The 72,089-nt window shown below is 36.3% G+C and overlaps 1 protein-coding gene across 1 annotated transcript; it reads left to right on the plus strand.

The window, feature by feature from the left end:
• The first annotated feature begins 8,670 nt into the window (after positions 1-8,670).
• Positions 8,671-51,742, plus strand: LOC131032748 (alpha-(1,4)-fucosyltransferase). The gene is made up of 3 exons (XM_057963795.2): positions 8,671-9,367; positions 50,635-50,808; positions 51,129-51,742. Exons 1-3 carry the CDS (start codon positions 8,879-8,881, stop codon positions 51,693-51,695), a joined length of 1,230 nt encoding a protein of 409 aa, XP_057819778.2. The 5' UTR covers positions 8,671-8,878; the 3' UTR covers positions 51,696-51,742.
• The last annotated feature ends 20,347 nt before the right edge of the window (positions 51,743-72,089 follow it).

Consider the following 72,089-nt stretch of genomic DNA (forward strand, 5'->3'; position numbering starts at 1 on the left):
GTGAGTGCAATTAGGGGTATTGGTGGAAAATTATAAGAAAGTGAAGTTATGAGAAAAGTGATGTTAACACTGCCTAAATGCTATAAACCTAAGAAGTATGCCATTGAATAAAGTCATGATATGGACAAATACACTTTGGATCAGCTCTACGACTCATTCTCTATGTTTGAGATTGTTGAGTTATATGATTTGTGAAAAGAGAAGAAAGAAGTAGCATTCAAAGCTACCAAGAAGATTAAAGATTACCTTGAAGAAAGAAATGCCATGGATAAGATAGAAGAAAATTTTGTGAGAAGACTGTAGAAAGGATCCGAAAAATACAAAGGCAACTTACCTTCAAGTATTTCAATTATGGAAGAATTGGTCATTATGCTTCTAGATGCACTTACAAGAAATATTATGGTAAGAGATCTGATGATGATAATAAAGGGAAGGATAGTTATAAAAGAAATGATAGAAATAAGAGAATGGATAGAGACAAGCCTAAGAAGAATTTATGTTCAATGGAGACATATTCATCTCAAGAAGAAGATGGCAATGACTCAAATTAAGAATCGTTGTTTTTAGCTATAGAGTAGAAGAATAATGAAAAAAGTCTAGCAATCTGAAATATATGAAGATCAATACAAAACTTGTGAGTGTGAAGATTGTACTACATGCAAAAGTAGAGCCTAAAGCATGGATAATTCATTTTGGATGCTCAAATCATATGACAGGTGACAAAGGAAAGTTCATTAATTTTGAGAAGTATAATGGTTGATCTATAAAGTTTGCAGTTGAGGAAACTACACCTATTTGTAGTAAAGGAACTAAGTCCATTGATGGTAATCACAAGATTGGTGATGTTTATTATGTTAAGTTTTTGAGACACAATCTTTTGAATGTGAGTCGAATGTGCAGTAAGGGCTATAAACTCGTATTTCATGGGTCTAGATGTGAAATCAGATAAGAAAGTTCTAAGAGATTAGTTGTAGAAGGTATAAGAACTAATGGCAATCTCTACTATGTGAAGGATAATAATAAAAGCAATTTTTTGGTGGTGTGGGGCAGTGAATGTTGGTTGTGGCACAAAAGGATGGGACACATCAACTTTGACAATATGGTGAAGATTAGTTCTACTCATGTTGTCTGAGATTTGTCAAAGATTATCAAACATTTGATACTATGTGTAGGCAATGTCAGTTGGGAAAGAAAACAAAGAGGATATTCAAGAACAAGGATTATTCAATCTCAAAGCCTTTGGATTTGATTTATACAGATTTATGCGGACCGATAAGAATAAGAGGACTGAATGGTGAAAGATATTTAATGTTGCTTATTGATGATTATTCTAGAATGACACGAGTTACTTTCTTGAGAGAGAAATTCAAAGCATTATAAAGGTTTAAAGTATTCAATTCTATGGTTGAGAATCAAGTAGATGCTAATATCAAATATTTAAGTCTAATAGAGGAGGAGAGCTTACATCAAATGAATTTGATTGATTCTATGAAGAACATGGTATTAGAAGACATTTTTTTGCTCATCAGACTCCTCGATAGAATCGAGTTGTTGAAAGAAAGAATAAGACTATTGTTGAAATGGATAGAACTATGTTGAAGGATTTTAACCTGCTCAATGTGTATTAGAAAGAAGTGCATATTTTTGTTTACATTATTAATAGGGTACAAGTAAGAGTAAATCACACAAAGACACCTTAAGAACTATAAAATGGAAGACCTCCTATATAGTAAACTATTTCAAAATCTTTGGAAGCAAGTGTTACATAAGGAGAGATGAGGAAGATCTAGGGAAGTTTGATGCAAGACCAAATGAATGAATATTTTTCAGATACTCTACAAGGAGTAAGGCATACTGATGTTACAACAAGAGGTTGAATAAGATTGTGGAGAGTGCAAATGTCAGAGTGAGTGAAGAATGGAATCAGATTGTGTCAAAATCTAAGACTAAAATAGATGTTATCCTTGTTTCAGAAGACAATGTTTCTGTAGAAGATAAAGAAGAGACAAGTGCACATGAAAAGAACCTAAACAAACACCTAATACACCAACAAACTATGTGCAGAAGAATTATTCAAAATATCAAATCATTGGCGACAAAGATAAAGGAGTTTAGACATGGAGAAGACTTTTAGAAACCAGTGAACAAGCAAATTATTGTTTCTTAAATCAGGTGGAGCCAAATACATATGTGGAAGCTAGCAAGGATGAAAGTTGGATAAAGACAATGGAAGAGAAGTTGAATCAAATAGAGAAGAATCAAACATGGGAATTGGTACCTGGATTAGTGATAAGAATGTGATAAGAACTAAGTGGGTGTTCTAGAATAATCTAAATAAAGATGGAGAGTCATGTAAGGAATAAGACAAGATTGGTTTATAAGGGTTATTCACAAGTTGAAGGTATAGACTTTGAGGAGGCATTTGCTTCGATAATAAGAATGGAGGCTATAAGGATGTTTCTTACATTTGCTGCATATAAAAACTTTAAGGTATACCCGATGGATGTCAAGTTACCATTCTTAAAAGGAGAGCTTGAAGAAGAGGTATACATTGAACAACCATATAGGTTCAAGCTGTCAGATGATCCCAATATGGTTTTCAAACTCAAGAAAGCACTTTATTGACTCCAGAAAGCTCCTAGAACTTGGTGTACAAGGTTGGATATGTATTTTTTGTAGCAGAATTTAAAAAAAGGTATTGCCAATGGTAATCTTTATTTCAAAGTTGAAGGTGATATATTGTTAATTATTGTTGTGTATATTAATGATATCATATTTGGAGGAGTTGATGTCATATTTGGAGGAGTTGATGTTGTATGTAAGAAGTTTGCAAAATGAGTTTGAGATGTCAATGATAGGTGAGTTGTCATTTTTCCTTGGTCTTAAAGTTACACAATCAAAAGAAGACATTTTCATTTTTCAAACAAAGTATATCAAGGAGATGTTGAAGAATTCTAGAATGGAGAATTCTAAACTAGTTATAGCCCTTTATAGCTATTGTTTGTAAGTTAAGAAAGGATGATGGATCTCCAAATTTTGAACAAAAACAATATAGATTCATGATTGGAGGATTATTGTATTTGACTATGTCAAGACCATATATTATACAGGCTATCTATTTCGTTGCCAAATATCAAGCCAAGCCTAATCAATCACATGATCAAGCACTAAAAAGAATAATCGAATATTTGAAAGGGACTTTGGATTATGATTTATGGCATTAGAAGGATGATGATTTTACTTTGAAAGCATATATAGATGTTGATTAGACCAGATGTGTTGATGACTGGATAAGTACAAGTGGTGGTGCATTTTTCTTGGGAGATGGATTGGTCCGTTGGTTGAGTAAGAAATATGATTCAATGTCATTCTCTACAACTAAGGTAAAATACATTACAACAACATCTTGTTGTACTCAAGTCATATGGATGAAGCAAACTCTTTGAGCTATCAAGGTGAAGTATGATGAGAAAATTCCTATTATGTGTGTTAATACACGTGTAATTAACATTTCAAAGAATTTGGTAATGAATTCAAGAACTAAACACGTTTCAATCCAGTATAATTTCTTAAGAGAGAAGGTTGCAGAGAAGGAAGTCAGATTGAAGTATGTGCTTACTAAGGAACATATTGTAGATATATTTATTAAGGCTTTGGCGAAGGATACTTTTGAGTAGTTCTGATAGAAGTTAGGGGTTATTGTCCCTTCTTTAAACTAGATGCATTTAAGTGGTGCATCTATCCATGGGGAAATTCAAAGTGCATCTTTTTTCTCCTAGATTGGTGTGGTTGTTGCTCTCAGGGAGGGCAATATAGCGTATGTGAATTCTTGGTTGCAAGAAAGTGGTTGCAGATGGAGTGTTGTAGTGATTAAAGTTATTCTCGAAAGAGAGAAAGAAAGACAAGTTGAGAGGGAGAGAGCTCAGTAAAGTAGTTGTTGCAAGCAATAGTGTTCCCTTTGTCCTTGATTTCAAAGGGAGAGAGAGTTTAGTAGAGGAAATAGTTGTTTTTTGTTGGTGGTACAAGTGTTGCCATCAATGAAAAAAGGGGAGAATGTTGGAAACTTGAGTTATGTTGAGTTGTGTTTTCATTGATGTCAAACTATCTAGTGTTGTCATCGATGTCATTGTGTGTTGTAGATGTTGTAGAAGTGAGTGTTCAAATGTTATTGTATGGCTTGGTGGTGATGTTTAGTAAGTATGAGGTGTTTTTAGAATGCTAGTCTAGTGGAAGTTTCAAAATATAGGAAACAATATTTATATGCAAGAAAGATTATTTAAGTCCTAGTGGAATAATGCTTTACATTTCTCTAGTTTGTGAAGATTATGGATTGCGGTTTTGGATAATATGTTTACGATCTATGTATATTGCACTATCGAGTTTGTAGGTCCTCTTTTGATCCGAGTGGCCTAATTTATATAATGTTACAAGTTTTGTTTATGGTCGACCTAGTTGAAGGTTTTAATGAATGATATCATATATATAGATGTGTGGTTGTATGAGTTGATGTATGGAATGCGTGTGAATTGATGTGAAGTGGATGTGAATATTGTGCAAGCAGTTTTGGCTTAGCAAGAGTGTGAAAAAGTCAATTTGCGAAGATCTTTGATGATGATATCTTCAATTTGATAGTGTTTTGAGTTTTGAAATAGTGCTTGATGTTAGATGTGTTTGCCATGACATTGGTTTCTTAACATAGTGCTTCAAGGATAAATTTATGATCAAGATACCTTGTTCATTTTAATTCATCTATTCCTTGTACCTACCAAAAGACGGTGAGTTTCTTTTACCAGCTTATGAAACTCTTTATATCTTGCCCTCAGATAGCGAGTCTTACTAATGCAAGTCCATTGTATCTTTCCCTAAGGTTGTGCTCTCTAGTCTTATAATTTCAATCAGGTGTAGTGAGTTCCTTGGCCTTGACCCTAAAAATTTGTAATCAATTATTCATATTGTGAGTGTGATTCTCACAATGGTTTTTCCTTATTTAGGGTTTTCCATGTAAATTTGGTGTTCATTTGCTTATTGTGCTATGCATTTTCATGTTTCATAATTGCAATAATATGTTAATTGTGATTTGAAGTTTAAAAGGTCAGAAGTAGAGTATTTTGAGGTTCGGACTGATTCACCCTCCCTCTTAGTCCTATGTCCTATTCAACAAAAAGTAACTTGGTAACTTCATGTCGATAAATACACAATTATTGAGGCCAATAAACACATATTTATCTAACCAATAGAATATTAATTATCACTATCGATGAAACCCTCTCTTAGTCTATCCCTTGTACATGATCAAATGCATTTTCTCTTTTGGAGAGGAGTTTTGTGCCACAAGGTTTTCTAGTTTTCTCTATTTGTGAGAGATTAGTTATGCATGGGCACCTAATGCGACTTAGTTGTTAGGACCCATATTACATCATCATTTAGGATCTTGCATCATTTGTATAATAATTTCACTCCCAAGTTGCACTTAAGGGGGGTTCTAATGTGAATGAGTTTATTTCCTATCTAGTTATTAGTGGGTGCCTATTCACATGTTAAGTTTACTTAGGAGTTAACTTAGTTATTATATATACTAGGTGTCATTTCTAAAAGTTAGTTATAATGGGGCCATGCCACATTATTTACTTTTCTAGTCATTTAGACATTTAATATTTTCCTCATGCAATTGATATTTTTGCATTGACCATTCAATGTTTGTATAAAGGGTAGTTGTCATACCTTGTGACACCTTACCTATATATTCAAGGTGCTCGTAAATTGTAACATATCATATCTCATTCTCATTCATTGGTCAATATCATTTCTCAATATTCAAGAAAGCTCTTGTTGCAACACTCTCTTGTGGAAGGTATCTTTCTTGGTCGATCCTTGAAGTTTGTAGCTTCATTATGGTTTCATTAGCATTTCAACACATCCCTTATAGGTGAATTGCAAAAAATAATAGGAACAATTAGTTACATGGATTTACAAGGTTGATGACACCTAAAAAACCCAACATTTATGTTAACCATTGGAGACTTCTCATTGCAACACACTGCAAATTACAACATATTGTTCCTTATCATTACAAAATCTCAATAATAAATGTTCAACTCAACATCCAAACACTTGAGATTACAAACTTTATTTTGCTTCCAATAAATATACATGGAGTGGGATCATCATGCCTTCATTTCTCATTTAGTTTTTCTACCACATGAGTATTTTTTACACGTCAATATCATTGTGGATGATAAGTAGTCCATATTTTTAGCTTGTAAAAAATTCATGTCATTTAATGCATGCTTCAACACACTTTTGGGCTACTCATGGGTGTAATCAACTTGAGTTATCAAGTTTTTAAGTTGCATGGTGTAGTTAAAATACTCTTGGACCACTCATGTAGGCCATTAGCTTAAATTCTCCAATATTCACTAATAAAAGTGATAGAGACAAAAGTTGAAGAACCTTCTCTTATAAAATTCACCACTCAAAATAAAATGGTGATGAAAAGTTACACAATAAATAGGTGTAATATTCTCTCAAAATGGGATATACCACTATGGAAAGTTGACTTGACTCAAGAAATTAAACCAAGGTATTACCAAGTGCATATCTTGGTTCTTGAAAATCTCTAGAAAGGAACAAGCTATCATTTAGGGAAAACCTTTTGTAAATATTAGAGCTTTATATCAAGAAAAAGAGGTGTCATAAACAAGTTGCCTAATGCACAACACATTGTGGTTTTACCAATGTCCTCATATAAGGGGGTGTAACAATAATGTACATAATCATAGGAGTAGTAAAATGATATTTTATATTTTACATTCATAACTATACTAGAAGTTGAATAATCATTTAGAAGATAAATTTAATAGTCATTTTCATATTGTTGAAATGGTACATCATATCACAATTTAAAAAAAATGAATGCAATAAATGCATTAATGGATGAATGTTATGAACTTCATTTTTTTGGTATTGATCAAAGCTGAAATAATTACAATGAAAATAAATGGCAATCTAAAGAGAGGACTACAAAGGAAAAGAGATGAACAAGTCTATGGACAATATGAGAACACCATATCATAGTTTTGACTAGCTTATACATCCCAACATTGTCCATAAATATCAAGAAAAGACTAATACAATCGACTAAACTATAACAATTCTTGAAACATAATAGAAAAACACAAATTAAACTTTAAATTTGAAAAAGTTTTAGAATTGTTTCGCACATTAAATCTCCCCTTCATGGAGCTACAAAAATTGGCATTTATTCTCTTCCAAGCACTTGTTATATCTAACATCTTCTCTATGCCTCTTTTATAACTAAAAACATAAAATGATGAATTAAAACTGTTAGGGTTTAGGTAGACTAGAGCTATAAAAATTATTAATTATAATGCAAAATAAAAGAGGCAAAGCTAACAATTCACAATAACATACATATTTAACATGGTTCACCTAATGTGGGCTACATCCACAGAAATATTTGTCTAGTTTCTTTTTATCATCTAGCAAAGAGAAAATTACAATCTCACAAACTTTTACACTTCATAACCACTTATTTATCAAGCCTTTTGGCAGTTTACAAAGGTCAATTTACATACCAAAATAGCAACAGACTCAGTTATTAAATAATGGACAATTTTTGCTTCAAGGGTGTTGCACCGAAATCCTTGGGCCTCTGTCAAGGGATAGGCTCCCAAGCTCTACATGAGGGGCTCTACCCCTTGCACTCCCTCGTTAGTTAATTTGGGGGAAAATGTGGTTGACAAAGTCATAAAAAATCAAGCATGCTAACATGATCAATCACCACATACATACATAAACATGATGTCAGAACAAAACTTTAGGATATCCACTTCCTAATGCAAAATATGGTTAGAATACACTATCTCACAACATCAATTATCACATTCTTATGAAGTCTAATACCAAAACTCGCTTCTTTCAAATGTAAAATAATAAAAAATAGTAGAGAAATGACTAAATATAATGTTCCATTTTTTTTGCTCTAGAGCAGTCCTTGAAAGTATGTTTTAAGCGTTTGTTGCACTAACAATAAGGACACTTCACTGATTGTATCTTCAAATATTTTAATTTATCCCTTGCAAACAATTTGTGGTGCAACATTTTTGAGCATTTGCCTCCACCCTAGACTTCTAGATTTGAGCACTTAAATTTCTCCACTTCTATTCTTGAAATCTACACTTCCATTTGCAAATTCCTCTATGAAATGTACAATTCCACTTGCTTTTAAGCTATTTTATGTATTTAATTCTTGTGCTACCTTTGATCCAAATTTAATTATTCCATCTTTTTATTGATTACTATTTATGACAAGATTGTATTATCTATCTAAGTTTGTAAATTATTTCCCATATTGCTCTAACCCATCATGAATTATAAAAAATCCAATCCTTTCCTTTCCTTTCCTATCTTTAAATTATTTTTTATTTTTACCTAATTAACCCCCAAAAAATAAAAACAAAAAATCTTTTTTTTTTTCAATTCACTAAAACTTCATATAAAAAAAATAAAAATCTATTGATCCAATTGCTATGAATACTATTAAACAACTATCTAATATGGCCCCTTTCTCCTATATATAGGAGGTACATACATGGACTATACTTTATTGTTATAAACTCAATGAAGAAGTCAAACTTCTCCCTTGGTGTTTTCTACTTGGTCTGTTGCTATGAAAACCTTAGCCCACCTAATCAAATATCGTTGTTTTTTTGGGACGATATCGTGTGTAAACCTCCTTGTGACACAGGCATATATAACATGTAGAGGAATTGTCTATAACAGTCCTTGCCATTTCACTGGCTTGCGTGCATATGTTTTTCTGCTCGTTTTTTCGAAATAGATCAGATTCCGCAAAGCCATGCTTTTATATTCAAAGACCTTGGTCAAATCTATGTACTACTGTTTTGCAATGGTAACTCTATTTTTAATGCTTCTCATTCTATTTGGGTTTGTAGAGTTACCCATTTCATCGTATGCTTTAGAACCCACAAAAACCCATGGAGACTATGATGAATCTGCTTCATTTCTCGAAGAACCGTTTACTGAGTTATCCAGTGCGTTCAGAAAATGGGATGGCCAAGTGGGCTGCAAGAATTATAGAGAAAAAGTGATGAGATTTTTGCCAACAAATAACAACACCAGTTTGCAAGATCCTGATGGGATCCCCTGCAATGCCTTGAAGATGAAGCATGTCTCTATTCTGGTTGAAGGCTGGACTTGGATTCCAGACGGTTTGGACAATCTATATCCTTGCAGATGCGGGCTTAGCTGTCTCTGGACCAAATCTAAGGTTCTTGCAGATCAGCCAGAGGCCAGGCTTTTTGAGACCACTACTCCTCCTCCCACGGTAATTTTCTTTGATCGATTGGGTTATTAATTAACTGCTTTGTTTGTTTCATGGCTATGTGACGATTTTAGTTTTTTCCATGTTCTGCGAGAACAAATTAATTACTGCTCCTCTTGAGGTAATTTACTTTGAATCGAAACGGGTCATTTGATTTATTTTTTGGATGTTTTAAAAATTCCATATACTGCGAGACCAAATTAAATACCATTCTTCCTGTAATAATAATCAAATTTGAGTCAAAAGAGGACTGTTGGTTTATCTTTTGGGGCTGATTCAAGAGAAAGTGATAATTTTTGAGATTTCCCCGCCTTGTCAGACCAAATTAGGACCCTTGTAAAATCGGGACACTCGATTTAAGTTGCCCACAACTCTAGAGACATATGGCAAGGCTGTATTCGAATGTCTCTAGTACATTTGACCGTTACGATGTTAAGATATCTCACAATCGTTGCCCAAGCTTACTCAAGACTGTATAAAAGGTGTTCACTTATGTTCTCCAAGGCTTGAAGAAATGTTATGCGATCCCCTACTTCCTCCAGGATTTACAAATAAAAGATTATTTGAGGAAATTGAGCATAATGGATGACTTAGTCGACAAACTGTCTATAAAAACCTGGGTTCTGAACTTATTTCATTGTTAGAATAAGTCATAACATTAACAGCAGGTGTACAATTCTCTTATGATTTATTCTAACATTCACAGCATTGACCAATTGGGTTTTGAACCTAGGAATTCATGATAGTATGTGCTCCAACTTATTGCTATACCACAGCAAGCGGGCTTCCGTTGTGGCTATATTCTTCTGCGATTTTTTTTATATTGCCTTTATAGCCATGCTCTGTTGTATGGAACCTATGCTATTAATGACTTTTCAATTCAGTTAGATTATCAATCGCAACTGATCTCTTCATTTCAGGAGTCTTAGCCTTCAGCATTGAAAACTAAAAGAACAATGACACACATACATGAACTATATGCAGCATATTTAATATATATTATATATAAAATAAATCAAATATGAAATGAGAACAGTAAAGCATGATCATGAAAAATTTATTGGAGTCACATGCATTACTGTCCTATATACACTAGTGTCTGGACAGACTGGTTGCCTCTTCAACAACTGCAAGCTGAAGCAGTTGGTCTAGTAGGCCCCAGTTAAGGGATGTCCAGACCTGCAGCCTAACGCGCAAGACAGCAGAGACATCAGTAAACATACTGTATGAGTGCCATGGAAGTAAAAAAAATCTTCTGGAAACAGAGTCTTTTATTAAACAATGAGAGTGATTACATACGGGCTTCTAAGCGTCATTACTTCATCCTACAGCTCTGGTAAGGACTAACTACCCTAATTCAGAATAAATAAACTAAGACTTATGGTCTTTCTTTCAATCCACTAAATTCCCTCTATATCCCTCTATGCCCCTACATAAAACGTTGCAGCTATGTTTATACAAAAGAGGTTAAAATCATTATCACAATCCTTAAGGATTGCATCAGCCTTCTGTCCCACATTAATTGGATCAACTATCCATTCTGAGCTGTGGTTGGTCAGGAAATCTGGTGAAAACCAAATTGTTTTTCCCAAAATCTTGGTTGTGGATTGCTTCTTCCAGATTCCATCCTAGGTTTTGCATTCTCAAGCATTTAATACTGGCGACCTTGCCATGTTTTCTCCCATGTCTGATCATTGATTGATCCAGCTAGGCTCATGTGGAGTCAGATCCATTCGCTCACTGTAGGTGGCTGTACTCCCTTTTAAATCCTTGTTGACCAAGGAAATAGGGGCAAGCGACAAACATGTGTGCATTGGGGCTTGGGTTTCCTGTTTCTATTAGCTGCACGAAGGTTTGATCTTGCACTGCCTGCAGAACTCAGCTACATGCCTATTTCTCTCTCATTTGTGGACAAGGATGGTTTGTAACCAGCAAAGGGTGAATGCCTGATTAAAATAGTTGGCCCCAAACTTCAAATACTTTACTTGGCCTTGACGAGTAACTTGCTGTAGGGCCAAACAGCAGTAATAATTATCCAGGGACTCTGTGCCAAATCTAACCTTGAAAATTTTAATTCCTCAGCTCTGTGTGGCTGTGCGTGACTTCCACTGAACATATTTGGCGTAGATCGGTAATACAAGGCTTCCTGGAGTCTCACATAGGCAAAATCAGTCTCAGGCCAAGGGAGCTTTGTGCAGCACTGATGCCTTATCCAATCATGTTTGTGTTACTACGGAGCATCACTTGGACATGTAAAACACTTTTAGGGGAAATTGCACTTAGAACTTTAAACTGCACACTTCAAAATTTCAAACACTCTCTGAAACCTACAAAAATGTGGCAAAAACACCAAGCAGCAAGAAAATGTGTTTGGGTGATGCAAGATTGCTTAGCCTCTTAGATGCTCCTGCACCACTGGCTTACAAATATTACACATGTGGATGCGTGTGCTACACTCCACTCACAGGTTTTGTTCCCATCTTCTTCCCTCTAGTTCACTGCTACTGAGGATTTTTAATGGCAAAAAGTATCTAACAAAGACGTCTGTGTTTTGATGTGTCCACTACTTGCAATAATATGGTAAGGGCCAGTATATTTGGAATTTTGGACTTAAAATTTAAAAATTTTATTGCAAACAGCTGGCTTAATATTCAAGGCTTGAGCTGCTTATATGATGCTAATCCTTTTTTAGTTTCGATTTCTCATTCACTTCATCTGAAACATCAATTAGTCTAGCTCCATTTGCTTTTCTTTTTCCTTTATATCTTGTTTCTATCCAGAAATTTATACTGGCACAATTCTTTGGAATGAGCTAATCTTGTTACACTGGCTACAATGTTTAGAAGTATATTCTTCATGTACCACATGAGAGGATTTCAAATGATCTTTGATTGTTTAACATTCTGGTTGCATCATCTTTCCTTTTATCTCAACATTGCTTTGCACAGGTCCAATCTAGTGGCTGAGATTCAAAAGGTTTAGTTCTTTTTGTTCATAGGAATGCAATCCGCCTAAGTATTTCAGAAAAATAATTGCTACCTTCTCCAAAATGTTTAATATGAAACTCAGTAATGCATCCACTCACATCCTGCTCTTGTTTCTGTGGTATGTTTCTGGCTCGTATGTCCTGTTGGGTAAGATCTCTTACAAAAACATTTCTCTGGTTTTTCACATCTGACCTTGCCTTTGTCGGTATTCACAACAGTTTTCCTCACCATAGTGAAACTTCGCTATACAGTTTCAGTTAGGCACTTGAGATTATTTTATGTCTCATAAAGGCTTTGGAAAACAAAGTATGCTACTAACCGTGTTAACCAGTCATTCAATTTTTTCAGCATCCATATCTGTTGATTTTCAGACCATGGTAAGCAGATTTTCCAAGCGTCTTGTCAGTAAATACTAAAAGAAATACACTGCACTGGAATGCAATTTTATAAAAGAGAATTTATATGCATCATAATCAAAATTAGAATACTTGCTCTTTAAATAGATAAGTGTACTTTAAATGCACCAAGAGAAATTAGATGAGGTGTCAAAGAAAGGCCCAAGTTAAACTTACGACTCATTGGAGTGGCACTTAGTTTGACCGAGCAATCAACTAGTCTAACTAATCAATGATTTTGGTCTAACAATAAATATTTCCTAATCAAAATAAGTTATATCTACAAGTCACTCAAGTCTCAAGTAGTTAACTGAGCTTTAATCTCAAACACGATTCCCTATGTTCCTGGGTCTTATTCTCCTATATAACTATGTCCTCTCTGTGCTAATTGCTTAGCTGCACACAAGTCTGGATCTGCTGCTGTCACATGTGTGCTATCACAGTGGGAACACTGACTCGGCAACACAAGGCGAAAACACTAATACTCCCTCTTTGTGTGGAAAGTGTTCTCCACAATCCAAATCTCTCTCGTATCATCTCAAACTTCCAACAACTGAAGCTAAACTTTAACATAATTCAACACCCTGTTTCTGAGAGATTCCTTTGGCAATCTATTTTTCCTTGTACTCTTTAATAATCCCGAGTCTTGACAGTTGCATGCATGGAGCCAACTAATGATTCCACAGAAGGTTTAGAAATTGTCTCCACAAAGCTGGAAGGCATCCAACCATGCTTGACTGGTTGAGAAAGTAGCCTGTAAAGGTCATCATGTCAAACTGCTTTGTCCAAAACTTGACCAAGTTCAGGGTTGCATTTTTTAATGATCACTTGCTGATCATCAAAGTGAGTGATACATTGTAGTTCTGCCATGCAAGAAACTAAAATAAGACTTTTTGTTAAACCAAGATCATACAAGACATTATCTAGCTCAAGAATATCACTCTAAGGCTTGCAGATGGAAACAAAGCCCAATCTAGTAATTGGACTAGTGGCATCCTTGCCCAGCTCCACCCATATGCCATACTCTCATTCTTGAAATCTGCTGAATGCCTTGTTATTGAAGGCCATGTGTCTGGATCATAGTCCAAAAACTTGGACTCAACAAAAACTTGACAAGGTCCGAAAACGACTCAGCAAAAAATTCGGTAACTTAAAAAAATTGCTTAAATTTCATAGAAATGCATTTTTTTTGCAAAATTTAATGAAGAGATGCATCCAATGAGTCAATAAATGTGTACATAAAAGAAACAAGATAAATCTAGATATATTTGATTGATTTAAAGGCAATTCGTGTACAAAATGTTATCCTCTTGTGGAATGCTGATGGCTGATAGTCTGAAACAAAATGAAACTAATAAATTGTTTTTGTAAAACTAAAAGTAACTAGTAAATGCTACATTAAAATATTTTACATCTTCCTCTTCCCAGCTCTAGTGAAAACTAGGAGAGAGGTAGAACTAGAGGGTCTAGTTCTAGGAGTCTGATGTGGCTCCTCTACCTTGCCAAAATGATGTTGAGGGTAGCATCCCTCGCGGAGGTCTAAGGGTGAGAGAGAGAGGTAGAGAGATAGGTCTAGATCTTGGGGGAGAGAGGAGAGAGTGAGATAGAAAGCGGTAGAGAGAGGGGATAGAGGATGAATGATAGGGAGATAAATAGGTCTAGAATTCGGGGCAGATAAAGTGAGTGAGATAGAGAGAGTGAGAGAATGTTGATAGGAGCCTACTGATTATAGAAATTTGACTAAGTCTGAAAATTTATAAGAACTTCTAAAACCTAGAATTTGGATTACAACTCTTGGAGATTTGAAACCTCTCAAACATCCTGCCAATATATACATGAAATATAATTTAAAGTATTCTTATACTTAAATGTTATATTTCATGTATATATTCTGATGAAGAGAATGAGACTCACTTGAAGAAAAAAAAAATTAGATAATTTTCTGATGCGTTTGGGGCTCTTTTTTTTAATGCAGCCAAGTTTTTGCCAGAGTCTCGCTGAGCTTGTTGTGAGAAACTTGCCAAAAACTTGGCGAGTTTTTACCAGAAACTTTGTGAGTTTTTGTGCGAGTTTTTGGCGTAAATACTCGCGATAGCACTATGAGCATTTCCAAACCCAAATAAACCCAAATCCCCACAATAAATTTAGCCAAATTGGTGAACCGCATTCTCAAGCCCGAATCTAAACCCGAATGTGAACCAGCAACTTAGCATTAAAACATTACCCTACAAGCTAGCAAGATCTTGCTTTGATACCATTGTAATATCCCAATTAGAAATATTTTGAAATTCTCTTGAAATGTGAAATATGCAGCAGATTCGACATGAAATATTTTTCCAAGTATGATTAAAACATTTCAAAAGATATTGAGAAAAACCCACAAAATTTATCAATTTCCTTAAATAGTAATGCACTCAAATTTCCACAATCTCCACACCAAAACTTCTGGGTCTTTATCTATTGATAAAAACTGAGTTTCTAGCATAAAAACTTATGTAACAGAAAAATTCCAACAGCAACAGCAAATGACAGGAATCACACTTATAAAACCTCACCCAAAGTACTGCATAAAATGCACTACAACTTCACTATTTTGCTCACAAACTACATACAACTTTATCCAACTGAAAGATGAATACACAAACATCTAGAACTGATCTGGAAACAAAAACCAAAACCAAAGAGCTGCTCCACAACACAAAAACAAACTACAGTTAACAACACCAAAATTGCAGCTACTCTCGAACACTTCACTTGCAACTTGTAGCAATTACACAAACACAAAATCCTGAAAATAGTTGTAAATCCTTATGCACCAATGCAATTTCTGAGAGAAATTGCCTCTAGCAAACCAATGGGGTTCCATTCACGGTCTCCAACCTTTAATGGGTTTTTGTGCCAAAGGAACTGTAAAGTCTAAGCTCATACAAGAAGTTGTAGAAATGAACTGGTAATTCTGAAAATAAAAAATGAAATTTTACTTATACCCAACTTGGGCCCCAAACTCCAATGCTCATCTTGGAGGGAACAATAATTTAAAATTATATTTTAATCCTCCACTCATTTCTACATACCAAAAATAGCCAGCTCTTACACCCTATCGTATCTGTTTAATTGTCTGTCATAACCGTCATAGCACTATGAGCATTTTCAAGAATCCCACTTCTCATTTGGATTTTAACCAACTAATTAATTTCGATATTTATAGGCCCCAAAATAATATAAAAAATATTAAATTCCACAAGCAAAAATAAATATTAAAATTACTATTTCCCTATTAATTTACTTCAGCCTGGTAAATGTTGGAATTGGGCTATTTATTGTTGAAAATGAATTAATTTGAAAGGGTACATGACCGAAAATTGAGATATTAGTGTTGTAGAAGTCATGGTTAGTGTCTCAAGATCTGATATTGAGAGATTCTATTGTCAGAATTTCAAATTTGGAAATTGAAGATTGAAGACCTCTTGGTGGAGAGAGATCAGTACAACATGGTGTCTTCTTCAAAAAAGCCTTCTAGCTTGTCAAATGAAGACTACGTTAAACTAGATAAGAAAGCAAGTGTCATCCATTTATGTCCTTCTGATTATGTTTTGGTGAGTGTATTATGTTTTGGTGAGTGTATCATAAGAACAAATTACATATATTTGTTTTGGAAAAAGATAGTAACCTTGTATTAGTCTTGGGGTCTAGTGAATAAACTATTTTTGAAGAGGAAGTTGTATTCAATGAAAATGAAATAAGAACCATAATGATCATCTCAATTGTAGACTCGCATGGAAACAGATGTGGTACATATGCAAATACAAAGAAATTTTAGTATCCCATGATAAAAATACAGTTGAATATACATTAGAGTTGCTGGATACCTCAAATCCTTATTTGGATACGTGTATCTACACATCGAATAATTGATATGGATAAAATACTTCTAGGCACAACATGGATACTGCCTCCAAACGCATCCCATAAACAAGTCTATATTTGGGTCCTATCCAATAAATTTTGTTGGTGTTGTATCTAGTTTAGGGTTTATGAAAAACATTCAAAACTTTAAAAAAATTTCACATGCACAATATAACAAAACAAGTATTGTAAATTAAAATATAAAACCCAAAATGTAAGAACACCTTTTTAAAAAAATTTGTGGAATTATGCCAATAGAGTCCACAACAGAATTAGCAATGCACATGCTATGAAAGATATTCGCTGTATCATATTCTGATATGGTTTGCAAATGCTTTCTTTAAAATAAATTGTTACAAGATTGATGATGGAAAGTCTTTTCAAAGAACTTTATTACATATAGAAAATCATTCAACTCATACACATTTTGAAATACCTTGTAACAGGGCTCAGATGATATCTATTGGTTTGTTGTTGCAACTCACAGGGTATAACACCATCTTTCTGTCTTCAAATTCATCAATTCCACCACGATTCAATGCCTTACTGCTAGAGTGATGGGATTATGCAGCTCCTAGCTTCACTCAGCATTAACAGAAAATCAACAATTTTTCAGCACTTGTCTGTCCACAATCTCCCAGCCTATTTTCCAGCTTGGTCATAGCGCTAGAACAGGGAATAACAGCTATAATCACTGCCAAACCACCTTCAATTTGCACACTCCAAAGTTCCAAGGGTCTGAAATGAAAGGCAGTATACATTGCAGGTTTGCTATTCTAAGTGTCACTCATGGACAGCCATGAAAAGCCTTAAAAGGCTCATGGCATTCAACAGAAGTATTAACTAGTAATAACCATCAACCAATATTTTCCCTAGCACTCGATTTTGCTTTCAGATAGCGACAAGAAACCACTTCCGAAGCCTGTTGACAACCTTCTAATAACCCAGCAGCAAGTTCAGTGCTGGAAACAAGGTCGATTGTGCCTTAAAATTTTGAATATTTTTCATGGAACATCCAAATGCCATGAATTCACTTGCAATTGCCTTCAAATGACCAAACACCGCTTTTAGATGAGCACGAACTTCAAACAACAACAATTAAATGTCTCACGCCAAGTATCAAAACCCTTGCAGAACGTACTGAAACTGTACGGCCTCTATGGAAAATAATTGCCACCTGTCAAAGTTTGGATGCTCCACTGTCCACATATCATCCTACACTGCAGGGGTGATAGTAGATGGTCATGACACCATGGAGAAAGTTGTATCCAGTTTGAATGCTAAATCATCTGCTTTGGCTCAAGTTTGTGGACTCCTTGCTAACACTAGCTGCTGCTTCTGCTGCTTGGTTTTCTTCCTCTCAGCACACTGAGATGCATAGTGGCCCATTTTATAGCACTTGAAACACTTCATGTGACTCAAATCTTTCTTCCTCCGGTCCAAAGGATTTAGTTCTTCATCCTTGCCCCTTTGACCCTTCTTGGGTCCTCTTTTCTACCACGTTTTTGTTATTTTTACTACTTTCAGATTAATATAAACTCAGAAATCAGAATTTAGTTTGATTAGCTGAAAGATTTAGAGATTTCTAGATTTAGGCATGACATAGAAATGAACAAAGAAATAAGAACAACACATGGTTACCCTGGGAAAACCTCCTAGGAGGAAAAACCCAGCCAGAAAAGATCTTCAGATCTGATTATGGATTATATTCATATAACAGTTACAACACTTATCTTAGGTCCTTGAAGATGTCTGAAGTGTTTGCTCCTAGGGCTGATGGAATCAACCACAGGTCTGCACTTTCATGTATATCAGGTCTGCTCCTTCAACACACCAATCAACACTCAGACTCAAGCCCTAGATCTGCATTCTTGATGTGTCTTAGATCTGCACTGATTCAGTAACCCTGGCACTTTGATTCTGGAACAGCTCAGCCTTCTTTATGACAGCAAGAACTTGATGTTTGCTTATTTAATTGGCAGGGATGATTTGCATAAATTCCTTCACCAGCTTTTGCATTAATCAGATTGTATACTTTGCATCATTAGACATGTGTGAACTCAGATGTATACTTCGCATCCTTAGGCATGTGTGAACTTCGCATCATTAGCAGATATGTATTTTGCTTGAAGGATGTGTATTAATTGTTTTTTGAATGATGCAGATATGTCTTATATATATGTGATGCAAAATCCTTTTTATGTCGGCCTAATGTAAATTAAATTACTTTTAATTTTATTTGAATCTCTTTAATCCGAAATGCCTTGATAGATAGGGTCACCCCTATTTAAGCAAGCACGTTATTATGCATGTAGTGTGGAGTGAAGTGAGGTATAGGGCCCAGCCCTACACGTTGGAGAAAGGGGCTGGCCCCCTTGGGCGGATTCCAATGTTGCCCAAGGCAATTGGAATCCACCATTCCCTAATTATAATCAACAGTTTTGACTCTCTTTTGCTGTAGTTGAAACAATCTCTGTCATTTCCCCTTTTTCATAGTAAAATATAAAAATAATTAATAACATTTTTTTAGTTGGGACCGGTCACTTTTATTTTTGCGGAAACTTAAATATTATAACTTTAATAAATGAAAAAAGTTTTGGTTTTTTAGCACCTAAACATAAAAAGTATTTTAAATACTTGGATGGAAAATAAAATTAAAATATAATAAATGAAATAAATGGAGCCCCCAAAGAAGACAACTATAAAAAGGGCACTTTTCCTTATTTCATAATAAATCAAGTCCTCACCCCTGGAATGGGAGGAAGGAGTCCCTGCAGTCATGTGTTGGCCAACATCTACACCAGTAACAATGACTCTCCTCTAGTTCAATGCCCATGCCCTACTCTAAATGCCAACTATAGTCTAGTCGCGGGGTTGGGGGGGGGCAACCTTCATCCTCCCACCCACCCCGATGGGTGGGGGGCTGATTCTATACATAACATGCCTATAATGTTGTGGGGGGGGGGGCTAATATTGTATGGGCTTGATTTCAGTTTAGCCAATGCTAGTTCCTATGCAAGGTTGGGGGGGGGCCCTACTATTCGTCTGGTAGGCTGGGGTGGGTGAGTGGATGTGCCATTGGCATGTTACATATAGAATTGAGAAAGGTATTGTCTAGTCCCACCCCCTTACCAACTAGAGTTTCCCACCCCAGCCTTCATCGGTTGGGCACCCCCTTTCTATGTTGTCCTTGCTTCCCAATTTCAGATTTCAGCAGTTTGTTCAATCTAGTGCATTCAAGGATGAAAAACCTTAGTTTTTTTGGGGTTTGAGAGGACAAAAACCCTCTTGAGTTTCACGTTTAGTATCAAGGATGAAAACTCTTGTTTCCAATCTTGGGTGATTCAATTTGGAAATCATGATTGTGCTGATTTGTGGTGGATTTGGATTTTGTTACTGTGTAACTACTGTGCTGCTATAGTCTTTTTGGCAAGTGAAAATCATTTCATGACTGACACATATTTGAGGGTTTATATATTGAATTTTAGAGTTTTGGGCATCTTAAAGGGCTAGATTTGAGTTGTTACAGTAATATTTGCTGCTGGTTGACATCATTGGAGGGGTTTGGCACTATTTTTGGAGGTAGCTGCACAAAAATTTAGAAATTTTTTTCAAGTGGCCAACCATTTTTGAGATATTTATTGCTGATTTAGGAGGCGCCAGCTGTGAGGATAGTCCATACATGCTTATATGGCACTTTGAGGTTTGATTTGTGTTTCCAAGGTTTGATCTGTACATTAGCAGTAAGGATGGTTAAAAATAGTTTGTCTGGTCACTGTAAGCTCTTACCATAGTCGTACAGCTGCTGTAATAGTCTATACAGCTTTTAACCTAGCTGGATCAGGCAACCATACCACTCCAATAAGGACCATGCAAGTTGAAAGTTGTATTGTCACATCTGATTTTCGTTTTAAAGCAATTTTCAACTTTGAGGGTTTCCAAATTTATGTTGAATTTGATCTGAGCATCTAAAATGACATAGGGTTTGTACCAACTATTATATTTATCAAAATTTGGTACAGATTTTGGCTTATGAAGAGTTTTAATTTGTTTCTTGTTTCAAAAAATATAAAAATAAAAATAAAATATAAAACCATTAAAAAACATAAAGGGGAAATTTGAGTGGTAACAGAGCTTAGACCCTGCTAGCCTGCAGGTTAAGCTAATAGTGGATGCATTCTAGCCAAAGAAACTTGAAGTCTACAAGGAAGATTGAGATGGAAGGATTTTCAGATGCCTAATTCAATGCCTTAATTCAAAGATAGCAGCAAATGACCCAACTATTGATGCAAATGTTGCAAACAATGCAAAACATGAATGCTACCATAGAGTATACACACCTACAGGTAAGGGAAGCATCTCAACAAACATGAACGATGACAAACATAGAACCGTAATTGGTTTGGCTGCTAGACCTTTCCAACCCATATTCGTATGGAAGTGAGAAGAACCACCAGAGCCACAACTACTAGAAGAGGTCAAATAAAAGTTTATGAAGAAAGAGGAAGGGTCCAAATCAAAAGAAATGGCTAAGAAAGAAATTGGGAAGCAAGAAGAACTAAAAGAACTCAACATGCAAGTTGAAGGGAAAGATTTTTTAATGTTGATGTTTTATTGACTTCTAATGGTTGCACGTGTCAGCAAATTAGTGAGGAAGTTGGGGAGGGAAAGCCATCACTTGGTTTGACGTGACAAGTCCAAGATGGAGGAAGATGCACCAAATCATAAGCTATCCTTAAACTTCCAAATGGTGAGCCATTGACAGATTTTTATAGTATTGTGGATGGACACGCATTTGAAGAAAATATTTTGAGTCACTAAGATAGAAGTGTTGAGGGAATCTACTCAATTTCTGTTTCATTAGAGGGTGAGCTCCTTGGCAGCCAAAGGTATGAAAAAGATTTTCATATTTCAGATTTGTTGCTTCCTCGTCTGTAGAAAATTCTTGTGATCATGGAAGGCATGCTAAGAAGGGCGATAGAGTAAGGGATGTAGCTTGCAGTATAGGGCATCTGGACTCTTTGTTCAAGTTTATGATTGTTTTTGCATATGGGATCCATGTTTTTTTTTAAAGGTAAAAGTGGAGAGGCATTGAAATGACTATTGAGCTCTCCATCTCTTGCATTTGGATTGAAAGAAAGTTTATTAGGAATCATAGAGGGTTTGTTGTACATCCTTACCACATTGTGAAGGATTAATGTTCATAGTTTGTATATCACTCTTTTAAGTACCACACTTGAAGACAAGATTGTGGGTGATGACCAAATGAAGATAGTCACCACAAGATGCTTCATGTAGAAAAATGGTGAGCAAAATAGATGTGTTGACGTGTATTTTGTACACAACCAAACATAGAATAAAATACCCAAATGGTACCTTATCCTCTCTTGAATAAAGTCTCTGAATGCTGAAGATATCGCGAAAAGGATCAAGCAGGGTGACTTCAAGGTTCTTCGTTGTAGGATCTCTACGTGTGGATAAGCACCAGTGGTCGTTGTGAATGCTGCTTCTTCAAGGGGCCTTACGTATTTTCGATCTACAGGAACAGGATTTTCCTAAATGCTAACAGGTTCTCAAAAAATAGCAAAAGATAGGGTTTTCAAGAGATGAATTCTAATCTAATCCTAAGAATGACTCAATGTAGTCTAGACTTGGTAAGATTTGACCAATTTCAGTATTGCCAAGGAATTACAACTCTACTGGAATTGATGCGATCTTCTAAGGTGACTAGTGATTTTCAAATCATCAAAGATATAGATACTATCATAAAGATACATATCAATATTTCAATAATGATTGAAGGTTCAAACAATCTCAATATCTCCAGTTGACCACACAAGGCGTCCTTACAATCAGTAAGAAGCTAGTGGTTTGGAATGTGAATCTCACCAAAGATCAAGCACAACACTTAGTCCTTCAAACTTAAATACTATTTCGATTGAGAATGATTCAAGAAGATAAACAACCATGAAAATAGCCACAAGAATTGCAATAAAACACCATAACTTCAATGTTTTATTGATCTCAAAGCCAAATGGACAACAATTGTTCAAAATTCTTTCTTCACTACTCAATCTTGCTACAAAATAACTTTCTTCTCTAAGCTCCTCTAATCTCTAATAATCTTCTTCTAATTGCTAATCATCTAATGACAAAATGAAAATGAGTGAGGGTATATATAGCATCCTCAATTACAATGAATGGCCCAGATCGAAAGAAGATCAATGGCTGATAATCTGACACCTAAACCCTAATTAGGGTTTGTTACAAAAAGTTCCCCTTTTAGATGAACATTATTAAATGCATAGCCAAATATTTAATTGGCACAAAAGTCGAGGAAACATAGACCAATGAGAATTAAGATGCCACATCATCCTGTAACAACCTTTCTTCTAGAACTTTGTTCCCCTTCCTATGCTCTTTCTTAGCATATCCAACGAATCTGGACACAATTCCTTCATTCTCAGCAATAGGAATTTCAGGAAGATTCCTCATTTGTTCCTCCAAGTGAATGACTTGATCAAAAGCCGTGAGAAGAGCCGTTTCCCATCCAGGTTCGAGTTCTTTGATCTTCTCAATCAGGAGCATGGTAGTGAACATTAGGTCTCGTTGCCCATCTGTGATGACCTTCTTATCTTTGCAAAAGATGACCTTGACTCTCTCTTCCAATTCTTGGAGGTTCACATCGGTCTCAATCTCGATCCGCCTGCCAAGAATGGTACACAACACCTCAAACACCTTATCCTGAATTGGATGGATGACACCTTCAATTTGACTGCATTTGGTGTCGATGTCTTCGAAAAGAACCTCTTTCATTTGGAGTAGAGCTGACCACTGTAGTAGGTTGTGAGTTCCTCCATCCATTATCTTTTCTTGTGCCAGGATCCTCCTTGGTGTTTGCCTGATTACTTGCAGGACCGGAATGATAACATCTCTAGTGTGAGCGAAAGCGGCTACAGTTATCATTAGATTGTGGATAATCTCAAGGACCTGGATAGCTCGATGGATTGTCTTCATCATTCTTGTTGCAAATTCAACAGCTACCGTGTGGGATTTATCAATCCAAGAGCTCATAAGCTGAACCAAGCTTTTGACCCTTTCTGCTTCGCCAACTGATTCAAGAGGAAGTGCTTGCAAAGGAGATACTGCTGGATCTTGACGTCTCAAGGGCTGATTGAGATGACTAAAATAGCCTCTCCAAGCACCTCTCTCTCTCTCAAGCTTCCTATTTTTTTCCATTTCTTCCTTAAGTTTGTCTTTAAGTGCTTCAAATGAATCAGTTGCTTCTTCCATTGCTTGCTCAGTAGTGAGTGGACCAAGCTCAGATGTTTCTAAATCATACTCATCTGCAAGAATCTCACCCTCATACTTGTCCACTACTGGTGTAGCAATCTGCAATTTCCTGGATCCTGTCTCATCTCTTATTACCTTGGACATCTTGGTGGCCTTCTTCTTTTCCATTACCTTCTGAGAATTCCCTATGAGGTTTTCTAAATTAAATACATCTTCTTCCTCTTCAATTACGATCACCCTTGTCAGTCTCTCTTTTAACCAATCCGGAATGGCAGATCTTGTCTCTCTCACTTGTATTTCTTTAGGCAATGGTTCATCTTCTTGGAGAGGAGATGTTGCTTCATCATCATTCTTCTCTTCACGTAGCTCATCAACTTGGGGAGATTGACTTGATGAATGCCGAGGTTTCTGCCCCTTTTCAGGCTTATCATTCTGTACCATGGACTCCATAGATTCATCAACTTTAGGTACCATCTTCCCTTGACCTTCTCCTTGGCTTGCCTTCTTTTCATGTCGAGAAGATGTGCTTGATGAGTGACCTCGATTGGCCTCTTGCTTCTTCTTGGAAGACTCCCTTTTTTCAGGTCTTTCTTTTCTCTTTGCACCTCTAGGATGAGAAGTGTTCTCACTCACGCTTGCTTCTCCTTCTTCTGGGCTTGCCTCCAAAGTAAAAGTCATTGACATGTTCTGCTCTCTCATTTTTTGATGTTGTACATCCACCCATCTGCGAGTACATGATAAAACAGGAGCCATCAAGGCTCTCAAATCCAAAATCTCAGGTTCATTCCAATCTATCTTCACTGCTTTGTCTTCTTTGTCATAAGATGACTAGAGATGTCTACCGCTATCCTGTGCTTGATCAGCTACTCTATAAACTTTGCATTTCCTGATGAGATCTAAGGGTAGCCTGGAATGCATCTTTCTTTTAACCTCTAAATCACTTGAGAGATTCATCCAAAAGTCCTCTACTTGAAATTCGTGTTTGTACTTCTTACCAACTGTCTCCTTCATATAACCATGAGGATCAAAATTCTCCCTCGAGGCAAAGAATGTGAATGAATATAAAGCCAATTCCTTCTCTGCATCATCCAAGGGTTGAGTATTAGGACATACCTCAACCGAATTCCCCAATATGATGGGCACGGGAACTCCATTTCTATGCTTGTGTCTGGATGCCTTTGCATAAGCTACCAACTGTCTGGTCACCTCAAGTAGCAATATCCTGTTTGTCGGATACCTCGGCAACATGTAGGGAGGTGAAGGACACCCCTGAACTCTGATATATGTAAACTTTTGATTGTGGATGAACCATGCACCATACCTCTTCACAAGCTCTTGTGCATCCAGAGATAGTCGATTGTGAATCCCGCCTTGCAATATCCTAGTGATGTTCATCGTGAAGGTATCATTGACTAACTTGTAGTCACTTCTAGGTGGATGATGCAAATGAACATAAGAGACAAACTCTCACTTCTCCGGGTCCTCTTCCGATCACTCCTCTATGAGGTAGCCCTGCATACTCGAAACTCCTGATCAAGGCATATATGACATATGAGCTCATGTGGAATGATCTAGTAGGTCTTAGCCTTCTCAACTGCACATCTAGACAATGGCTAATAATTCTAGCCCAATGAATCGTTCTTTTTCCTTGGACTATCACTTGGATGAAGAAGAACATCCACTTTTCAAAGTAGAAGGCTTGAGGAGCCCCTGTAACTCAATTGAGCAAAGTTATCAAATCTCTGTACTCCTCCTGGAAGTCGATCCTATGTGGTGTGTTGGGAATCTTGCTCAGGCGAGGACGACTTTTGAGCAACCAATTCTTATTGATGAGATTCAAGCAAGTGTTGGGATCATCTTCATACATTGACTTGGCTCCTTCTAAACTTTTGTAAATCATATCTTTATGCTCTGGAAGATGAAGAGCTTCACTTATAGCCTCCTCTGAAAGATAAGCTAAGGTGTTCCCTTCCTTGGATACGATCGACCTTGATTGTGAGTCATAATGGTGGGCACACTCGATCATTAGCTCATGACACTTGACCGCTGGAGGGAAACCTACCGCCTTGATGATGCCACTTTCAATTATCTTCTTCGCAACAGGTGATGGCTTGCCAATGTAGGGGACTTCTCGAAACTTTTTTACATTGAAGTTTCCTAAGTTGGTGTCTCCGATATTACTCCATTTGGACACGATCCTGGTCTCCAATTCATCATTCCTCTGATCTTCTTTGATGAGAGCCGGGCGACTAGTAGATGCTCCTGCCTTTGGAGTCGCCATCTTGACACCTACACAACATTTCAAAATTAGTTCTTAAGCATTATATCTTGAAGTATAGAAATTAAGACTCAAAAGGAAGATTAAAGATATTAATTAGGAAACTTCATGATAAGTCTAGAGTTATCATTTCCTAATTAACTAATCAACACTTAGACTTCTCCAAAAAGGTGTTAAAAAATCAAATCTTACACAAGGATGCTAAGATAATTTCGCCATACCTCCTCTTGAGTACTAACTCTAAAAAAAAACGATGCAAGTAATGGATTTCCCTAGGCAAAGTTTAGATCAAAGCCCTCTCTTGGATGAATTGCGTCTCCTCTAGCTTGAAAAGAATAAACTCCACCTTAGTTAGCCTTCAACACTTAGAAGAAATTCGCTCCAAATAAGCTCTATTTCGCACCTCCAATCAGCTCTCCAATTTCGCACTTAAAAGGATGATTGAATGAATGATTAAACTTGATCAAAGCATCCCTATTATATAGAGTGCTTACCCCTTGCTTCCTCTAGGCCGACTTGACAAAAAAAGAGGTAAAAAATAAATAAAATCTCCAAAAGGGGTGGTCGACTTGACAAATAAAAGCAAAATAATGCCTTGAGCGCTTATTAATTGAACTTTAATTTAATAAAAATTAATTTTAAATGCCTCCAAATTAAAATTTCGGTTTTCTCAAGGCTCAAAATTAATTTATTAAATGCCAAAATGCTTTTAATTTAATGCGAATTTAAGTTTAATTTTCCAAATGCCTCAAAATTAATAATTTTGGCGATCAAATGCAAATTGGAGAATATTAATTTTTAAAACAAGGCTTGATGAAATTCCATGATGATTTCGCCCTGGACCCTCTCTGAGGGTCAGGAGCGACTTTTGTTTTTAGCCTTGAATACTTTGCACCTTGATTTGAAAATATTCTGGAGGGTAAATTGATATCCAGTTAAGGTGTTGTACTTCAAAATTTGACACTTTGCATGAGGAAAATAGGTGGAAATGTAGATTTCGCCTTGGACCCTCTCCAAGGGTTAGGAGCGATTTTTCATTTTTTAGCTAAAATCCACATAAATTTGATTGTTAAACCCTCATCGTTATTTCCAAGATCTATTTCCTTGCACTATCAAGTTAATTCATCAACAATTTTGAAGGAAATGAAGTCTTTAGAGGAAATTTCGCCTTGGACCCTCAGCAAGGGTCAGGAGCGATTTTCCATTTTTTGCTCAAAATTAGCATTTGTCAACGTTCAAAATCTCTTCAAGACATTCCAAATAGATCTTCTCATTGGCTTCCAGACTTAGCTCTATCAAATTTTGGAGAAAAGGTGTGATTTTGAGGCTTTTCGCCTTGGGCCCTCTCCAAGGGTCAGGAGCGATTTTTTCATTTTTGACTATAAATCCTCATTTCCTTATCAAAACACCTCTTCATCAAGCTAGATCGTGTTAATGCCTCCAAAATAAGCAATAAAATTCTCTTTCCAGTTTTTTCGCCCTGGACCCTCAGGAAGGGTCAGGAGCGATTTTTGCAAATTGGGCTTAATTCTCCATCACCTTTCATTGAAATTTTATTCATCACCTGGCAATGTCCTTGCTTTATCCATCTCACCCAAATTGGCTTTGTTGTTTCAAGGTAAAATGGGAGTTTTCAAAATTTTTGCCCTGGACCCTGAGAGAGGGTCAGGAGCGATTTTTGCTTCCTAGCTAAGCATCATCAACTTCTCTAGGCAAATCATCATTCATCATGTTTTTGAAGGGCTTCTTCCTTAGCACAATCTTGCCTTAGCACAATTTTGAAGGAAATATGTTGGTTTTATTATTTTCGCCCTGGACCCTCAACAAGGGTTAGGAGCGACTTTTGGTTTTAGACATAGCCCTTCATCCTTTAGACTCCAAATTGCCTCTAAGGCATAACACATTGCGTCCTCCTTCTATCCAAGCAAGATTTTGTCTTAATTCTTCAAAGAAAGGAGAGAAACTTAGAAATTCGCCCTGGACCCTCAGCAAGGGTCAGGAGCGATTTTGATAATTGCCTTCAAATCTTGCATTCTTAACATTCCTTCTTCACTTTGAGGCAATTTAAACATCATTTCAAGCTCATGTCTAGGCTTAGATTTGTCCAAACTCGGAGAAAAATGTCCAATATTAGGCTTTTCGCCTTGGGCCCTCTGCAAGGGTCAGGAGCGATTTTGATGATTCCAACAAGATCCTTCATCATTTCAAGTTAAAACTCCTTCAGGCGGGTGGAGAAAGTCATTCATTTTCCATTCATTCCCAATACTTGGTCCCTTTTTCACTACAAGATGAGGGAAATCAAAATTTCGCCCTGGGCCCTCAGCAAGGGTCAGGAGCGATTTTTCCCTTAGCCTTCAAAATTCATCATTTTTCATGCCTTAAAATCTTCAAAAGTATCAAGTCATGTCCAATCATCTCTCCTGGAGACCCTGCACAAAACAAATTAGAAAAGTCAGTGACAAATATGCCTTAAATAACATTTTCGCCTTGGACCCTCAGCAAGGGTCAGGAGTGAAATTACCCTTTCTAGCTAAACTATTCAAAATTTAAGTCTCCAATCACTTCACAAGGCAGAGTCAGGTCATTTTCAAGGCCAGGAACCAGTTAGCAAGCCTTCTCAAAACAAGAATTTGTGTTTTTAGGATGAAGTTCGCCCTGGACCCTCAGCAAGGGTCAGGAGCGATTTTGGCATTATCAGGCTCTTGATCTATTTCTTCACCTATTCAACTCAGCCCACTAGACTCACTTTCTTCACTGACTGTGTTTAACTGACTTAGACCAGGAAACAAATTGGACTTTACCGCAAAGACCTTCAATCTAGACTTAACCTGAGACCTGTTTGACTCCCCTGACAGGCTTACCTTATTTCAACAATCTCAATTCTTCAGAAAGACACTTAACAATTTTCCAAAATTTTGATTGGACTTAGCTTGAATGACGTCAAAGGAACCCTTAAGGTTTAGCCCTAGCCCAGACAAACCACTCACTCACTCAAAACCCTAAAAGCAGAGAGAAGAACAAGCAAAACAAAAGCAAAAAAGAGGGGGTCCCCATTCTAATGGGGCGATGTGTGAAATGGTCACAACAAGATGTCAATTGAATGTTCAAGATTTTATGACTAAGCATGGCATGGTGTTGTTGGAGTCAAGCTACATACAGGTAGTGTTCCACAGGCGTTGGGGATGGGGGGACAGGGGGACACGGGGACACGTTTCCGGGACGGGGGGACCAAGGGCCTAAGTTTGGGGATGGCTGGGGGATGACGGCGGGGGGTGGTGCTGATATAGTTATACATATACATATAGTACTTGAAAAACTAGTTTTGAAAAGATGTATGACAGTATTACAGTGTAAGAATTATATTTCAAATGAGACTATAGGAAATTTGAAATACTAAATCTAAATACCAAGATTTCTAAGTTGTGTTGTTATATGGAGCCTAATCAGACTCGGAGGTTAGATTTTCCCTACTTCTATCGGCGCGGTTTCCCCCTATATTTTTCAACGGGGGTTTGGGGGCAGCGCCCCCAAGTTGGGGTCAAGGGGCATCGCCCCTTGCGCGTCCCCTGTCGCGATACAGGGCGGGGTCGAGGGGCAGCGCCCCGCAAGGCCAAAAATGCTTTTATTATTTTCTAAAGGCGTCGGGTGTTATTTTTCTTTTGGCCCACGTCCAATTAGAGTTACCCCTTAACCCTCAAAAAACTTAAAAAGTCACTTTTTTTTTAAATTTTAATATTAAATATTGCATATACGTGGGGGCGACAGGAGACGTCTGGGCGTCTCCCCGTCCTTGGAGAGATGTCTGCACATCTCTCGAAGGATGGGGAGACGCCCAAACGTCTCCCAAGGAGACGTGGAGGCGTCTCCATGTCTCTTTGGGAGACGCCCAGACGTCTCCCCGTCTCCCTGGGAGACGCGGGAATGCGGGGACGTCTCCGCGTCCCGGCGGCGCTTGGGTGGCAGTGGCGGGACGGCGGGGGACGTCGCGTCCCCGTCCCCCCGTCCCCGAGACGTTTCTGACGAGGGGACGCGCCCAAAAAGGGGGGGGACGCGTCCCCGTGGAATGAGGCATACAGGGTTGCCCCTTTTGGATGGGTGATGATGAGAGTTCAAGAAGAATGAGATACTACAAAATGGCTTCACCATTTGTAATGTCCCATTTAAAATTTTATTATTTTTTCCTTAAATAAATAACCCTAACTCACAATAATGATTGCATTGTCAATTATAAATATAAATTTATCCTAAAAATTATAATTTTGATCTAAAGCTTTTAATGTATATCTAGAAATATAAAAGTTATCCTTTAGTCTCTGCTTGTAATTCTTCTTTCGAACTTGCAGCCGTCTCCCTTTGTATAAATGTCTTCGAAATATTTCTAAGCTCTGCCTGAGTTAGGGGTTTTCGTCCACTAACTTGACAAGAGAAATTAAGGACTTCTATCCTTCAATTTCAGTCCTATGGGGGTCTCATCCTCAGACTATATTCTTCTATTTTATTTTTAAATCTTCTTCATATGTCTTTATGTGTATAAAATTTCTCTGTTGGCTGTTTTGCATACAACACATCATCATTGTTGTCATTGTTTCTATTTGCCATCAAAGAAGTCTTCTTACAAGGGATGTTTCAAACTTTTATCATGCTGACCATGCTTATTTGGTGGGGATAGTAGGTTGCTGCGGGAAGCTCTTCTATAGTCCACAATATTCTCAATACCTACACATGCCTCACTTTGCTTGTATATTCAAACTTTTGACAGTGTTTACAGTTTGCAACCAATATTAGATAGGTGCAGCCCGTAGGTTGAAAGACACTTCTCACAGTAAGGAACAAACACTATCCTTTAGAGCTGGATGGCAATAACTAACAAGATTTGGCCTCTTATAGGAGTTGCAATGATCTCCATAACTATTGTGATTGCAAGAAGTAGGTAAATTTCAAACCAGGCTATGCTTTCTTTTATCCAAACACCCTTTAGAAATTGATCATGCTTCAAAGTTATTAGTTGTGATCCAACTGGTATAGAATATACTTTTAATAAAACAACAGCGAGGAATATTATAGTCCACCCTTCTCATGATTGTTTGTCCTCAAGCAATCACAACGAGGATGCTAATGAACTCCATTGCCACTTGACTGAATCTTCCTAGAGTTATCAAGATCCCAAATCAATCTTGGAAATACAATAAAGTTTTATAAACAATGTGTATTTCATTAACTATGTATTTGTTGCTTAATCTTGTTTAACAACTTTGTCTTTCTTGTCGTCAAATATTCTTCCTCGATGATTTGTTTTGTCTTGCAAACCAATTAAATCCTACCTAAGTCTACTAATTGTTGGCGCCTTGCAACTTCTAGCATTCCTAAGAGTTCTTTACAAAGATCCATTTCATAATTCAACTTCTGTTTGCTACTATGTAATGCCCCCTTTGTGGATATTACTATATTTTGCCCTAAAACCACAATTTCAATTAGAATGAGAAATAAAGAACATTTGAGAATACACATTTACTGATTGAAATGCCTTTTATGAGAGAAAACTTGGTCTAGGCCCTGCACACAATATTAGTCTCTGTAAATTGACATTAAATCATAAGACATAATATCATATATCATACTAATCATTAGTAAGCACCATGGTATCCATAAACATCATTTATATTGAAATCCAAATAAGTCATTGCCTTTTTAAAGTAGGTGTTGGGAAGGTAAAAAATGGACAGGGTCCTGAGTTGTTATTAAGCATAAATTCGCCTTGGAAGCCATTAGGGTAGCAAAATTTGTCCTTAGTGTAAAAACCCTAAGGTCTCATGTAGAACATTGTTGCCTTTTGTTTTAATTTTGCGTTGACTGGTCGAACAGGTTATTGTGGGTTTAAGTCGTGACTTGAGTCTCTTAAGTCATTGTGGTTACTCGCCCCTGCATTAGGTTTCTAAACACTTAGGCCATATAAGTTTATTTGTCCTAAACAATGGCCCTTTGCCCCATAAGGTTTATAATGAAATCTCCACGTGCATTTTGGAATTCACTTAAGTGAGAATTCACCCTGCAACCCCACAAGGTATGATTTTGGTCAACAATCTTGTAGCGGGGAGGAATCAACATAAGAAAAGAAGTCTAAGTCTTGGGACCTGCGGTCTCGCAAGGTTGATAACGTCATCAATTGAGGTAGTGCGGGATGGTTAGGTTGAAAGTTGTGAAGGGATACTGTGGAGTGTTGAAATAAGACTATGGGATGGCCAGAGTTAAGGTTAATAAAGAAATATTACCTTGCCATCCCACAGGATGGATGATGTCAGCATCCAGTTTTGTGTGGGATGGTGGGGGTAAAGGGTTAAAGGCTTGAGTGACATCTCGCAGCCTCAAGGTGCAACATGAAATGTTAAAGAAACATTGTGGAATGGTGGGGAAACATTTCACACAAGCGGTCTGCTGTTAGGAGTTCTCCTCAGTCCTCACGGTCTCGCACTTCAGTTGCCAATCTAAAAGTAAAGCTGTGGGATAGCAGGAACAAGTGTGAAGACATAAAAGGTCACCTTGCATCCTTGTAGGGTGTTGACTAGGTCAAAGAACAAGTTGCAGGATGGTGGGGGTAAAAGAAGAAATGGAGATTTGCACCCTGCAGTGACAAATATATCAATAAAAGTTGATGCAGGATGAAATGGCATGACACAACGAAAATTAAATATGCCACCATGGATCTATTGCCAGCTCATCAAGTTAAGGCCAGTTTGAATAAACCTTAGCCATCCGATGGTGAGATCAACAATAGAATTTTGAATTCAATTACGATTACCAATGACGAGACACAGAGTGAGCTGCAACTCAATGATATAAATTCAAAATTCAAGGTTATTTTGTCATTTTGCTTTGAAGCTTTTGAGTGAACAAGCTCGAAGGAGATAAAGGAGATTTGCAGCGATCAACTAGGGTTTCAAGCTTCACGAAAAATAGTAAGTTGTCTTGCCATCTTAGTGCTTTTTTAGTGTGTATTTGGTTTTCTCTGTTCACGCAAGAATATTAGGGTAATTCAGCTAGATAGAACCAAAACCCTAGTACAGTGATAAACTAGAATGGCTCCTAAGAAGAAACCAACCTCTGACGCCCCTTTGGCACAAGGAGAAACCTCAAAAACTAAGTAAAGGAAAACCAACCTACCTGCTCCAATAGTAGAATCACTTGCCCAAGTAGCAAAGTCTTCTGCTCAACCAGAAGAAACCCCTAAAGAACAGAAGAAAGCAAGGAAAGATGTAAGGGGTCTTCATCAGGATATCTTAGATTTATTGCCAAGTTTAGTAATGGAGAATGGCCTAAGTAAAACTTTCTCATGCTGTTGTGTAAACTGTAGGGATGCGACCATACCAATTAGGGGGTGGGATTTATTTTAGTTCTTTTATGGAAATCGAGACAAGGACATCCCTGTGTCAAACCCTTGGACCTTGCATGTAGGAAAGTTGGTTGTGCCTGATGTATTCATCGAACTTGACCTAATTAGGATGCTGGCTAAGCGATACAACCTTGAAATGAACATAGTCAGAAGTGCAGAGGGTTTGATAATGGCAGACTTGCAAACTTCAGCAAAGATGCCATCATAAATTGTTTTGATTTGAACAGGCAAGCTTTGAAAAAGATTAATTTTGATAGATTTGATTAGGAATATAAAGTTCAAAAAAGAACATTGAGTAGTGATGAGATTCCAAGGTACAAGAAGATGTACAAAAGTGGAAGAAATGACATCTCATTCTTGGAGCAAGAGCCTTTTGAATTAATTACTTTTGAAAATTACTTTGTAAGGACCTACTATGCTTTGTGCCAAATTTTGGGTAGGGATGTTGATACAATGCAGATGCCTGTAAACATGATAATGATGGCCATGAGAATCTAGCACCCGAAGGTAAATAAGGAATTTGATTTTGCCACATACATCCAAAACAAGCTACACGAAGGGTTGATGAGGGTGAGAAATGACTCCCCAGTCATTAATTTTAGGCAGTACTCCCTCTTGTGCCACATCCTTTTATTTCAGAATAAAACAGCATGCAGTCTGAGTTTGGAGGTGAAGATTGTGGATGATTTTGGTAATTCCAAACCAATGTTCCATGACGATTTTGCCATGAAATTATCGAGTTGGTGTGGACTAACTTTCTCTAGATTGCCACCCAAGATTGTAGAGCTCTTGAGAGCAAAGGATAAGAAGCCAACTGATAAGCTTGTGCCCGAGGATGCATTCACCCACAATTTTGGTGATTGGTTCATCTATGCTTAGTACACTTTGATCAAAGTATATGGATGCCCATGGGCACCCACCGTTTGCCTAGGATAGTCTCTCCAAGACTAGGTTTCCTAGAGTTTATGTGGCAAACCATGTGGCTGGAAAAGGAGTATATGGAGATAGAAAAGAAGGGAACTCATATCCCTAAATACTCCAGATTTGTTGATTTTCAAATTGGGTGTGATGCACTAGAAAGTGTTCAAGATCATTTGAAAAACATGTATAATTTGGGGAGCGGAAAGATGAGAGGGTTTGTTTCCGAGGGATACATGAATCTTTTATATGTCAAGAGATTGAAAAGAAGATTTTATTTCCATGAAATTTTGTATGATGAGGATGTTATAAGAAATTGCTCAAGTGATTTAGAAGCATTGTAGAATAGAAAGAAGTGGGCCATTTTGTCGAGGTTTGAGACAGACTGAAGGAATTGGGACCCTAGTTTCTAGGGTTTTTGCTCAAAAATTTCAAATGATATGCAAAGAATGACTGTAATACTTGAAAGTTTTGAATAGATTTATGGTCAGTCACTTGCAGCTCCACCACCCACAGTGCAGATGATACAAGGACAAGTACCATCTAGAGTGGGACAAGTGAGAGATAAAGGAAAACAAATTGCAGATCTAGATTTTCAAGCATCACAAGTTGTTCCTCCTGGTTCAACTGAGGAACCACCCCACTAAAGCCAAGAGGCAGAGGAGCAACCATAGGAGAAAACTCAAGAGGTAGCTGAGGAAACAAGGGGTGGAACTGAGGAGGCTGCAGATACAATGCTGCAAATGAGAGTTGTGTGGGAAGTGGATCAGCCACTGCAATCTCCACCTAGGGAAGACATTGGAGGTTAGGAGGAACAGGAACCATAGAATAGAGAGAATATACCTGACACCATCCCAATTGACCAAGTGGATGATGAGAGGATAATTGTGGCCACTCAGTTTATTTTTGATGATGAGTTCATCAAGACACTAGAGTTCAAGAGCTTCTGCTACAAATGAAGACGAAAGAGGCATAAGAGGAAGAGGTTTCGTACCTCAAAATAGATGATATTGACATAACCCCTGATGAAGCTTGGAAAATGGTGAAGGGTAGTGGGATGCTTTTGATACCCAAGTGGAACCTTGAAGACATTTTTGTCAAATGCAACAATTTCAATGGTCATCAGAGCTTGAGGTAGCAGATTGGTACCAATAGTACTGTACACACAAAGATTAGAGGAGAAATAACATGGAAGGAGGGAATGACTGCATCATCAACTACATTTTAGCTATCTATATAAGGAACTTGCTAGATTAGTAGATCACGGGCACCTTACCTTTATTGAATGGAGTTAAATGTTTTTGAGGTGCAGAATCCATTGGTCATCAGAGTTCCTATAATATTCTCATTATGGATTCATTGAAACGTTTACAAATCACAATGTCAAGGTTGGTCGCCCTTGTTTTGTAAGAGCATGGAAGGTGGGCCGCCCTTCCATCCCCGAGTCCACCTTGGAGGCTCTCCATCCTTCTCGATCAAGCCTAGGAGCACTAATCAACCTCCTAGCCCATGAGGCGTAACCTCCTATGGGTGGCATGCTTGATAAAGGTACGAAGACTACCTTCCTCCACCAAGCCCGGGAGCACACATATGCCTCCTGGCCCATGAGGTTTAACCCCCTATGGGTGGCGTACTTAATGACAGATATGTTGGGTCTTCCCTCTCGTGAATTTGAAAGGTTGATTGGCCTTCTCGTTTTACAATCCATTTCTCTAAATTCGGAAGGGACTATCGTACGAATCTTCCATTACATGTTTATATTAGAGAGAGCATTAAGAGAGCATTAAAAATTACTCAGCAACTTCTGCAAGTATCTCTATTGCATGAACACATATGCATAGATCTATATTTCTACTCATCTATCAGCTTTATCCCTTAATTAGCACAATTGCTAATGTTAGTTCAGTTCTGGGTTCAGTTTTGCTTCTGCTTATTTTTATTAATCATTCCATTTGTAATCCTTCATGGATGCCTTCTACAAATGAGGCTTCCTTCCTTTTATATCCTATACAATGTAAAGCTTTTTACAAATAAGTCTTCCTTCCTTTTATACCCTACACAATGGAAAAGGTCATACCTTTTTGTCTTGAAAGGACACACCTATTTGCAATTGCTGCCCTTTTAAAGAGTCAAAACTCTTCCTTTGAACCTTAAATATATTTAAATTAAATATCTTTCATTGTAGGAAATTACTGCCCGTTTTATTAATTATATTAACCTAGGTCGGCCTTTATTTATTATATTCCCTTTCAACTAGTCAGCCTGCCTAGAATAAATTATTATTTCCTTGACTTTGGTCGGCCTCCTATTAATTCTCATCACACAGGTTTAAATTTAAACAAGGCTGCGATTTTTTTTTTGCTAAATGTCACGATTTCACCTTTTGAAATCTGTGATCTGCTCTATTTATTTGGAGGGGGCATGACATACTATAATATTATGAAAAGTTGCAAATCTTGAACCGTGATATGTTTCTGCCATTAATTCAAGGAGTGGGTTATACCAATAGACAAATTTCTGTGTATCCATTTCAAAAAGTGGGTTATCTGCAACCTAGTGGAAAATTTGAAAATTATTCCCATTATTTGACTGGAAATTGTTTCTTGGTTAGACCACTCATAGTGGCTTAATTCTAAACAATTGTCTTCTGAATCCTTCATTTTGATTCCGAGTTAGTGTTAGCATCCAATTCCCAGACCGGGACTCGGCTCGGACTCGGCAAGGCCAACTCGACTCGTGACTCGGCTATGACTCGGCAATGACTCGGCAAAATTAAAAAACCCTTGAAATTAAGAAATTTTTAACAATTTAAAACTTGTTTCATGCACCCATTATTGAATAAAGCCCAATTATAATGTGTGCTAGCTTGTTATGCCATGAAAGGCATGCTGGTAGAGTATTTACTTGTTTGGGGCTTCTGTTTATTATTTTCTTTAGCCAAATTGAAATTTTGGGAGCACCAACATGAGACATCATGAACATCTTCACTTGGAAACTGTAAGGAGTGCTTGTGTATGGTAGCATTAAATAGTGTGCTTGTTGAACTTAAGTTTTACCTTGGGACTATAGTTGACGTTGGTCTTTCTTGGACCTCTTAGTTTTTAGGCTATATATATGTTGGATGGAAGGGGGAATTGTGAGGCCATAAGGGTTTGAAAATATGCTCCTCAGAGACATGTCCCTTGCCAAAAATAACCTTGTGCCCCATGGGGGGATTTTTTGGAATGTGGGGACATGTAGGAAATGTCCCCAACTCACCCCCTTTTTTCAAAATTTTAAGAAACATCCCTGTTGTGAGGTACTCACACATTGCCCCATTGCAAATGAAGACCCTCACTTTTTGCTTTCTAGGGTTAGCTCTTTTAGTTTTGTTGTTGGTTGTTTTAGTGTCTTAGCCTTTGCATTGAAGGGATTGAGTTTCTCAAAGGTCATCAATTCAGGTGGATCTCCTCAAGGTGGAGTGAAGGAGGCTAGGTCAGTTGAGTGATTAGGGGTTATTTAGATCATTCCTAGGGTTTTTGTGTACTATCTGGTCACGCTTCAAGTTGCTAAATCAAACCTTGGTTGAATGCATAGTGTCCTCCTAGGTCTCGTCCCTTACATCAAGGTCAGAGTGAACTCGCCTTAAAAGTTTGGAATGTCATCCTGATCCTGAAATGGCCTGAAATTTGACTGTCTGGAAATTTGAAGGATTCTCCAAAAACTAGATTTTGCATTATAACTCATGGAGGTCCGAAACCACTCTCAAACATCTTGACAATATATATGGAATATAACTTAAAGTATAAGAAAGAGAAAAGACATAAGGAAATGTCACTTATACTTAAATGTTATATTCCATATATGAATCCTGACAGAGAGACTAACTTATTCCATATATGAATCCTGACAGAGAGACTAACTTATTCCATATATGAATCCTGACGGAGAGACTAACTTGTCAAACAAGTCAAAACATTGACCTGTTGTGGCCGAGTCTTGGAGCTTGGACTCGGCGAGTTTTGCCATAACTCGCCTGATTCGCGAGTCAGGCGAGTTATGGTCAAAACTCGCCGAGTATGAGTCCCAAGTCAGCAAAACTCGCCGAGCTTGGCTCGACTCGCCAACTCCGCGAACTCGCCTGACTCGCGGCGAGTTTGGGAACTCTAGCACTGTATGTTGGTATATATAAATATAAGTATATATATTTTTTTAAAACCAGAATGCTAATGGAAAAATTCTTTATACAAAAATAAATACAACATGATGCTCCTCATTTACATTTCTGCAACTAAAATATACTATTCATTTCCTATTCTTTTTCTTGCAACAAAACTGAAATCAGCAACTCCTAGCTTTCTTTTCCAAGCAACTTGCATACAAGCATAAGGTTGTGACCTTGGGGTGCTCACCTCCCAGCCTAGGTTTACTAGAAGCCACCCCCGAGCTTGGAGAACCAATTCCTAGACAGGTTACACTCAAGCAAACACAAACAAGCATGGAGAAAACTCAACAAACACGTTCCCATCCCAAGGCTGAAACTTCACCACATAATGTGATGTTTACAAGGGTGGAAGTGGACCAAATACCTTGAGGAGATCTGCAAGATAATAGATCACAACCAACTCATGGCAACCAAGAATACAACAAAATCCATCTTTCTTAACCCAACATCCTTATGATCCCCAAGGCATACATGCCATATTTTCTCTCCTTATGACCCCCAAAGGCATAAACAAAACTATGCAGCAAGGGTCACATGGACAAACCCTTGAGATCACTCTCATAATGAGAGACTCTCACTCTAAGGCTGTCAAACGCCTTCCACCCCTAAGACCATTTTGCCCTCCCAAAGGGTAAGATGGCCTTGGATACTCCCAAAACACAATAAAATGAATAACAAAAAATGGGAAAAGAGTCACATAAAAATTTTCACACATACAATACAAGGAAAGAAACAACATTTACATTCAAGTATTCCTACAAACAGATTTCAAATAAACAAGTAAGAAAAGTACCAACCTTGAATCTGCCAAGGGGTTTCTAACGATAGCTTGGAGAAGAGCAGCCCAATTCCACAAATCTCTTTCTGCAACACTTAGCCAAAACTCCTATTCTAAAACTGTTTTTTTTTTCTTCCAAAATTGTCCAAAATCTCCAAAGATGGAGAGTGGGTGATAGAGTGAGAGGCTCCCATTGGTTGGTCTTCCCTAGGTCTTACACACTCCCTAACCAAGGCATCTCAAGAAGAGGAATGAAATGGGGAAGAGGAATGACACATACCAAGAAGGTTATCTAACCAAGGATGGCACTCCTATAGATGAAATTAGCATTCATAGATTGTTTGTTGCTCGTCATTGATCTAACAATTCCTGCATGCTCAAAACCAACAATAGTAACTACTGAAATCTTTTCTTTAGCTTGTGGTTCTAATGTGTTTACTTCCTCCTTTGCCCAAAAAGAGTTTGTTGAGAATCGAGATATCCTCAACAACCTGATGTGACATATTCACACATCGCCCCATTGCAAATGGGGGCCCCTACTTTTTTGCTTTCTGGGGTTTGTTTCTAGGTCTTTTAGGGTTTTGTCTATTAGCCTTTGCATGCCGAGTGTTGCTAGAGGGATCACTAAGAGAGCAGGCTTTGTTTTTGTTAAAGGCGAGTCAGTGGATGCTCTAGGTTAGGGTCATCTTTGAAAGTCTTCCTTAGGACAAGGTTTTGCTCTTGTTGCTAATTGTGTCTTGTTTGAGTTTGAGGAGGTCAATGAAGCTTGGTGAGTGTTGGTAAACAGATTTGCCCTTTTTAAATACCTTTCAAAAATGACTCCCGAATGCCCAAATTGAGAGACAAAAACTAGAACCAACAGTTGAGTCACTTGCAATGGTGAGTGCAAGTGCTCTTTGAATTTTGATATGAAGGTACAGCTCCCTTCGTTGGATAAAAATGTATATTTTCTAAATATGCTTATAACCGGAAAGCAATAAAGACAACTAACATCTGCTCATAGCCATGACACAAATGCGAATAGTGGATTTATAATGAAGTGAATGAAGATAAGTAAAACACAGTTTAATTATCCACACCCAGGAAAATTCCTTTTCCAATAAATAAAAATGCTTTGGACTTTGATCGAGTCTCTCTCGTGCCTCAAAAGACAAGGGGGATCAGAATACCCAGACAAAGAGTTAACAACAAATTTCTTTCCAAATACAAAGTATTTCTGAAATCAAAGTTTTAGAATCAAATGCATATACATAGTTTGATGTAATAGAAAAGACAATGAAAGGAAATTACAAGAGAGACAAAGCTCATTGTAATAAAAAGAAAATATTGACAAATCCACAGATCAACAAAATCTTCTTCATTCTATCAATGCCCAAAAATGTGAGCTCACAGACTCAACACTTCTGAAAAACAAAACTGTGCAGTCTAGAAAACAATGCTGCCCCTTCTTTTTTTACAGTAGAAAGAGAAAGAAAAGAAAAGAAGAACCCCCACTCCTTTCTTTCATTACATTATATATAGCTGAGAATTTCAGTTATCAACAACTGATTCTTGAAAAGATTATTAATTAATCTTTTCCTTTATCTTCTATCTTCTTCCAACAACTCTTTTTAATTTTGCTTCAAATCTTTTATCCCCCATTCCTTTCTGAAAAATATTTGAAGAGAATTTAAATTAAACACATCTAATTATGTGTTGACAGGTGGTCATTTTTTTTATATCTCCATTTCAAAGCAATGTCTCCACCGTGAGCTTCTCATAATAATATTTTTCTCAGAAATTTGTATAGACCCATACTCAGAGATCAATAATTTTCGAACGCTATAATATTTGTCCAATCGCTCCGGTGAGGATTTAGAAAACTTTTTCTAAAACGTGTCAAAAATTCAGCCTGATCCAACGGTGCAATTAAAAGTTATGCCCCCCATACTGAGACTGATTTTTCTCTCTCAGAAAATCCGTGGTTACAGGTTGCATTGAAAACTATAAACAATATACATGTCAAAACTTGCACATGGATCACGACTTTGAGCTGCCATTTGAAGGAATGAGCTCTATTTTGTTACAAAGCTCTTTTAATAATAGAGGAGGATTGTAACTCTTTAGATTTTTTGTAATACTGTGAGTTGCTGAAACAATTCTTTGAAAATATTATCAACTGCTATCCTTTGTTATCAACATATGAATTAATAATTAAATCCATCTTTCAAAAAGCCGAATCTTCCTTTGTAACATGAAGGTTGGACTTTGTATGTGTTAGTGTGGCTATCTCAAAAGTCATCCAAACACTTTTACTCTCAGCTCGATGATCATTTTTAAAAACATCCACACTCTGAACCTGCGAACTTTTAACTTTGAACCTTAAACCTTGAACCTTGAACCTGTGAGGTTCAATAGTTCAAGTGCAATGACCAAAAATTACAAAGCCCGAAATTTGAACTTTGAACCTTTTGAACCTGCGAACTTGAACCAAAAAGGTATAGTTCAAGTTCAATGGACAAAAATTACAAAGCCCGCTCCAGTTGAATGCGAACTTTGAACTTGAACCCGAATTTTGAACTTTGAAAAGGTTCAAGGTTCAAGTTCAATGACAATTGTTCTTTTCGGCTGCCATAGAAAAACCTGCATAACTTTTTACTGGGAGCTCCGTTTCTTATGAAATTTTAACTGTAGAATAAATAAGCTGAGTAGAGCATAACTTGGAAATCATTTTTGCATGACACATACAAATTGAGATTTAATTGTTTGGGCATATGGGTAACCCAAAAATTAAACAATTAAAATCTCCCAACCGACATGGAGTTTGGCCATAAAAACTGGTCATTTTGGAGAAGAGGATGTTAAAATTATCTCTGCAAAAAGATTTTATGTCATCTTTCACAGAATTTGAAAAACAATGACTTCTTTGTGATTGACAGGTAGGGGATGTCCAAGAGGGTGCTTGAAAGTTTGAACAAAGGTGACCAACACTTTCAACATTAAAACATTAGCAATAGCTGATTTTTAGCTAATTATGAGGCTTTAGGCATGAGCAAAAATATAGGGGTAACAGTGAGTGAATATCATCTTTGAAGATCTGAGTTAGGTCAAATTGGTGAGTGATGAAGTCTGGAATGTCATCCTGATCTTCAAATGTCTTGAAATTTGTCTAAGTCTGGAATGTCATCCTGATCCTGAAATTCAAGTCTGGAAAATTGAAGAATCCTCCAAAAACTAGATTTTGCATTATAACTCCTGGAGGTCCGAAACCACTCTCAAACATCCTGACAGTATATATGGAATATAACTTAAAGTATAAGAATTTCTTATACTTAAATGTTATATTCCATATATGAATCTTGATGGAGAGACCAAAATGCCAAATTTCGCTCCTGACCCTTCCAAAGGGTCTAGAGTGAAATTCTCCATGAGACATTCTACTTTGGCCAAAAAATATGTCATCAATAATTCTTGAACAAAATCTATGTCCTCTTTTTTCTATAAGAACTTTGGCCAAAAAATATTGCATTGGGCCTCGATGAACCTTTCATCTCCATCTTCCTTGTAGACCTTCGAGTCTTTGTGACTGGAATGAATCCAACATGTTAGCTTTACCTTGTAGGTTGGTAGGACCACAACTTTGATACCAATTGTAATGTTCCATTTTAAAATTTCTTTATCTTTTCCTTAAACAAATTACCTTAACTCGTTAAATAAAAGACCCTAACCTTCATGGTGCATGTCATTTTCACAATTTTATTACTTGAGGATAAATTAGGTATTTGACACCTTTTTTGTTTATAAAAATGTTCTTAAAGAAAATAATTTTTTTTTGGTTGTCTTTTTGGGTGGCCCTTGGGCTGCTTGTGTTCACCCAAGGTCCTGCTTGGACACCTTGGGAGGAACCTTGGGCAAGCTTAGGCTGCTTCCGTTCTAGAAGAGTACTCAAACCAGTTTGGCGTGGGACTAGAACTTGTGGGGGCATACCTGGTAACATATCCAAAAACACATGTCAATGGTGTTTCTCTTGTAAGATGTCTAGACTCTAAATTAAACGCAGGTTTGGAGTTCAAATTTCTCATTTGAAGGAAACGAAAAAATGTGCCTAGCTCTATTTCTTTTCTCCATTTGCTGTCCTTTTTCAACTAGTATCATGGGTTATGTGCTATACCTTTTATAGCTGCTTAGAATCAGAACAAACTGAAATTCCAAAAGCACATATCAATGGTATTTTTTTGGTAAGGCATCTAGATTCCAAATTAACTACAAGTTTGGAGTTCCAAATTTCTCATCTAAAGCAAACAAAAAACACATCTTATAAATTTATTGATTCTTTTACTGCTCCCAAGAATTTACAACTTCTTAAAGGTTTTAGAAAATGGAATTTACTGATCATATTTTTTCAGGAAATCTTATTTTTTATGTTCCCTATGCCTTTTTTTCCAGTGACAAATGCCGACTCTTATTTCTGCCACTTTTATGTTTCCTCTTTTTCAATGGATGAGCATGTGCACTTATTCATTTTCACTATTCTTGTGATTTTTTCTTTATTTTGAATTGATGCTGTAATGCCCTAGTTTCTGCCCTAAATCACAATTTCCAAGTAAAACAAGAAATGAAATAGGGCTAGTGATATCATTTACCTGATTGAGATCCTGCAAACAGGTTAGAAACCATTTGTAACATAATTCATGAAATAGATTCTCTTAATCAGGAATATTAAAAGCATAGATCTTTCATATTATGTTGGAAACATTAATTTAATCATAAGATATCTCTAATCTATTTGGGGAAATTCAACCACAGGGAAGCTAGAATAAGGTGACTTGATAGGGTGCCGTAGGGATCCTCTACCCTAGGCCCAAGAGTGGATAATATTATCCCTCTTGGCCTCATGTGGCCCTTGCCATCCATATGAGGTGTCCTATGACCGTTCCCCTTCATCATGCCATCCTTTTCCACTTCCTATGATTGGATTCCTTAGTATAGTGATCCACCAAAATAGAGCGTTGGTGTGCATTTACAATAGGGTGTCCCAGAAATCCTTCCCTTCTAAGCCCAAGGGCAGCACTCCTTGTACCCCCTTGGCCTCATGGGATCCGTGGTCTGAACTGTGAGGTGGCATGTGTAGAAGAGGATCCCAGCGCTGTTACCCTTCCTTGTAAGCCCTTAAATCCCCTATCATGGCTCATTATAACATTCAAGCAAAACATACAAAGAGTCCTAGACTATGGCGTGAATTGCTTATATATCATATTTCTAAATTGTTTGTAGCAGTCATAAACAAGATTCATTATGCTATATATATCACAAGAAACTCATACCAAAATCACAGTATATGATCAATCTGCTGTATGCCTTAATTTATTATCAATATCAAATCTGATCTCTTCTTGATGTCTCCTTGGATGTTGGAATGGCCTTTTATATGTCACCATCGATGATGAGGATTTATGCCTCTTCCTGCAGTTGCAACTGCTGGAGGGAGAAGCGACTCTTCATGTTTGACCACTGCCCTTTTATAGCTTAATCACCTACCTTTTGAGTCATCTTAGCCTTAATCAGCCACCTCTTCATCTCATGCTAATCCTTCCGCGCCTTGATTATATTTCCTGTCTTTAGCAAATTATTTCACCAAATATGTGATTGCTGTCATTTAGAGAGCAGAAACAATGCATATGATATTCTCCATTCTTTCACGGCCTGTTACCAATTGTGCGCATGGTTGCATGATTACGATTATTGAAATCGTGAAGTTTTACAATTTGTAAGACAATTTCATATGATTGGTTTACTGTTCATTTAATGTCAGATAGGGGGCATTGCAGATGCTGTCTAGAGTTAGAAAAAGCTTCCTATGATTTTGTGCAGGTGTATTGAAATTTAGATATAATGAACACCCTCCTCTCTGCAGACATGTGTCCCTTACCATATGAATTTCTCGAGGAATAGCATTTTGGAAGGTATAATGAGAATTATATTATGAAAATTCTGCGAAATTTCAAAACTGAAAATTTGAATGATCAAACCAACAAAATTATTTATTTGGTAGAATCATACATTTTAGCAAGCTTCAAATTCTTGTAGCACAAAAAATATGAATATCTCTTTATAAAAATTGCACACAAATTCTGGTCTATAAGAGAGTGGCATGTTAGATTTGTCAGTGATGTAAATAGAGGCTGGAAAAGTTTGCCTATGAAACCTTGGATGTTTTGTATAGGTCATCATCTTGTCTATTCCAGGTCATTTTATTCACTTCTTTCAGCATGGTCAGAGTGGCAGAGGAAATATTTTGAATTCTCTATCAGTACAAAATGAGTGTCTTTGAAAAGTTAGCACATAGATATTTTGTATGAGTGGTCGACAAGTTAGTCAAGTGATAATGTTGTATCAGATCTGTTGGTGATGTTATACAAAGCCACTTCAGCTTTTCTACCAAGCATTGTGTAGCCTGTGTATGAACAACGGTCTTCTTTTTACTTTGTCAGTAGAGTCAGAATGTTAGAGAATGTTGGACCATATTCTAGAAATCATCGATAATACTCATCTCGTTGACAAAAGTGGACTTGATTTGGACTCGGCAGACATTTTTTTTGGCTTGGTGACATAAGAAAATAAATTAAATCTCTTAAAAAAAATTTAAACTTTATGCAAAATACAGTTACAAAATGTATCAAATGTCTGTAAAATGTTGGGGAAACAAGGAATCGACCCCTACTATCTATATGTCCTGGGATATTGAAATAAGGCAGTGAAACAGTTTAGTTCTATAGTTGCCCTCTTGCCCTCCCAGTTGGTAGTAAGGCATTCTGCCAGGGTGTTACACAGGAGGAACCAACTTACCCGGCAAAGGCTGTTAGGACCATACACTGGGGTGCTCGTTTATTAACTTGAGTATTTGTAGTCTCCTCCCCACTGTTTGATATTTAAATAGAGTACAATATCTATTGGCATTGCATGCCTAAGTAGTTGTTGCCGACATGAATACCTTGTAATCATGCAATCTGGAAATGTTTTAATGGCAAGAACCTTGCAATCATGCCACTGAAGAGTTAGCACCAACAAAGAGATCTATTTTGGATGAATAGTCATGATGATGGTGGCAAAATAAAACAAATTATAGGCAAAGGGATAAATGACAACATGTTCAGGTAATGCAAGAGAAGTTTTTCATGATGGCAAATGAGTGAAAATTGCATGGATAGGCTTTAAAATGGGTAAAATGAGTAGAACTTGTATAAATCACATGATTTAAGGTTTCAGGAGGGCAGCTGCCTGGAACCAATGTGACACAGGCATTTAGAACAACAAACACATAAAAGTTGCACTATTTTGTCATAAATGACGGCCATTATCAGTAAAATTGCACTACCACAAGATAAATAACTGCAGACTTAACGAGAGTAGTATGTCCATTGTGAGTTTCAATGTTCAACCTGTGTTCCGGCAGGTTTGTGCTTCAGACTCATTGAGTACTTGCAGTGAGTTGGGTTTGTTTTTAGTGAGTGGCACATTCCTGCTCAATTTGCTCTTTTTTTTCATTTTGCTTGTGAGTACTTGCCTCGTCTGCAATTACTTGGTATGTAAATATTGACTTGTGGGGGTCAGTCTCATAGACTGATCCCTTTATATGTATTCTTAGAGATGCCACCTCCCAAAAAACAAGGCATTTCAAAAATGAGGACAAGACACCCTACTACTGAGCCCCCCACCACAACCGCCAGGGGGGAAATGTCCCTGAGATGTTCTCATTATAAAGAGGATGTTCGAGAGATGGTTCCCCCCCATCTCCCCTCCCCCCATTGAGGATGTTGAGGGGATGCTAGGAAGTCCTTGAGATGGCATTGAAACTGTTAGTGTAAATAGAGTCATTACACAACTAGTTAGTTGATATCACTTTCTAGGATTACCTATTCACATTTGCTTAAGTTTACCTAGAGGTTATTTAGTATTTTACTATTTTGTTTCACCTCATGTGGTTGAGATGTGTACTCACTTTGTGAGACACCTTTTGCACACACACTTGCCAGTCAGTAGAACACTTGTCAAGTGAACTAACAAGTGTTCCATCTTTTGAGGAATAGTTAGTCATTGTTTCAGATTTGCTAACCTTCTCCATCTTGCCCGACCTATTCACATTTGCTTAAATTTACTTAGAGGTTATTTTATATTTTGTCTCACCTCATGTGGTTGAGACATGTACTTTATGAGACACCTCTTGCACACATACTTGCCACTCACTAGAACACTTGTCAAGTGAGCTAACAAGTGTTTTACCTTGCCTATATATGCAAGACTACATTGTATATTTTACTCATCTCTTGATAATATTCATTTGCCTTTTTGTGTGCTCATAGTTTGTGGAAGTTATTTTCTGGTTTTTGCTTTATGATCTTGGAAATCACAACGGAAACTCTGTGAAGCTCCTTGAATTACTCAAAAACTTCTGGACCTCCCCACAGTTTGTATATTACATGATAAGGTTTTGATTTGCGTCATATATTTGAATAGAAAAACAACATAGATTATTAATACAGCTGTTAATGTTTTTGTATACATGGATGTACATTCTCTTATCTTAATTTAATGAAGCTTGTGTTCAAAAATTTCTTAATGCGTATGCCATTGAGACCTTGGGCTTAATAGAGAGCGGAGGAAGCAGCCAAGGTTGGGTGGTGGTGGATGTTCATTGTTATCAAGTTTTCATAAATGTTTGCCAGTTTCTGCTGATTGCTGTAAGGAGTTTTAAAAAACTTATATACTAGAACTAAGAAAACAAAGAAGAAAATAAAAAGAAAGATTCAAGAATGATGGTATTCCTTGTCATGCCCCTGCCATTTGTGACAGATTGCAGCTTTAATAGATGAAATTCAGATGATGAATTAATGGAAATTCCTAGGGCTGACCTTGTATAATAACCGAGGCGATGAAATAAATAAATTAGGGCCAGCTGAAATCAAATGGAATTATTGGCAATGATTCTTTAAAGGGGAGCTGAATAGTATTTATTAAGGTAGGGATTACTTGGCAGTGATTCCTTAATTAAGAGCCATAACAGCGAGTTACAAAAAGCAGCAAATTATTCAAGGGAGGCCTCCTTTGTAAAGGATGTGATGATAACAAAGGTTGTCTTTTCATCCCACCATAGAGAATAGAAGGAGATCGATTCATTTGTCGGGGCATCAAGTGAATATAAAGAATAGGAAATCTGAACATCAAGGACATGAAAGAAGCAGAAATAAGAATAAATATCAATGAAGGAAATTAAATAATCAGGTTAACATTAGAAAAGAATTCAGAAATAAAATAACAGCAGTGTATAATATAAAGTAATTGGTATTCAAGTATTATTGTATTAATCTCCATATAAATTTGTTAGGAAGATGCGGCAGTACTGGTCTTCCCTCATCAAGCATGCCACCCTGAGTTGGATGGACTCGAGGTCCTGCCATACTTGCAGGCCAAGGGGCTGAATGACTTGGAGGCTCATTCCATGCCCTTGGGCTTGGTTGACAAAGATAGTCTCCTAGCGTCCTAACAATAAATATAAGATTAGTAATTATTTATCTGATTTCCATCAACATTCATATTTGGGATCCATGTGAAATGTTTGGTAGGGAGATGCAGCAGCACTGTTCCCCTCATCATGTATGCCAACCCGAAGATGTATGGACTGGTGGTCCTGCCATTCTTGTGGGCCAAGGGGCCGAATGACTCGGAGGCTCATTCCGTGCCCTTGGGCTTGGTTAAGGAGGACAGTCTCCCGACACTCTATCTAGCCTTCCCATCGGATTCCTAATATGGTTGGCTATTGGAAATAAAATGTATCCAAATGCATTTAGGTTATTTTGTTTTCAATAAGGTTAATTTGTATATAATCATAGATCCTTGATATTAATGCTTGATGATTACAGTTATTATAGAATACTATTTGTAAATAAGTTGTATTGTTGGAATTGTTATTTTTGGGCAAAATCAGGCATATCCCCAAAAGGGGACATTACATTCCTATCTTCAGCTGTGCAGTCCTCATCATTCGGACCATTCAAATTCTCCAGTCTCACCGTTGGTTCTTTGAAGAATGAAGAAAACATGGTGTTGGAGAAACCATAGTGATAAAATTATGAAAAATGGCATGTGCCATGAAGTTCTGCATGGTTTTGAAGGACTTAATTTGGGCTTTGTGGCAGGGTCTGGGCAGTTGAGATCACTCCCCCAATGAATAAGGGACATGGCCCCCACTATGGAACCTTCCTCCCTTAACTGCCATCACCATCCCCATCCCCTTCATCCCTAATCCATGGTAGGGTGCACTACCAAAATGGCAGTGGATTCCCTTACCCTGCTCCCCTCTGTAATGGAGGAATACTTGGGAGAGAGGGACTCGTTCTCCTTCACTTTACCATAGATTCATATATCCCTCAATGTTACTGAGTTTTAGATTTTTGATTTGAACAATGTGTGTTAAGAATATGATCTTGTACCTACTAATATGATTTTCACTTTTAACATCCTTAGACCAAATTGGTCTGTTGGATCTATTAAATGTACTATCAAGTTATATACAGTTTAACGTGTTTTTTTGACTTTGTTGTACAATATGTCACTGGAGTTGCTTTTGTTATCATTGCCATCACTTGATTCATCCATGTCCCATAACTCTTATTAGGTATTACACTGTTTACAATTATTAGGTTGAAAGTGTAAACCAATAACATTCCTGCTCTACGCATGCACATTTATATGTATTTGAATTGTAGAATGGAGGCAATAACATGATGAAATTTTTTCTAAACTTGGAGAGGAGGAAAAATGAAAAGTAGTAGTATGCGTCCAAGCAAGAAAGGTTAAGGACAGAAAACACTAAGTAGTGTGTGGAAAATACATCTCAGATAGATCAGCGACAGCATTTTGTCGTCTGGCATTGTATGTGTGTGTGGGTGTGAATGTATGTATATACATAACTATCTGTAGGCATGCATATCCATTTTTCATTGGATTCTTTATATTTTAACATCTGTAAACAGCTAGAAAATCAATTGCTTCACCTAATCAAACTTTTTGGTGGGTATATATGAATTTTATTGAATGCAAAGTGATAAAACCACCTGGACTGAAGTTCTAATTTGGATGATTTGCCAGAGGCATAAAGGAGAACCATTGAGAGTGTACATGGACCTCGAGGCTGGAAGGAGATCTACCTCTTCGGCAGATGTTTTTGTTAGTTATCATGCTGGAGATGATATACAGGCAACATATGCAGGTGCTCTTTTTCATAATAGTCGTAACTATTATGTGTCTCCTTCAAAGAATAACGTAAGTGGTGCTATCCATGTCATCCTCTGCCCATGATAGCAAAGTTGTCTACTGTGTAAATTAGAATTCAATATTTGGTAGTCCTATCGATAGAGCTATAAATTTTAACATTTGTATAAGTAAGAGGTCTATGAAATCTTATTTTTATGTATGATATGGTAGGTGTTTGCCAAATCTCTTTATTGTAGTTATGATTTGGTTGTGCTGCCATTATGGTAGAGCACATAAGCAATGTATTATTAATTTATTATTTTATTCATGGAATTCTTAATCCTATTCTTTAATTTTTATATTAATTTATTATTTTATTTCTCTGTCAGGATACACTGGTATATTGGTCTTCCTCAAGATGTTTGAAAGACAGGAATCAACTTGCAGGAAAATTACTTTCATTGCTTTCTCACCATTCATTTGGGAAATGCCTAAACAACGTTGGTGGACGAGATATGGCATTGAAAATGTATCCAGAATGTCGATCAAGTGGTAGTGGAAGTCATAGTTGGTCTGATCATCTTCACTGTGCGATGTCACATTACAAATTTGTCTTAGCTATTGAGAACACTATGACTGAAAGCTATGTCACAGAGAAATTGTTCTATGCTTTGGATGTGGGTGCGGTGCCTATTTATTTTGGTGCTCCAAATGTTCTGGATTTTGTCCCTCCAAAATCTATTATTGATGGGTCCAAATTTAGTTCCTTAGAAAGTCTGGCTTCATATGTAAAACGGGTTGCAAATGATCCTGTGGCTTATGCTGAATATCATGCCTGGCGTCGTTGTGGTGTTCTAGGGAACTATCACAGGACTCGGGCAGTCAGCCTTGATTCTTTTCCTTGTCGATTATGTGGCTTAATAAGCAAACTTGGAGGAAAATATGCAAATAGTTGAAAGATTTTTGTCTCGCATCATCATATAAATCATGCATTTCTTTCATATCTCTGGTTTCATTTTGTGCCCTTATCAGCAATCATCTCATGTCATGTTTCCATGTATTTGATTGTCGATGACCTTTGGAAATAAAAGCAACTTCAAATATTCTTGAGTGACTAGCAGTTGGAGAGCATAAAATTTGAAAAGTCGTCAGTAAGAAAGTTAAAATGGAGGGAATCTCCATGAGGTCATTAAGGTCACAGTTGTAGAGGGTTAGTGCATTCCTGGTATTGGAAATGCCTGTAGTGTCCAGTTTTTTATGTGGCTTAATTATCCTGCATTTTTAGTACTTCAGGCAATGCACTACAATCAGAAAAGAAATCAAGAAGCTTAAGTTCTTTTGACGGCACACAATTTATTATAGTTGAGACATTTTTGTTCGTTACAATGTATCATTTTTTTAGTTTATATAGTCCTTAGAGAGTGCTTGAAATTGGAACATATTATATCGTAAGTGATGTGTGGGTGCAGTACAATCAGGATCTTTAAGAAAACATTTCCTCTTTATATCAGCTCTCTTAACAATTGAATATCTCATGTTTCTATTTGCAATGCTCTCTGGATATTCAAAGAACCCTTCTTTTGTTGGACTAACAATGCGTTTCGTTATCATACATAGTTTGTGGAATTTGCCTTGATATTAAAAGTGAGAATACGTAGTTTGATACATGCTTTGGACTTGTGTAGTCTTTGAATTCTCATGCCTTGGAGAAATTAGTGGATTCATAGGGCCAATTTCTCATGGGTCAATCCCCTTCATTGGACCAGCTATAATATCAAAGCCAAACAATTAGGTATGCAAGTGTTCTAGATGTTGTCATGCAGAGTTATGTTTCTTTTAATGCTCCAAATCAAAAGATTTCTAGAAGGATTTGTTTTTGTAGCACATGAGAGTTTTAGATATTTAATGGATCATAATGAATAGACATTAAAACAACCTTAAATGTCAGTACAACTATTAATCATGCAAAAGTGTACTTTGTTGGCTCAAAATGACTAGTAGAATAGTTATGAGTTTTTGATTAAGTGCAAACAGGTTTTGAAGGGATCCAAAACCCTTTACAAAACAACCAAGGGATGGAACTTGACTGCTCAACCAAGAGGAGAGAGCCACAACCAAAAAAGCAGAGACTGCCTCTAAAGACAACAGGCAACTCAACCAAAGACAGGGCCAGGAAAGCCAACTCAAACAACCAACTGCAAGAGCCTTCAAGATTTACAATTGGCCTTGTGGGAACGAAGAGTCATATCAAAAGAAGGCTTGGACGTTTTTGAATGTTTCCCCTTAACAGAAATCCACCCTTCAACTTTAGCAGTCGTAGCTGACCAGTCCCAAGGGCCCAACATCAATCTTATCGGATTGGGAGAAAGAGCGTTAGAAGATGGAGCAACAACCGTTGCGGACACATGACCACAACCAGGGAATGGGGCAAAGGTTGTGTCAACACATGGTGAAGCATCGAGCGGGGTAAGAGACAACAATCCATTTTCAGTAGAGGGGATTACAACATTTTGTATCACATCTTGAATAGAAACATCCTTAGTGGCAGTCAAAGAATCTTTCATCGTCATTAAATAATCCGAGCCAGCTAAAGTAGAAACCCTAGCAGCCAATGACTCTCTAGAAAAAAGGGTTTATGGTAACACTAGTGAGAATCGAACCGGAGTTGATGCGTAACACCGGGATCATTAGCCTAACACTACGCCTCACGACTCACCTTCACACCTACTCGGCTACTCATGCACCCTTGTAGAATAGTTATGAGTTGAAAAGTATTTGAATATTGAATTTTTGAATTTCGGATCAATTCTAAGTGGTGTAGGATTGACTTAGGACAAAAAAAGCTAATGCCAAGGTGAGAAATAAACGTATTGGAATGAGGACGATAGTAGGCGTAGTCAAGGTACTTGTATGAAAGTATTCACAAATATAAATGAGGTAGAATTTATGGGAATTTGTGTAAGTGAAGGATTGAGGGAATGAGCCCAACATTATGAGTGCCACTTGTGAATTTGCAAGGCATTCCATTCCAAAATGTGCCCAAAATTAAATGGGAATTGGCATGAGTAGATGAATTTCACCTACATTTTGACCCCACATTGAGGTGCATGTATATCATTTACTTTGAGGTATATGAGCACTCACAAACATGCATGTAAAGTAAATATTAAAAATAAAAGAAGTATACTGAGAATATGTAAAGTAATGCACCAAATTGGACATTTTCACGTGTTCTATTCTTGACAATAAGTGCTAATACCAAGGTGGGAAAGAAATGTATGAGAATGGGGACAATAGTAGGTGTAATCAAGGTAGGTATTTAAGAATACATGCAAATATAATTAAGATGGGTAGAAAGATTGGGAATTTGTGTAAATGAAGGATTGAGGGAATGAGCTCAACATTTTAAGTGCACCATTTGTCAATTTGTAATTGTAATGAAGCATTCATAATTTGCCCAAAATTGAATGGGAATTGACATGGGTACATAATTTCACCTACATTTTGATCCCACATAAACCTGTGCATGAATTTCAATACTCTCGATAACTATACAAAACTCTATTATTGATTTATTATAACAACTAATAGTTATATTGGACCATATATTCCAACACATGCTCTTTTAACGTTACAACATTAAACTGTAGAAGTTGTTCCTGAAAACATTTCTCATATTACCAGCGATGCAGAGTACACAAGAAGAAATGTACTAATGGGCCTACTTCTTGGTTTATACACCCAAAGATTGATTTCTCACTCCTAGGTGGTCCAATGGCTTCCTAGATGGAAGAACCAATCTCCTAAGTGTGTTTCACACCCCACACTTCTCCTCAAGGTTCTAGGGACCTTACACAACTCCAACCAAAATTGGGTTTTAGGGACACTTTCCCCAAATTTGACCACAATATGGAAATTTGGCCTCCGGTCTACAAATTCTCAATCTAGTGATTGGAATAGTTTACTTATGGCTAATACAAGGACAATCAACCACAATTTGGATTCTGGGACCTCCACGAGGCTAAGAACCCTTATAGGGCTAGAGGATCCTAGTAGGTCTCTTTAGCCGGTTTATGGGCAACAACTTGCAAAACTTCCAAAGGAATAGACAAACAAATCACTATTTTGGACACCCTTTTTGGACTTACAAAAGATCCCAAAGTTGTAGGAATTGAGTCTACTCCAGCATACCCTAACCCTTACTATGTTCACAAACCTAATAGGCCTAATTAGGCTTGGTTAACAAAGCAGGCATCAAGGAATGGGTGCATAGAAGCAATGATATACTTTGGTTAGGTTCTCCTACATCCAAATGAACAAAATCCACTATCCAACCGGTCACCTTGCTTGTTTGGCTGACTGTCCACACAATGGTCTCATTGCTTAGGCTAAATACATAGAGATATTTAGCCTAGAACTTGGTGGTTGAGGCAACAAACAAACTCCTCCAGTCCTAACCCTTTAGGGTCTTACTATACACTCCCCTAACTTGCATTTTCCAAGTGGCCGTGAGATCCCACTGCAGAAAAGTCAAGTTAGGGCTCCATCTCTGCACTTACCCTGAAATTAAGGGTTTCTAGACCAGTCTGAACATAATGAAGACAAAACCAATACTCCGGTCACCAAGTGAACTCCAAACACAGGAAAACAAGAGATGATTTAATTTACCACCATTCCATGCCCAGAGTTTGGATTTGGCAATCCGTACTGTACCGTACTATCTCAAAAAAACAAAATTGCTCAGGAAATTTAGTGCTTCTCATTCAGTTCTCCACCAAAACAACATCCGTTCACTTCCCACCTTCACCTGGAAGGTTTCACATGCTTACATAGACCCTTTGCAATGACTCTAACCACCTTTTGAATAGTTATGACTGTTAGAACCAAAATGCAACTTCTCAGAGCAATATTGCAAAAGTTGTCGACAACAATTTTGACAATTTTGCAACTTTTGGCAATTTGCATCCTCCAAGCTTCAAACATGTTTAGGATCTTTTCTAAAGTCATTTATTTGCTAAAACAATATCAAAAACACTTATGACATCCTATTCTAAGGTCCTATTAGTCTAATGAGACCCAAGGTTGTCTTAAGGTACCTTTGGGACTCTTAGCCTTACAAATTGGACCAAAAAACATTATTAGGTGGATCCAAATGATCAACACCAAGATTACACCCTATTAACCTCTTACTACAACCTAGTGATCTTCCAGAGTCAGAGATATGTCTTGGGTGTCCTGCACCAACTAGTAACACTTATTCAAGTTTCTCCCTATTACAAGTATAGTCACTTGGCTATAATTGGATTTCCCAACATCATTGGACACTATTTGCACATCAATGTCTCATCACCGTTGTAAAGGTATGATATTGAACTTCCATATTTTGGATCTTCGTTGAACTCTTAGATATCAAACCTCACATGTATGTCTCATAGCCCCCCAATGACCTATAGTTTCTCTAATCCACAAGCACCTCGGATTATTGAGAATCTAACTATCCTCTATTGCATCCCTCCATGTATTTTTCAAATTGTTGACCTTTTAAAAATAGAAAATATGCCTCATTTTTAATGAATTCATCATCACTATTAGTATTTGGTGGTTTTTCAACAACTATATTTACTAATTCATTAAGTTTACCTTTGAGAATTGCTATGCCAAAAGACTAAAAAAACCTTACCACTCCCTTGATTATAGATAAATTTAATTTCCTTGTTTCACGACAATCTCGACTCCTATGCTATAAGATTTTCTTTGGCAACTTTCACTAAGCCTTCTATGGTTTGCACCTTCTACAAAATCATTTACAAGATCAACTCACACACCTCTACTCCTTTTGGGAGCAATGAGTTCTTTAGTCATAACAATAGTTGGATTTACACTCTAAATGTGGAGGCTCCCTCAAACAATGTTCTTTCTTCCTTTTTGTTGTAGCCGCCTCATAATGACACCATTTTCTACGTAGAGCACTGGATTCTCTTATAACAATAGAGCATTATGTAGCTTCTTTCTCTAACAACTCACAACAAGAGATATAGCAAAGTTCTACGTACTAACCCAAGGATGAAAGATTTTCCTTTCACGAGCTTGATACTAAATTAAGAATTTGAAGAATAGAGAATAGAACAATACACTGACACTTGATTCTTTACTCATTGACTAAATTACATATATAAAAATACAACAAATGCAACAATCTTCCGATAAAATTGGTAAATAGTTGATAGCTAAATGTAGCTATATTTGATATCAAACTTGGTATTCTCAATATTAGAGGATTATTTAATTATTACTTATAGAGATGTCTTATAATCTCTATTACATTCTTATCCATCATATTGTATGATAAGTGATAGAATTTTGATTGTTATACTTTCTCTTTAACACAAAATAGTCCCAAAAAATTGAAATAACTCTAATTATTTAAAATTATTAAAAAAATAATTAAAAAAAGACTACTACCTTCTTAATAACTAAGTGTTAGTTTTTAATCAATAGAACTTTCATTTGATTAAAACAAACTTAACTATTTTTTCATCAATAAAACAAAAAAATAAAACTAAACAATTAGTTTTTCATCAATAAAACTTTCATTTTTTAAAATTATTTTAAAAAATGTGTGCCAGTGATTCCTTATCTAAGAAAATAAGGGCGAAAGTAAAAACACTCTTAAAAACACTCTTACTACTAAGCTACTCTTTTTTATTATATTTGCAAACTATATAAACATATCATAGTCACTATTTTCTTTAGTTTTTATTTTAATATCTTTTAATTGTTTTTTACTTCTCAAGCAAGGATCTTATAAAATCCTTAGAATTACATAAAAACTATAATAACAGTTCAATAGTCAATATTGGCATCATGTGATGATTAAGTTGTAGTGTTGTTGTTCTTATCATCACGATTCAAACCTTGCCAAAGTACTATTGTTGAACATTTAAACAAAGATGAGGTCCCCCACACCAATTCATAACTCTTCCTCGAAAGCATTTACCACCCAAATAAAAATAAAGGTTCAATAAACTTAACAAACCATTCATAAAAATTCAATGGAATTAAAAATATGGTTGACAACACTCTCGCCAAGAAAAGGAAAAGTAGTATTCAAATGATTACAATATACACAATCATGGAGAAATTAACAACTAGTATCACTAAGTAAGCAATATAATAAAAGCACAAGAGCCCCATACCTAGCTCTGGTAGGAACTAAAACTAAAAGTGAGGGATTCATAAATGCAATAGTAGTATGTTCATTATAAGTTATAAATGCAGTGAAAGAGACAACCTTCTAATGGACTATCATTGTTTCTTACCGACACTTTCCCCATCAATAAGTTGTCCCCATCTGTTCACAAAGGACTGTACAAAATGTACTGCTTTTTTAATGTTTGCTTCCTCCCTTCTCATATATCAAAATGAAACACCCAGGATACCTACTTTAACTTTTTAATATTCTCTCATCCCCACTAAAATTTTAATACGTTTTGCACTAAAAAATTGAAGTCGATAGTGCAAACAAACGGGTAGGTTTAATAGTTGAGAAAGTAATTCTATATTTGAAGTTTTGATTATTAATATTGATTATTACTTATTATTAATTGAATAAAATATTTATGTTTTACTTTTTAGTTTATGTTTTTGGTAAGTTTTATTGTTTTTTATTTTATAATTGTGTTATAAATGGTTGTTATCATTCTTACAGCTGTTTAATCTTAACTTAATTTTTTTAAATTTTTTTTATTGTTGTGTTGACATTACAAATATTTATTTATAGTTATTGTTATGATTTTTTGTTTTTTATTGGAGTAATAAGATTTTTTTTTGATAAATAAAATATAACTGATCAGCAAATATAACATCTGGTACAGCTGTAATTTATTAAAAAAAGATGACATATTATATCAATATATCAATGAACATAACTTAATGATTGATTATGAACCTACATATTTTTAAAGATCTTTTATAATAATGATATGAATATAAAATCTTAAATCTAAATATAAAAAATATATAAAAAAAAATATTCAAAATTATTTAAAAACATATGCACCTATTAAATCCTTTCACCTGCACCGAATCAACAAAAATATATTAGAGAATCTAAATTTCAGTCTTCCTTTGCTAATTTTTAATCTTCTCCTCACAATATTGTCTTGATGTATATGCTAATTATGCTACCAAATATATTCTGTATTGAAAACAAGCTTATAGATTCATTTTAATATTAAATAACCCTAAGCCTTATCCTTTATTTTTGTGTATGGTGGTAAAGGCACGTTTCAATGCTCTTTGATGTGCTTTGCATTGAAGATGAGGATAATGAATTGCACGCTGATATGACTTCATTTAATTATATTGATATTATAGAGGGGGCCCATGAAAGAGCTTTGTTCAACTACCTTTTACTTTATTTGTAGGGCAATTTCAACGTCTATATCTTTTCCACATGTACTGGCGAATTTTCCATAGAGTAGGAGGTACCCTAAGTTTATAACATCCTGCATTTCAAGGAAGAATTGACATGACACATAAGGTGATGAGATGGCTTAGGGGCATGTATTTTAGTTTTACATACTTCAGAATTGTTAAAAGGTATTATTGGATTCTTGTAAAAGATTTAACATGTGATTTTAGAGTTTACAATTATTGTTTGTTGGTGTGAATAGAGTGTTTTATCTAATTGGTTCATCGTCTAAATTATATTCACAGTGGTTATTTAAATTTATTTAGGGTATGTATAAGATGCTTGTCACTTTATGTCTTGAGTCATAAGATTAGGATACATGTCAAAAACTTATGCACTCATATGTCTTGCCTTGGTCTATAGGGTTTCCTTTCTATTATAAGTCATCATTGCAATCTATCATGTGTATCATTCAATAGAATAACATTAATCCCTCATATTTGGTCTCTCTTGTGCTTTCAATAAAGCTCCTAGATCTTGAGTAGGTACAACTTCGTCTGAATCTTGCATTGTATTAAACATTATATGCTAATATTTACATTGTTTTGGCTTCTAGGTAGTAATTATGATTGGAAGATAGTAATTTTATGGACATAGGTCGTTAAGTGGTCATTTCAAAGTGTTAGTAGAAATTGAACGTACATGGCCCCAATAAAATTTTACACACTCTAGATAATTGATAGTGACAAATTCACATAAATGGACTAGAATGTCCCTTGTATATCAAATGACAATGTATTTTAAATATCCTTATTAGAAGTTTAATATGCCAAATTATATAAAAATTTAAGTCATGTTTAACATATGTTTCATGTCCACTAAATTTCTGCCACCATGTCATTACAAGGTCTATGCTTACCTTAAATGTAATTTGGAAGATCATTTCAGCCATTTCATTCACCTCCAACCAAATCCCATCTCCATCAATGCCTTCACAATTTCCACCATGCATAAGTCTCATTCAACTCCTTTACAATGTCATCCATGCAAAGGAAATTTACCTATTTCTTCCAGTGCCTTTGAAAACCTCTTGAAATCACATATATAATCACATCCACTATAGACGTGGAAAATTTTCCATGACCACTACTTACAGATACACTTTCATAGTAGTAGCCTAATTTGGATGCAACGTTTATATGTTTGCACCTATTTTTGTTGATTTTCTTTTTTTGTCTTCTTGTGAATATATTCCTTCTTGATGAGTCAAGGTCTTTGACCTCTTGTATGCATTCAACTATCAAATTACCCTTGTCGACGAGGAGTATACTCTCCTCTTTTGACCCATATCCCAATTTAGTTTTGTTGCAAGAGGGATGCAATACAAAACTCAAACAAAACTCAAAAACCTTGAAGATTGAAAGCCTATTGGATTGAATGCTAATGCTCTATATGGAAAAAGAAGTGGAAAATTCCCCTACTAAAATATACCCCTCTAGTTCCACTTTGAACATTTATGATCCTTTAATAAATCAATTTAGGACTTGGTAGACACCAAAGATTTTCTTAACCCTAAATACCTTTTTACAATGATGATATTAATTTGATGATTAAAACTAGCCTAGAATGTCAAAACTACGCTTGTTTTGCTTTTGGAACTTTTGGAACATTTGTTGAGCACTCTCATTCTTATCAAAGAAGAGGATTCAAATGGCTTGTGCTTGAAGCTAATAGTTATGAAACATTACACAAATTGTGTGAAAGATGAAAATCCAGAAAATAGAATCGTATCTCTAACATCATTACATACACATGATAAGAAATTTGTGAATGCAAATGTTTATATCTACCAATGAAATCAATCACTTTTTCTTTAACTCCTTGCTTACAATGAATCAAACCAGTCAAATTAATTTTAGGACGAATGCTATTTTGAAATTGTTGAATGAATGCATTAGCCAATTGCTGAAAAGAAGTGATAGAATAAAGAGGCAAAGAGCAATACCATTGCAAAGCTTTATCAGAACAAATTTTTTTTCCATGAGTCTATGATAGTGGGAGAAATCACTAACAATGTTTGAAATATTTTCACACAAGTCAAGGCATCACCTTTTCCATTATATAAATCTAGTTGGGGAATTTCCACATTCTTAGGAGCAACCACACGAACCACATCATCGCATAGTGGACTAGCTACATCGTATGTGGGGACATTGGACTTAGATTTGATTAAAGAAGCCAATTGTTGTTGTAAGGATGACACACTTTGAGCTAGGTTATTGATAGCGACTTCAATGGATTAGTTGGAATTCGACGTGTTGGATTGAGATGGAGGTGTAACATTGTGATAGGTAGGTGGAGGTTGGGAATAAGGAGGTTGAACATTATGGTATGCTAGTATAGGATATTGTTGGGAAACAAATGGAAGGCTAATGGAAGGAGGTATGTAGGAGTATTGATTAATAGAATTGCCCCCATGACTAACATGTGAGGGATTAATATTTTGTGTAGATGTAGTCATGATAGAGATGTATATGCAAACACACTAGGCAATGATGTAGGCATAGGAATGGAATGCTCAACTTGATTTGCAACATTAGAGTAACCAATAGCTTTGACACAACTTTTTATTGACATACCATCGGTATCAACAATATAGTAAAATCCACGTAACACTTCCACACCAATTTCATCACTTTGAATCATTCTCCTCAAGCCTTCAATCAAGGGGATTGCCTCACTATTTGAGTGTTTCTTGACCTATATATTGTTGAAGTTATCCAATTCTTTGTTAAGATTCTCCAATCGGTCAATCATTACTTGAGTTAAGGAGTCATCCTCATCATGAGATGCAAAGAGAATGACTCTCTATGATGTTAGGTATATCTTGTGTAGGGATAGAACATTCACCCAAGTTCACATGGAAAAAGCTATTCAACCCCAACACACACCCCTTAGTAATTCAATTTTGGGAATCCATAGGTCTATAACTTGTTCTCATCGAGATATTGGATGTAGGACTAAGGGTAACGAAACTCATGCACAAAGAAGGGAAAATTATATGGATAGACTTGAAATCACAATATTTTTGATAACGCAAGCTAAATAAATGATTAAATAATATAATTTATTTATAGAATGATTGATTAACCAATGAATTAAACAAATAGATGCTTCTAAATTTGAAAACAACATACAATGTAAATCAGATTGGAGCAAATAAACCATAAATAATGCAACCCACAAGGCAATTTTTAACAAGAATTAATTAGGGTTTTTGTGCATTGAACCTCCAAAAATTTGTATTTTAGATGTATGATTGTAGATGTAAATTGAAATAAATGTATAAAAATCAAATTTGAAATCAAAATCAGAAGAAAATGTAAGAACTATGTTGGGTTCACCAAATATTTTTGGGTGGAAAATAGGGTTTAAAACTTTATGCATGTAAACATGGGATTACACCTACTTTCCATGCATTACATTGAAGGGAAAGTGAACTTAATTGATCCAATATCACTTTAAGTATGAAATGGATTGAAGGTAGATCAAATTCACTTCTATTTGTGGAGTTGAATTGAATGCTAAATCTAGGGTCAAAGATGCAAAATTGACATAAAATAACATGAAATGTAATTTTTAGATGTGGTATGTAGACACATAGTTAGATGTAAAGGAACAAAGAGGAACCCGTGTTTGAAAATATGGCCCAATAATACAAGACAAGGTGGCTTGGGGTGACCGTGTCCTCTAGTTGTTAGAGGGAAAATGTGTTGTTCATATGGGTTTGCCTAAACCAAACCCTAGGTTTGGAATTAAACCTTGAATTTAAATTGAAATTGAACTTGAAATGGAATTTAATTGACATGGAAAACTTGCCTTTTGAGGGCAAGGCTAGATCTGAATTTAATTGCTTAAATTGAAACTTGATACCTTGACGAGTCTTGCTTTGAAGTCTTCATGCCAAGGTTGATGTTGTCATGTGGAATGTCTTCATAGTGTTTTGGTCATAGATGCAAAGTAATGCGCTCTTTTCTATTAATGTGTCTGACAATGAAGACATTCCACATGACAACATCAACCTTGGCATGACAACCTTGCAAAGTAATATGAATATTTGAATTGAATCGACTGCAAAATGGGTCTTACATGTACCAAACATGTCATGGTATGAGATCAAAAGTGTACAAACCAATTCTTATGGTGTGTGCACAAAGGATAACAATGAGCGAAGTGTATGCCTCCACGTTAAAGCAATGGTGTATGCCTTACTAAGAGCAATAGCTTTAAGGTAGCATACATGCACCCAAAAGACAACCACATTGTCACAATGATATTCCCTCAAGCAAGGAAAATCAAGGAAAAAGGTCACAAAACATAGTGAGAAACTACATAAGGGATCCACTAACTTGGGTCAGTATGCACATTTGATAAATCATGTATACCAAGTACGACTGTATTGAATTGACCTCATCCATGAAAGGTAGTGGAACTATGAGCACAATGGAAGACGAGTACATAAGATGAATAAACAAAAGTATTTTTGGTTCAACATGGTAGAAACCAAAAGAGAGATCTCAACGCTTTGCATCCTCTCAAAGTAGACAATAGGCACATTTACAAAAAATAACATGTACTAAAAGAACAAACCCGTGTCACACTTTTATAAAGGAACAAACCAACACAACTAAACTATTTAACTTCGATTGCATAAAAGTGACATTTCTAAATTGAATTTTGAAATGATGTAAACTGATCAAATGTAGAAATATTAATGAAATTTAGGTCTGTTATTTTTATTTTTTTTTGAAAAAAAATTGATATTTTTTTTATAAATTCAAAGAGAGATTTTTCATTGCTAAAAAATGCTGAAAATTAGGGGTTCTAGTCGGCGTCACCAAAAAAAATGAAAACGAACTTTATTTTTTCTATTTTTTTTCCCAAATAGAGAACATATATATGCAGTGTTAAAAAATAAATAATAATTTTGATATATATTTTTCTCGTTATAATATTTTGAAGTCCAAAATAGCTAAATTTGGCAGTTTTCATTCGGCGTCACCTTTTGACTACTAAATTTATCATTAACCAAAAAAAAAAAAACGTTTTCGAGAAGATTCGCTCATCTAGTGAAAAATATTTTTAAATTTTTTTTCTAATATCATTTAATTTTTTTTTAAATTTCTAATCAGCCTCTTTTTTAACTTTAAAAATCTACTCGCAATGTTTAATTAATACAAAATATTAAAATTAATCAAAATACTAAATAAATTATATGTCTAGATATCGTGACTTTGAGCTCTACAAAAGGGTATTTTTTTTAATTTTTGTAAAAAAAAATTCCACTTGAAGAAAAATTGAGCAAAAGTGAAAAGTTTTAGAAATACAAAGTTTTTCACTTTTTTTGTGCCACATCACATGACACATAGGCTAGTTCGGTTGGACTAACCTTAGTTTTAACAATAAAAAAAAAATTGATTTTTCTTTTAATAGAATCATTTGAACTAAGGGAGTCCAACCGAACTTAGTCTGGTCGAACTTCCAGCACCATGCGACCTGAGGGTAGTCTGACCAAAATTAGTCCGACCGAACAACCCTCAGTTGGCCCAAAGTATGACACAACTCCATACTTTTGCCCACAACATAACATTGATACACCATATAGAAGAATTGAGATAAAAATAGAAGAATATCACGAGAAATTTGTCCTCTTTATTATGTTGCACCAACGGAGCAACAAGGGTCATCCAAGGGGAACCTAACATAACACTAAGATATATCAGTTAGCACATCACGAAGGAATCACATTATGTACAAGAAAGTACACATAAGAGTCTATTGTACAAGTGATATTAGTCAAGCAAATCGTCTACCCCCTAATATTTCTTAACATCACTTAGGGATGGTGGAGAAGGTGTAAGAGGAGAAACAATGAGCATGCTAGATGGAGCTATTGCAAGTTCCAAGCAAGGACCATGCTCTAATGATGAATTAATTTGTTTGTCACTAGTAGCTAGGGTTAATGCTTTTGAAAATTGTGAAGACAATTCATTATTAATCTCAATAACCTCATACATATTATCAAAATCATTAGAATCAACATTGCTAGCATTAACATCAACATAAACGTCGTGATTTAAACTAATCACAAAAGGATCTTTAACACATAAAGGAAATGAACCATCATTTTGCATAGACATCTTTCAATTTTTACATGGTGGATTAAGTTGAGCTTCCTCCCTAGAGTTAGCTAAAGGTTGGACAAATGGGACTAAGAACATTTGGTGTCTTTAGGGAGGAATTTGTTTGGGAATCAAGTTCACGAGACTTGGCATGACGTCTTAATCAGTGTTCTCTCACACTATGATTTCTCTTAATTTGACTCAAGACTTGCAAAGGTTGGGGATTAATTTACATAGGTTTCTTTTCCTCCCTTGTAGGGGGAGGAACAAAAGAAACCTCACTAGGTTGAGAGATACAAGATGCTGGACATTTTCCTTCATACGATGTAAGAGGTGGGACCGCAACATATAGAGGAGGAATACGAGTAGGAAGAAGTCTAGGTTTAGGATGAGGAGGAGGAATATACATGGGTGAAGGATATTTAGGTTTACTCAAGGTTGATATCATCTCATTTTTCCATTTTTTATAAGATAGGAAAAGAGCATCATTTTGAGGTTTCAAAAGTTCAGGTTGTTGAGGCTAAAAGTAATCAAGGGTGAAATTTCCATGTCTTGTTGTTGGTATGAAAGGGCTATGATTGATCATGATAGTACGCCCATTATGAGGGAACTTTAAACACTTATGGAAGGTAGAAGGGGTATCTTTCATGGAAGAGACCCAAGGATGTCCCAACTTTACATGAAATTGATCAGAGGTAGACATAATAGTGAAGGTAACATTTAAGCACTTAGTGCCAACCTCAACTAGATTAGTGATAGAGCTTATAGTAGGACAAGTGAAACCATCATGCACTTTAATCATAACTGTGTGCACAAAAGTGTGACTGTCAAATGATCAAAATATAAGTGACACACCAATGAAACATTATATATAAAAATATTTAATTAATAAACTAGTTTAAACAATCAATCCATTCCAAGACGTTCCATTGTTCTCTATCTCCAAGAATTCCTCAAGTAATGGTTTTGCTCTCAGATCATTGAACACTTTACTTTTAGAATGACAACTTGTTGTCCTTGATTTCAGCACGACCAAAATCGTGAGGCAACCCTATGAAACTGGTCCTTTTTGTACCTTACAACCTTCGGGAGAGCTTGATCGACTCCATCTGTTAGCTCGTTTAGCTTCTTGCTTTTCATTTTTAGTGTTTTCTAGTTTTTCAAAGTTTGCAGTTTTACCTGCAGGTTAGACTTTAAAGTCTGACCTGCAGGGTCTTTCTTTGCAAAGTTTTGTGCACATCGGACTTTAAAGTCCGATGTGCACATGTTTGGTTTTTAGCATGCAGATCGGACTTTAAAATCCGATCTACAGGTAGTCTTCCCCTGCAGTTTGGAATTTAAAGTCCGACCTGCAGGTTGTCTGGATGAAGAGTGCATGTAGGACTTTAAAGTCCGACTTGCAATTAAAGTCCGACATGCACTACGAGTTAGCAATTAATGCATCATTTATTGTTAATTATGGGGTTTATTTAATTGATTTTGTGTTTCATTTCTTCATTATTGTTTATGTTTTTCCCTCTCCGTGCGCATATTCCTCCGTTTTCGCTCGCCATCTTGTGGATTTGTCGCGTCTTCATCTATTTTTCCCTCTCATTTTGGCGGAAAAGGTAGGTTCGGTGTTTTCGTTGCGGGTTTTTCTTCCTGTTTTGGGTTTTTCCCTTTGTTCCTCTTCCTTGTTTTATTTTTTCCATTTTGTTTTTTGCTTGGTGGTGTGTCGGGAGGGCATATCAGATTTTAAACTCCGGTTGCCCTCCCAACCTTTTGTTCCCCTTAGCCTGCATATTGGATTTTAAAATCCGATATGCAGGCTGATCTTTCTAGCCCCCCTTCGCGTATCAGACTTTAAAGTTTGATATGCAGGAGGGTAACCTTCACATATCAGACTTTAAAATCTGATACGCGAAAGGAATAGGATTTGATTGAAATGTCAAGTTTTAAAACCCAACATGTCAATCAAGTGGTTTTTCCCCCCGATCTGCACATCATACTTTAAAGTACGATATGCTAGTTTTTCCAAAAGGTTTTACCCTTGCACATCGGACTTTAAAGTCCGATGTGCAGATTAAGATGTTTATCTTTGCACATCAGACTTTAAAGTCTGATGTGCGAATTTTGTTTTATAAAGAGCATGTCAGAATTTTTCCCCAACTTGCTGTTTTTGGCAGTTTTACTCCTAAGCCCGTTCTGAGTTTGATTTTTTGATCTAATTGAGAAAAAATGATTTTGATGATGATAATAGCTATCAAAAGAGCTAATCCTCAGTGTTGAATGCAGTCATCGCGAATGTCAAAGCCCCCTCAAGATAAATCTGAGCCTTCCACGAGTCAGTTGGAATCTTCTCCGGGTAAAACATCAACGAAAAAGATGAAGTACAAGTATGATAAGTACTTGAATATGTACCTAGAGAGTTCAGTGGACTCGAATATCAAGGAGATCAGAGATACTGAGATTGGATATGTCAGTATGCGGGAATTCATTGACCGAGTTGAGAAAGCTTCTGCTTGCCTAACCAATCTGATCAAATCTGAGTTGCATAAATATGCATCCTTCCCAGTTGCAGCTCATGACCCAGAATTTGTACTTGCAATAGCAGATCACTTTGATCCGAATACAAGACAGGTGAAGGACACAGATCAGAATTTCATCATGACTCTGGATAGTGTATTTTTCAATAGTGTCTTCAAAGGCTCTCCAGTTGAAGAGGTAGATGACATTTCTCAAGAAAGTGCTCAAGAGTACTATAAGAAAAATGAAGTTAAATGCAAGAAAGTGGTCAATACTATGTACCTCTCTGCTACCAGACATTCTACTACCTCACGATGGCCCAAGTCCTTTCACAAGAGTAACTTCAATGAAGAGTACAACAACATGGTCACCATGTTGTCAAGAGTGAAGAGGCTAAAAGACTCTCATTAATTTCAAACCTGGATGTGTTACTACATGAATATAATTAGGAAAGGGGCTGCAAGAATTGATTAGGGTGAAAAGATTAGTGATGCGCTCTGTGCTCAATTGAAGGAGGTCAAAGTAACACTAAAATTTTACATGACCTCATACTTGGTTTGTGCAACTGCTTCTATGAGGCAATATCTAGGTTTATCTACCAAGGGTGATAGGAGATTGGTGCATGTTTGGTTGTATTATGATCAACTTACCATCAAGAATCAAGGTAGCCACTTTAGAAGAGTCAATGATGCCTTCTTTGTTGTATGGAAGTGCATGTTTGATAAGAGCCTGCAGAAGAAAAGATTATCAGAGGCTTCTTATAACAAGGTATCTCACTTCGGATTTGTTTTTACTTTCAATTCCCTACATTCACTTACATCCAGATTGGGTGTTTCTCAGGTGAGCCTTTTATTCTACCAAGGTTTCCTTCTGATAAGATCATTCTCATGGAGTTGTGTAGACAACTAATTTATGTGCATGAAAAGCAATCACAAGCACATAAGACTGGGTTGAAGTTCCCAGAGTCAATCGGCAGGTACTCAGTCCTAACCAACCCTTTGGAGCAAGATGGAGGACTTCAGGATATATGTCCTTGTTGAAAATAAGGTAATTACTACAAGGGAAAAGTATATCTAGTTTTTGTCATTATTGTCTCATAAGCAAGAGACAATAAGGTTGATGATTGCGGAGCTGGACCGCGAGAAGAAGGAAGGTGATGATGAGATTGATCTTATTTTTGCCAAAGTTGCTGATCTTCCCTATTATTTATATGATGGCAATTAGAATCTCGTTACTGGTGAAGCTATCACACAGTAATTCCTTTCTCTAATGGATCACTGCATGGGACAGGATTTCTCACTTGACACATTTGATAAGTTACTAGAGATTCAGGTCAGTTTTGAAGTCCTTGCATCCATTCTGAAGGATGTAAAAAAGAAACAGGTATAGATTGAAGATGTGATTTCTCGTGTTCGCGTGATCACAAGTTCTACCCCAATGCCAGATGAAGTAGAGATGAAATCCATCTTGATTAAGTTTGAAGAGTTCCATAAATCGAACGAGGAGGAGAAAGATGAATAAAGCGCCCCCTTTAGATTTTTCTTTTTCTGCAGTTGCATCATTAGATGCTGTTAGTTTTCTTGCAGCTACATATTTTCCTTATGCTGTAGTTGTAGTAAAGTGGGACTGTGTAGTTGAATTAGTCAACTATGCCCACATTTTTCTCCATTCTTTTCCTATTTAAGGAGGACCTCATTTGTAAATATTTATCTTGTAATATGCTTAGCAAAACTCTGCTGAAATTTTGTGCCAAATAAGACTTTGAGCTTTTTGGATGTAAAATTGATTTCAAAGTAATATAAGAAAGCAACCCATTAGATCTCAACTTTGAGTGAATAGAAGATTGTGGTTGTGATTGTAATTACTCCTATGCTTAGTTCTCACAATCGTTCTTATATATATTAGAACCTTGTTGGCAAATTTGTCTATGTTATTGAAAGAGATCCAAGTGTGTTGAGTAGACTTTGAGCTAACAAATTAGTTTGGAAATCTTCTGATAAATTAAGTAATTAGTGGTAGGCTTTGTATTATTGCAATTACTTTTAGTTTAAAAGATTACGAATTCATACTTGAAGACTTTGAGGTGCGAGTTAAATTTGTAACTTTTTGTAATAATCAGTTTGAGTTAGTATTGCATTCAAGAGAGACTTTGTGCTACTTGATTGTAAGTTTTAGCGTAAGTTGTTAGATTCATTGTTATTTTTTTAAGTATCTAAAACGATAGAGATATTGTAACAAGGTAGAGGGAGAATACATAGACTCTGAAAAAAGAGTTATATGACCAATATCAACCCACAGATTTTGATTTCGTATTAATTAGAGAAGAAATTTCAAAGGAAACCTCCCCTTGATGAGAGGAGAGATTAATTTCTCAACATAGCTGTGTGTGAATTATATATTTTGCCATTGGTACACTGGTGACAAAATATTCACCCAACACAACTTAAAGGGTGAGTGCTGTGATAAAATGATCTATATGCTATTCAATTAAGATCTATATGATAATAACCATGCTATTGAAATTGATCTATGATAATGAGATTATGATACTGTGCTATGATAATGAGATTATGCTACTATGCTATGATAATGAGATTATGATCTAAAGTGCTTGATATGCTTATGAGAGAGACAAAGAGAGACAAAGACAGACAAAATATAGATAGAGCTAACTCTGATAGACAAGAACTTGTATCATGAGAGCCTTGATAATGAGACGATGAGTCCTATTTATAGAGAAAATGGGTAATTGGATGGCTAGGATGTATTTGGCTTAGCAAGGGATAGGATTGCATAAGGAGGGCTTGATCCTCAATCCATGTTTACAACTTCCACCAATGCCATGGTGACAAGTGGAATAATGAGAAGGCTTGAGAGGAGAGAGAAGAGGCATTAAATGCGTGAAGAGACATGATGGTTACCCTAGGTGGGTTGGTTAGGGTTAGGTTAATGGATAAATATTTTATCCAAGGGATAAATTAATGTGTGAGGGTTAAAGGATTACCTTAGTCAAAGCATTAAATTCTTAAACAAACTTGAGGATTAGATGGGCGACCGAGTTAGAGAAAAAGTCTCCAACCAAGTGTCATAGATGGGTTAGTTGGATTAAATCCTTTAAGGTTTGATCAGACTTTGAGGGTTAACTTGTTGAAGGGAGAAAGCATTTAAGGCTTTGCAAGAGCCTTAATTGTTTTTGAGAAGTGACTCCTTCCTAATCCCTGGTTTAGGAATGTGCAAGTTCTTAAAAGGGGATTAGGCTAATTTAGAAGGGTTTAGAAGAAATTTAGTGAGCAAGTGGGTATTGTAGGAGAATGCAAGTGGGCGAGGTTAAATAGGATTTAAAATAGTGGTGCAACTTGCCTTTTTAAGAAAATGCAAGTGGATGGGGATTTAAATAAATATTTATCTATTTTAATGCACATGTGATTTTTGGATTTATATAAATAAATCTATAATTTATGTAAATGAGAAGAAGGGGGATATGATTAATTAAATAAATAGGCTTATTTATTTAACTAATAGCTAGAATACAACTAGTGACTTAAATTAAATAAATTATAAAATTCATTTAATTAAATAAAAGAGTATAAGGTAAGTGAATTAAGTAAATGTGAATTTAATTAATAGAGGAATGTTGGTAAAATAATTAAATAAATATAAAAATATCTATTAATTAAGTGGATAGATTTATGGGTCTACATTTTGCCCCTCTTTGAAGTGATGTGTGGCGACACGTTGACTCAAAGAAAATTTTGCTCAATGGTGCTAATAAATTTTTTGATTTTCCCTAGATGCTGATTGTCGGATAATGATGCAATGATGCCCCTCAGGAGATGAATCGAATAAATTTTTGAATTTTGAGGATTTTTCAACAATGTTTAAAATTTTTACAATTTTTCGATTTTTTTAATTTTTTGTGGTGAATTTTTAAAATTTTATGATTTTTTGATCGATTCATTTCTCGATAAATTGAAATAAAGATGGTGCATAGATAAATAATTTGAGAAGGGGAAAATACAATGCCACCGAATTACCCCCCTGTTTCACCCCTTAATAAGGTAAAAAGGGAAATCATTTACCATTTCATTTCATTTGCACATAAAGAGTTGAAAATTTGAGCTCTGAAGAAAAAATAGTGATCCCATACCACCAGCATCGATTTGAGCGAGTGCGATAATTCCAACAACCTCGAGCATACAGCTCGCTGATATGTACCCCAAGATCCTCTTGTTGTGTAATTTTTATTTAAT

Source organism: Cryptomeria japonica, chromosome 5 (assembly GCF_030272615.1).
Source record: "Cryptomeria japonica chromosome 5, Sugi_1.0, whole genome shotgun sequence".
NCBI classification, from domain to species: Eukaryota; Viridiplantae; Streptophyta; class Pinopsida; order Cupressales; family Cupressaceae; genus Cryptomeria; species Cryptomeria japonica.

What these genes read in the sequence shown, in the direction of transcription:
- LOC131032748 (XM_057963795.2), top strand. Translation starts at nt 8,879, where the DNA reads ATGCTTTTATATTCAAAGACCTTGGTCAAATCTATGTACTACTGTTTT. An exon ending in CCACTACTCCTCCTCCCACG is followed by an intron (nt 9,368 to 50,634) that starts GTAATTTTCTTT and finishes ATGATTTGCCAG; the next exon opens with AGGCATAAAGGAGAACCATT. An exon ending in TGTCTCCTTCAAAGAATAAC is followed by an intron (nt 50,809 to 51,128) that starts GTAAGTGGTGCT and finishes TTTCTCTGTCAG; the next exon opens with GATACACTGGTATATTGGTC.